At 39.2% G+C, this 72,089-nt stretch overlaps 1 protein-coding gene across 1 annotated transcript; it reads left to right on the top strand.

The window, feature by feature from the left end:
* Nucleotides 1-17,212: 17,212 nt before the first annotated feature.
* wnt10a (wingless-type MMTV integration site family, member 10a) lies at nt 17,213-55,712 on the top strand. The gene is made up of 4 exons (XM_024285905.2): nt 17,213-17,766; nt 18,755-19,020; nt 30,134-30,510; nt 53,386-55,712. Exons 1-4 carry the CDS (start codon nt 17,684-17,686, stop codon nt 53,905-53,907), a joined length of 1,248 nt encoding a protein of 415 aa, XP_024141673.1. The 5' UTR covers nt 17,213-17,683; the 3' UTR covers nt 53,908-55,712.
* Nucleotides 55,713-72,089: the final 16,377 nt, after the last annotated feature.

The following is a 72,089-nucleotide window of genomic DNA, read 5'->3' as shown; positions in this document are numbered from 1 at the left end:
ACAGGAAGAGGCTTCAAAAGCCAAAATCCCATAGACTTCTTTAGAGAAACTCTGTCACCAATATTTGCTATTCTTTAACATCTTGATAGGTGTAATTTATTTCATGAAACCTTTTCTGTGGCTCAAGTAATTTCGTTTATTGAGGTTCTCCTCTGATAAAGTCTGTTTTACACTTAATTAAAGAACCATTCCAATGAAAATGCCGTTTTTGATGTTCTTGTGGTATTTAACTTAAGATTGCATTTATGACTATTTCTTTATTGAAATTGTTTTGAATCAGATGAAATAGATCCATGAGCGTCTTTGTGTTCCTCATCTGAGCTGGAATCTGGATCAAAACTATACGGCTGGATGGCTACAACACTACTTTTGTTGTTAGGCTGGGGTTGTGAGGGGTTGTAAGCTAGCAGAAGAGCATTTAAACAAAGGGTTGGTCCACGCCAACACGCCCACAACTCTCCAGTTTTTAGATTTTAGATAAAAGCAGCATAATCATGATTAAACGATCACTGGGAACGCTTTAAAAAAGATCAAAAGACGATTGGAGTGAGAAGATTTGGTCTCCATCTTTGGGTTTTGGCTTCATTCTCGCTCCGGTCCGAACCTTCATGTGGTCCGCTGCGGTTCCTGTCAGTGACACATCACTCCCTTTTATCCTCATGACTGTTTTGTTTGGGTGAAAAACTGTGCAAACACAAAGCTGAAGCTTTCCTGTTTGTTTGGCGCGCGGCGTGTCTATACTCCATCATGCTTTGTATGCTTCGCTGACTTGACATTTTCTCCTTTTCCCGTACAGACCGGGAAGACGTTAAAGTGTTTACTAGACGTGGACTTGAGGAGAAATGTCCCTACAAAACATGTCCGGCGACGTCTGTGAGGAATTCAGAGGGAAATCTATCGTTTTCTGGTGTTTATGCCGCAGAGATGAAGGGACGCGGCGGCGGTGGTGGTGGTGGGGGGGTGCATTAGTTAAAGCTTCACAAGTCGACACAAGTTCATATTTTCCAAGAATTCGTTGGTGCACGGCGGCCGCTGGAGGAAAACGCCACAGGCCTCTTGACTCCCCCTGCCCCCTGAACCTCCTCACTTTAACCTCACTTACGGGCAGAGAAAATAGACAAGGGAGCAGATAGATTTATTGGAGTATAAATATAGTCGGCTGTGTGGGTCAGAGTGTGATGCCGGGCTTCCACGAGTCCCTGAAGAATGCATCCAACCTGCAGAAGTTCTTGCCTCCACCGAAGTGTGTTCTCTCATCCAGAACAGCCCTAATGACGGGTTGCTGGTACTGTAATGCTTTCCTGTCATGTACAGTGCTGGTGGTCTAATGTTTTAAGAGCAGAAGTGTGTGTTTACTTACAATGATGCGAGGGAGATATTTCCTGAAAAATGGCCGGGCCTCTGAGGGGAGAGCGGCGACACGGGAGGGAAGATTGATGAAGACTCGGAGATGAAGATAGTGAAAGCGAGAAGAGATACAAGGTAACTCGACACCGTGGAGGTCCGAACTCTCCTGCAGACCTTTATCAGCTCCGCGGCGAGATGTTGCAAACGCGGAATCAGCTGAGAGCGGAGCTGCTTCTGACACAGATGACCGCAAGCTGAAAAATGAAGCAATCTCGCTTCTTTTAGCGAGGAAATGTGCACTAAAAGTACAATTAATCTGAGAATGCAGACGTGCACATTTGCATGGGTGCTTGGAGGAGACGGAGTTAAAACCTGCCCTGGAGGTGATGGCTCAGCTGCTGCCTCTGTAGCTCAGCCCACCCAGCGAGGCTGCTGCTGCAAAGAGATTTAATAGTCCGTTTTTGAGCACATCTTTGCCTTTTTTGAAGCAAACTTTGCCTCGGGTCCCTGCAGTGACATTTACTGTACAACAAAACACGTCTGCGGCTTGAACTGTCTTGCAGAGAGTCGTTTCTGAGTGGCATGATGATCCAGATAAAGCCGCTCCAGTCTTTGGCAAAGTGACCAGACTCCTTAAGAGATCCACTCGGTGAGGATGGATTTACTTCCAGCATCCTGCAGAGGCTCTTATTGTTGTGGATGAATGGGGTCTACGGTGGCCCTGAAGTGCCATTCACACTGACAAAATCAGTTGATGCAAAAACATTTTTAGAAATGACAACAATTAAAAAGCAAAAAAAAAAGAAATCAAAACAAATTTGCAAATATATCAAATAAAAATGAGACATTTTGGAAAATGTTAAAAGAAGACACTGAAAAAGGTGTTTGAAATTTGTTGTTTATGTTTTTTTTATAATAGTTTTATGATCAGTACGGAGCATCTTCATTATCGCTTCATCAGTTGAAATGATGGACAAACACCATCATCCAATCAGTGATTTCCTACAACCTTTTCTGGTTTCTTTTGTGCTTCATTTTTTATTGTTTCATTTAATTTCTGAAAATTGTTTTCCAAAATGTCTCATTTTTATTTTGCTTTTTTTTCTTGAAATTGTGCTTTTGGTTTCTAGAAATTTGTTTTAATTTCTAAAATGTAATTTTTTTTATCTTTAGTTTTTCAAATCAGACGCATTTTTGATGAGTGTCTTTAATTGTTTTCATGTAAAGTGCTTTTGGTTTTAAAATAATAAAAAATGCTTAAAAAACAAAGATCGTTTTGATTTGTTCTGCTTTTTATTCTTCCAATAATAGTTCTGCGATGATGGTTTGGTTTGTCATTTTCATGATCCTCTGATTTCAGTGCAGCTTCAGTCAAACGCTGCCTCAAAGTTTGCCAGAGAACAGGTTTCTGTCGTGTTAAAGCTCCATTTTTTTAAGGTTTCTGTTATTTAGGTTTCTTTGCATCCAGTTTTTAGCATTCAGTTTCACTTTTTTCTGCATTTGGGTCCGTCTCCATCCCACAACAGCTCAAAGAAGGCCAAAAAACAACAAAAAAGATGACAGAAACTTATATTTTTAGAGACAAAGATACAAACATTTTGTTGTAAATAGTTTTATACTTTTCAAATTTAAACTTTTTAATATGCAAAACCTGTTATTCATGTTCACTGGCACAGTTCTTCTTACTAAAAACTCTAAAAATCACATTTTGTCTTTCTTTTTCATTTCACTCTTAAGACACGAAGTGAATTATGAAACAATAATAAATATTGAAAATTCCATGTTTTCTTGAACACGGGACAAAAACAAACATTAACTGGACATCCTACAACCATTTCTTTGTCAAAATTAGCAGAAAAGACCAGGTGGACATTTTGATTCTTGGTTGTTAAGTGGTTAAAGTAAAACAATTTATTTTTGCATGTATGCAGTGACAACATAAAACAACATTTGTTATTCAACCCTGAAGCTCATCACAGCTTCAGAGAGTTAGAAGCTGAAAATCTGATATTTCTGAAACCTTTTGATCGATCCATTGATATATACAGTATTACATATATACATATATATGTAATATACATTTATTATATTAATATATCATTGGACCCATCTGGATGATCGACTTAAATTCTTCATAAGAAAATGATGGGATATCTTCTAAACTTACTCACTTCAATATGTCCACAGGGAAAAAAAGACAAAAAACACGCATTTTTTCTTTTTTTATGTCTTTATTCTGGAAAAATACATTTGTTTGGAGCCAAAATTATTGTTTTGTAGTTAATAATTATTTAGTTGAAAGTAAATATATTAGAAGTAAAGTTTTATATCCTTTAAATGGTTACTAAAGATGCATAATTTAAGGACTTTAAGTTGAAATAATCCATATTATGCTTCCAAATAAATAAAATTACAGCGGATTACGTATTTTAGATTCAAGTCCAGAAGTTGGAAGTCATACAGTTTTTCTACCGTGTGAGTTTGTGTAATCTTGATTAAAAGTTTAAAGAAGATCTCGTCTCACTCGCGTTTCAAACAACAGTTGCTGGACAGACTTGAAATGGTGGCAAAGAAGACAATAGAGCAAAGTGTCTCTACAAATGATTTCATGTGATGCAGAAGTTACAAAATACATAAATTAAAGGGTGTTTAGCTCTGGAAAAGGATAAAAGTAAAAGTAAAATTGTCCTAATGTAATTCACATGTATTCTATTTGTTATGTAAGACCATTTTATTTTTCATTTTTCTTGTTTAAAAACTTCCTTATAACCTTTTTTTGTTCTTCTTCAAAAATGCAAGTTAGGAAGGATTCAGGCAATCATCAGAAACTGTTATCCATGTTGTGATGCCTTTATTTTTAAAATATGGCTTCTCTATGGAGTTTGGAATTGTTCAAAAGTGTTTTATGATGCAAAGATGATGTCAGTTTTTGAGGTTAGTGACACAAACCTGACAGTGGAATCCAGGAAAGCTGCTGTTGGCATCAACTAATGTAAATACTTTAAATTTAGAGTTCATTGTAGGTCATGAGATTTGCATTAAAGTTTGAAGTAAATAAAGTTTTGTTTGTTGTTGCAGTGACAAATAAAGTGACAAATAAAAGTTTAATCTTGAAGATTGTCAACAATTTAAAGACACTGATGGGATTACAGCATCAAGAGCTTTTTTTCCCCTAAATATTGTTTTAAAAAAATAGCAGGTGATTATTATAAAAGAGAAAAATGGCAAAAAGTTTTATATAAGAAACATTTTAAAAGAAGAAGGAAAGATATGCAATAAAATGCCCTCAAAAAAGTTTTTAATTCTACTAATAATTATATTTAGCAGTGAAAAAGAGCCACACAACAGCCAAATCTATCACTGCAAAGACAGTAGATGAAATATTATTTTCTATTTTTTTGTCTAGAAGCTCACCGTCTTTCTCCTCCTGGTTATCTTTGGTTGTAAAAACTCCAGAAGTCTGCAGGAGTCTGCAGCCACCGCAGTCCGCCTCTTCCACCCGGACGACGGAGAAGACTCCTCCACTCAGATAACAAACTCTGCTGTTTGTGCCAGAAATGTGGAATTCACACTCTCTCCATGCACTGTCCTCATGAAGCCCCCCCAGGCAAAAAAAGGGAAATAAAGCCCCCAAGAACCCTGATGTGAGTGTGCTACAGGGCAAAACTCACTTCAGCTTTGACTTAAAGATGTATTTATATTAAAGCAAAGCTTCAAAAGTTCAAACATCTATTCTTCATGTACAGTTTTGGTGCTGAAACACAAGATGGCGCCGTTGGAGCATAAAAATGATGCTTTAAAAGCCACTAATGGTAAAGAATAAAACTCGAGCTCCTTCTGAACTTTGTTAGAAATTAAAAAAAAACACACAAATGACAAAAAGAAGCAGCAAAAAAGAAAAAAAAAGTGAAAGTTTGACTCTGACATGTGCAGGTTAGTGACCCGTCCACCGTAATTATGATAAGACTTTTAAACGCATTCTTGGATCTGCAGAAACTTCTGCCTCGCATACCTGCAGAGTCACACACAAACGGAAACATTTCAGATAACAAAATGTCGTGCAAAAATGTTGCAATCATCTTTAATTAGGGATGCCCTGCAGTAAGTCAGGCAGCTCGGAAAACAAGCGCCTCTGGGGCGGAGACGGCGTGAGCTGCTGCTGTTTAGATGATGCTTTAAAGACATTTATTTTTCAGCTTCTGCACACACTTTTGCACAAATCTCTGCAGATTTCCAGATAGTTTTGAGGCGCGTTAAAGAGCGTATCGAGACACCTGCTGAGAGCAATTTCGCTCTCATGAAAGACTGGATTTGACCTCAACACAATGTGTCTTCGTAGGCGGTTGATTCTGGAGAATGAGGGAGATAAGGAGGACAAAGCTTCTGCGGAGAACACATGTCACAGTTCCACTGAAGAGCTTTTAAATCTAATCTTTCAGGAACTTATAGACAGTACAAATGAGTGCAGTAATCACTAAAGGCACGGAGAACAACATTTATTCACCATTTTTATTTATTTACCCTAGATAACCATTCCTATCATGATTAATGTGCTTTCCTTTGATCAATTTTTAAATCGTTCCCAGTCTTTTTATTATTATTATTATTATTATTATCATGCAGTTTTTAGCCAAAATGAAAAGAAAAATTAAAATTTTCTAGGACATAGTTTCTGCAGAGCAGCAGGAGTTTATTTGTAGTTGGGCCTGTTGGTGCCGAGCAACTCCGCCCCCCTTCCCAACACCCATAACAGAACTCTCTGTTTACACTCTCTCCCACTAGTTTACAGCCCCTAACACCTCCAATCTGACATTACCAATGCAACAAAAATGATGAGAAATATTTGAGCTGGGTCTTAAATATGCTGGGCGGAGCTTGTGGCCCCGTCCAACATATTTTCCACATCACAAAAAACATATTTTTGCTCTTGATTCACAACAATTTTAATAAAGAAATACTCAAAAAGGCAATTCTAAATTTAGTTTTCATTAAATTTGACCTCAAGTATCAAAAAATAGCCACAGGAACATTTTGAAAATCAATTTTCATTAGAGTGGGTCTTTAAAAATCAATTTTATAAATATCTTCCATGTTTTATACCCTGTAGTTCATCATCATTCCTCTAGAGGGAGTAGAAGGCTAATTTCAAAATGGCTCCTTCTATGAAATCTCACTTTTGGCGGGAAAAGATGGGCTCATTTTTATGGATAGAATAACCAATCTGTTGCTATTTATTTCTTTAATGGTTACTTTCTTAATTTGTTGAAAATGTGTTCTTTATAATGCAGTTACACCATGTTAAAATGTGAATGAGGGTCTTCTCTTCTGAACACTCATGTCAATATTAAATCACCCAATGGATCATCATTGATGCGACCAACATCTCATAAAAGCATTTATTTTGGATTTTTTTTCATGTATGGATTGAATCAAAAACATACTAATCAATAAGTTGTTTATTCTTTAATCGACTCTACAAGGTAAAAGATGTTTTATTCAAGGATTTTCCCTTTTTTAAAAATGTTGGTCCTGGTTATTGGATCTCCTTACTCTCAGATCTAGATCGTTAACAGAAGCAGTTAAAGAAACTTGTTTTTTCATCTGAAGAACTTTAAAACAAAGTCACTGACATGTGTCAGTTTTAAGGCCAAAAAGACCCTTTTGTGGTCGGAAGACTGCAGAGAAACAAATCCATCATCCACACATGGAACAGAGGAAACCAGAGACCATCCGACTGAAGAGACAAGAACTCATCCAGGAGGTCATGGAAGAAGTGCTATCCTCACTCGACTCTTGGTTGGAGTTGTTTTCTTTTCAACTGCTTTATGTAAAAAAAAAAAAAAAAAAAGGAAAATAAAAACATAGGAAGATCCTAGAAACATGCTAAAACATTATTTTAAAAAATTAGGAATTTGAGAACATTAAGTTCCCAGAAAAAAAAAGATTCTGGAGATTTGGGCATTGGTCCACACATTCTTTGGATATGTGAGACTTTACCCAGGAACCCAGGACATTCAGAAAACAGCAACATATTGAAAATCATGTAAGTCTTTTAACTCAAATAAAAATTACCCAGCTATAGTGCTCTAGGGCTAAACATTATCGAACCGTACCTCTTGGGGGCTCCCACTGGATGTAGGTCCATTGAAAAGAGGAACAGGACGGTTGAGGCCGGAGCCGCTGTAACCACCGATTGATTAGCAGTAAGTGATGACGACATGAGAAAGTGCCAATATAGCGCTCATTTAAGCTAATGTTTATGAGCATTCAGGTCTTTAAGGTTTCCTGTGTACTCTTTTGGTCATGAGTCTATATTAAAGATATAAAGCAATGAAAAGACGAGCAGCTGGATGTTGTTGTTTTTCTAGTTGTCGCACCACAATGACGCAATGACACGCTAGCGGTCTACTCTATGCATGCCCTGTGAAAACAAACTTCCCAGTGGAAGCGACGCTTCACTCGCCAGAATTATCTGGACCCTGTCGTTCCTGTCATAAACGGGCAGACAGCTGGTTCCACGTCCAGCACAGTGAAAAGTCCACAAAGCTAAATCAGGGTCAGACAGGTAGGGGTCAATAACAACCATGGGAGCATCAAAGAAGAACAGTCAGAGTCCAGGTGAGGGTCGGGGCAGGCGATCAGAGAACAAGCAGGGTCAGAAACAGAAGTTCTGGTCCAGATAGAAACGCTCAGTAATGCAGGCAGGGTGGCACAAACAATACTTCGCACTGAGTGACACTCCGTACAGTGCTTACACTATCATGTGTGTGATTGTAAATGAGTGTCAACCGATTGGCATCCAGGGAGTGTGCGCTAGGATTTCTGGGAGTTGTGGTCTGTTTAGTTCTGACCAGAGGGAGAGACAGAGTTCTGGCTCCTGACAGTCCAACTCCTTACCGGACTGTACCGGACCGCTAGTAGAAACGAGGCTTTAGGGTCTTGTTCATAAACAAAGGACTTGAACTACGGAGCAATTACGTCAAAATCCACAAAGAATCTTCCTGCTGCGTGTGGAACAGTTAAAGATTTGTGCTTCGTCTCTGGAATCCACTGAATTCACTCCCTGACATGATTGAGCAAAGGAGGAACTTTCTGAAAGGTTTGCGCCCTGTCATGTCTGAAATCAAACTAATGGACTTCTGGAACAAAAACACCAGAGAAATAGTCAAACACGGCGGTGGTAGAGTCATGATAAGGAGCTGAATCATGAATTCTGTCCTGAAGAAAAGCCAAAACCATCAGTTAGATGTTTTCATCTTCACAATGTCAGAGATTTTATTTTTTGGATGTGAATTCAATCATTTCTGCAATGAAAAGTAAAGCGAAATTTCAAAGGCTTTTCTTTTCCCCATTGGCTCAAAGAAAAACAAAAAACATTTTCTATGTCACTGACTGTTCCTCATCACTCTTCTTTCCCAAACAGTCTACAAAACTAACATTTCTCTTTCTTTTACTCGAGGGAAAACAAATCAGCAAAGTTCAGCTTCGCACTTTGGACCCCGTTAGAGGGGAACATGTGATCTTCTCTGTGCTCAGATCATCCAAACAAAGGCCGTTCTCAACACCCGAGGATATGTTCATTCTTCTCAAAGCCCGGTTAATTGATTGGAACCACGCAGTGGTGCTGGCGTGCAAAAACAGATCCAATATGCCGGAGAACAGTGAGAAACCGCTTTGTCTGCTTTCTGATTAAATGTGTGTGTTTGGTCCTGCAGAGAAGCGGCGTCCCACTGCACCACAGCAGTCAGACGCAGAGCAGAGGAGACGATAATCATCTCTGCTTTATGGTTCTGATCCACCTGCTGATTTAGAACCATCCATCTTCAGGGGGAGATGAACCATGGAGAGTGAAGTATGTGGGGAAAACCTTTTCAAATCACATTTTTAACAAATGGTCCTGGTGGGAGAGCGTCCCTCCACACAGCTGTTTGCTCTGATTCCCATAAACTCACAAATCGTTTGTCAGAACCGTACAGACTGCAGTCTCACGCACTCGCTGTGTTTTTCCTCCTCTTCCCCGCTCCCGGCGGGTCCGAGCCAAGACTCAGCATGATAGAAGTTTGTTACCAGAGTGGAGGCTTGTAATTGACTAACCTCTGCTCCGCCGCGCTCCTCTGCTTTGCTCATTTTTGTTGGTTCTGTCCAAACTCTTTAAGAACCCTGACCCGAGCTTGAACTCCCTCCCTAAAGGGGACCCGGGCGCGAGGGTGCGACAAACACGAGTTCAGCTGCAGCTCCGTCGGCGTGTTGCTGCTGAGGTGACGGCACAGGCCAAAGGAGGGGTTTTCCAGAGAAACCACCATCTATCTTTACACGCACGCATTTTGTAATTACTCCTGACCTTATCATAAATCCAATCATGGTAAGCTACTAAACTGCGGGTTGTGTTTGGTTTTGGGATGTGCATTAAGTGGTGACAGTAACCTGGAAACCGAATCTCCAACCTGCAACCATGAGCGGGGGAACTCTGGAAGCTGCTCTCTCTGCTTTATCAAGCAAAGGTCAGGACACAGCAGGGGGACTCTGCAGCAGCAATCAAGCCAGCACCTGGATCTCTAAAGCCGGAGGTTGCCATGGTCTCCATCGTGGAACCAAAAGCAGCAGTTCTGGTTAAATGTTTTTCCTTTGTCTGATTTGTGGATCTGTAGTTTCATTTCAGGGTCACTTCTACTTTTTCTGGAGATGCGTTCATTCCAAACGTAGTTGGTGCCTCAGAGGCGTCCAGTTTCAATGTTAAAGGGTAACCAAACAGGGGATTTGAAAGCTGACTCCACCCACAGCCGAAATTTGAAAATCCAGTCAGAGGGGCGGGGCTTGGGGGCTGGACTGTTATCATTACTGGAGCTGCAGATCATGACTTGAGGCTTCTAAAACTCACATGGTTTGACCAATCATGAAATTAAACTGTAATACATCCATTCAACCTGTAGGAGGCAGCACACTATATTTTCAAGAATTAAACAATTGTGCTTTAATATGTCAAAAAATGTGGATATAACCAATGGACAGCACATTTAAATTCCCATTTATAGAGTTCAAAAGCCACAAAGAGTTGATGTAGGGTTTGGTTACCCTTGAAGTCAATGTACAGATGCCACCAGAAGTCCTGCTGCCTTTCGAACGGTGGGCACGTTTTTTTGACAGCAGCACGTTTTGAGTGTCAAGAATCTGAACTTCGCCGAAGAAGACATGTTGCATCAGCCAATCAGGAACTCTGCTTTGGGCTTTGACGTGTTGATGATAAGCGGATGGAGTCCAAAACCAACATGGAGGAGAATTTGATTGTTCTCCTCTTGAACTGTATGTTCATTTTCTTTTTCTTTAATTTTTAAAAATATTTTGCCTCCTCTGACTAATGCGTAACAGCAAGTCATCAAACTGGGCTACAAAGAGACAGAAGTACCGCTGAAAGCGTCATCATTCAGATGCAGCTCCTGCAGTAGATGGTGAATCTCACCGTCTCTGAATGATCTCATGAGCCCAGACATGGAGACATGGTTACTGATGCTTTTCTAGAGCTCTGCAAAATAAATAAACCTGATCTCTCAACATCATCTTCCATTTATTGTAAATGAGATGCATACAGTACTAATGCTGTCGTGCAGTTAATTTATGTGTGTGATTAATTAATATAAGTTCATTATTGAGAAAAGCCACATTTTGAAGAATTTTCATTTAAATTTGTGACATTGTGGTGCAATAAACGATCAAAATAAAACTAAAACTGTGAGTTTAAGAAGTTTTCAGGTTATGAAAGACTTTAACCGTTACTTTTACACTCCGATCAGGTATTTTTTCAATCTCTAACATCTAAAGAAAAATTAAAAAAAAACGTAAAGTCCAGAATGTTCTGATTTAACACGTTAAAATCCCACAGTTTATCACAACAACCAGAAAAGTCATGAGTGATTTTAGAGTTTCCTTTTACCTGTTTGGTGAATTTGAAAGACTAAAGAGAGCGAAGAGAATCAAGGGAGGAGATGAGACACAAGGAGGAATTCAACAGTTTACACTGTTGTGATTGGACAAAAAGGATGATTTTTTTCCCTCTGAAATTCTGCTTTGCATCACCTAACATGACGTTTGGAATATTCTGCTTTCCTCTGCAGTAAAGTGAAGTCGGCGTTTGCTCTGTAGCTGTTTCCATGACGATAAGTCACGTCATGTATCAAAAAGTCTACTTTTTTAATATTAATGATTTAAACTGAAGCAATGTACTGAGATTAAAGGACTAATAACTGATTACTTATGATATATTTTGTAAGTGACCATGTAGGATTATGTCCCTTCAAGGGGTCTAGTATCAGAAATGGATTTAGCAGAAGCAACCGTCCGATGCAAAGAGGAGGTGATTGTATCGTATTGGTGATATGTCAGTTCTGGATGTGTTGGTGGAGGTATGATGATGTGGGCTCAATATGTAGAACACTTGGCTGTTTTCTTACAGATTGTACGATTGCTGAGTTTCCCTGGAGTCTTAAAGCTCCAGAAAGTCTTCATCAGATGTTTGTTTTTCTCAGATTTTTGCAGATGGAGTGTTGAAGACATCTGACAGTCATCAGGTCAGAGTATGGTTCGTTAGAGGTCCACCAAAACCACGTGGTTCAGGGTTCTTTCAGGATTCACCAAATGGAGGAATCAGTCCAGGTTAATCACCTGTAAACCTTCAAAATCTTATTTATTTTGCGAAATAGTGGGTGCTGTTTTGTGTGGCGACCCCCAAAAAATTGGGATAAGCCGAAAGGTAAAGAAGAAGAAAAGTAATTTTGTAAAATATATGTTTTTATTGATGTGTGTGATAGTTTTAGTGTAATTTTTTCTCTTAAAACTTCTTTAAAATGTTTTGTGCTTTAGCTCCAATACAAAAGTAGTTTAGCCGACCTGGGAGACCCAAATTGTTTTTTACAGACTTAACTCAGACATCTTTTCTTTCCCTCTCTGCACTACTCTTCGTGAGTCAAAATCATAAACTTTATGTTCACGAACAGTGCATGACCTCACGTGTTTACATGTCTGCTTCCAGCAGACTGTAAAAAACAGTCCGGTCTCTCCGTGCACGAAGACCAAGACACAATTGAAGGAGACACTTCAGCTTCGGAAAAACATGCAGACACCTCCGGGAAAACGTGCTGCTTTGGTTCTTTATCAAATTAAATGTTCAGTGGTGTTTCGTTTCATGGTAAACCATTTGATCATTCGGAGATAAAATAGAAAATAAAAGGATTTCAAAGAAAAGAACTGTCTTGGGTGTACCCTGCTTTTGCCCTGAAGTAGCTGGGATTGGCTCCAGCAACCCCGTGACCTCGCACAGGAAGAAGCAGGAATGGAAGATGGATGGATTTCAAAGAAAATTCATAACAGAACAAATGAAACTTTGGTGAAGAAGTGAGAAGAAAAACGTGAAGCTGCTGCAGAAAGAGACAATATGGTTCTTATGGATGTGTGTGTTCAGGTGTGTGCAGCTAACGCAGACATAGCTGGTGTTTGAGAGGAGGATGCAGAAGACCGGTTTAGAAAGAGAAAGCTGATTGGCTGTAGCGACCCCAGAAGGGAAAAGAAGAAGAATTCCCATCAAAGGTTGGGTTGTCTTAAGGCTCAAGACACAAACACACAGAGACATCCATTAAGAGACAAATACAGACAAGAACATTCAAAACTGACACATATTTTCTTGGTTGAGAAAGAACTTCATGCCACAAATCACCAAAAACAATGTAAATAGAAGAGGAAAGACATTTCTTTTAGTCTTGGGAACTCGTTGGGTTTGACCTCAATCTGATGAGCAGAGGGTTCAAACTTCTACTAAACATTCAAAACCTGTCGTGTGACCACTATAAAGAGAATCAGACGAGGTAAATAAGGTAGTTACACACAGTCCAGTGGAACCTAAAAACGTTCTAACTTCGATTTAAATCTATCTGATGAAAAGTGAACAGATTCCAGCTGGATTTTCTGTCCTTGTGTTCCGGATTCTATCTGAGCTGCTCCACCGTTCCTCTTCCAGTGGTGGACTCAGAGTTCTGCAGAACCACAACCAGCGACCGGCATCTCTCAGGGATGACAGCACTCAGCCGTCCCGCTGCTCCGCTGAAGCTCTCCAAACTACCATCCGTCCCGCTTTGCAGGCGCGTCTTGAAATAATCAAGCTTTAATTTGCCGCCGCTGCCAAGTTCTGCAGGTCATGGTGCAGCGATAAATCCCTCCGAGAGAAATCTGATGTGGGATTGCTTCCCCGATGGTCTAAATGTGTGCACGGCAGCTCAATTACGTCTGAACGCCGAAGCCGTGTTGCGTTTTACCACTCTGGTGACTCCACGCTGCTTCCAGATCTGGTGGAAGCTTTTTTTATTTGAGGTTTTGGAGTCTTTATTCTGAGCTGCTCATAAAGTCTCAGGATGAGTGATATCATGTGGTCTTCATCAGCGAGGGAGCTTTCTGTTGTATTTTACTGTTATAATAAGCAGTGACACAAAGACCAGTTTAGACAGCAAACCAAGAGCTCAGTCTCCTCACAGACATCAAGAGGCTTTTCGTTTAGCTAATCGAAGCTTTGACCAGCTGGGTAACTAGCTGGTTTGACACTTTTGGATATGTCGTCAAGAAAAAACCTAATCATGAGCTGCAAAGAAAAAAAATACTTTTTTGTGTATAATGATGTTCAATCTCAAAAAACTTTGAATATTCTTTGAGGTCGAGGAATGGTGTAGTGCAGGGGTCGGCAACCTTTAAGACTAAAAGAGCCATTTGGACTTGTTTTCTACTGATCAAAACCCAGAATGAGCCGCATAGTCTTACTTTAGCCTTTAGAAATTTGGATTTGCATTCATTACTTTTTTTAAAATAATCAATATGTATTATGTCTATTTTTTGGCATGAGCAAAAGCAAATATATAAAAAGAAAATGGCATCTCTCAAAATACGATTTCTTTTTTTTTTTTTTTTTTACTTATTTTCAAAATAAAAGACTCACTGTGCCAAACAGGATCATCTCAGTGAAGCTCTGGACAGCTATTAACCAATGATGTGCAGCATAAGATAATATGTGCTTTTAACTGATAAAAGATCAAACTTTTTACAAATGTTTAACTTTGCATATAAAATCTGTTCATTCTCGAGGTAGAGTTGAACAACAAGACGTCTTCAGGTTAACAGGATGTAAAAACCTACAAAGTTTATCATCTAAGTGAACCTCAGACATCAGTTTAATCTAAATTAAATAAATGCCAATAAAGTAATCCTTATTTTAAAGCAGCGTTGTTTTATTTTTATTTTTCTTGTATTTATTTATTTGTTGTTCTTTTTTCCCTCTTTGTCCTCATCAGTCTTACGCTGCTGGGTTTTGTTATTTTAGTTTGGGGTTGGTAGTCTTAGTTTGTGGGTTTTGTTTATTTGTTTTCTTTACGTAGTTTTGGTTAGGAGGAGCTGCTGACTCTGATGGTCGACATGCCTAGGTCAGCAGATAAAAGAGCCACGTGTGGATCTGGAGCCGCAGGTTAGAGACCTCTGGTGCTCTGGTGTAGTGGTAAGCACCCTCGCCTCACAGTGAAAACACTCAGTTCAGTACTTATGTAAAGTAGAGCTGGGCAATAAAACGATAACAATATTTATCGCAAAATAACTTTTTCTCAATTGAAAATACGTCTATTGCGACTTTTATTTTGAAGGGCCCAAATATAACACTCACCAGTTGTGAGCATTTTCTCCTCTTTGGCGAGTAAAAGATAGAGGGTTAGTCAGCTCATGGCGAGTAAATGCTTGTCATGTTTATATGCTTTACTTATCAATTAAGTTTTCTATATTTGTGCTTTTCCTTTGTTTTCTGGGGTAAAAGACAATTACATCATGTTCCTTCAGTGTATCTATTGTGTTTAAAGTGTAACAAATATTTAAATCTAAACTACCTGCTGATGATTACACATTTCTCTTATGAGCCACAGAGCGTTCACATTTGAGAAATATAGTTATTTGATTTATATCGTTATCGGGTGAAGTGGAAAAAACTGTCATGATATAAAGGAGGGGAGTGAGAAAGAACAACACGTGAATCACACTGCACCAAACAGAAGCACAGAGACCTTAATATGATAAATAATAAAGAATGGAGGAGAGGGGAAGTAAATGAGATTAGAGAGCAGATGTGGATAATAACGATGATAGAAAATCTAACATTTTTAGCATATTAATGTAATCTAGACCCACGAGAGCTGCAGCAGAGGGAATCGACTGCTGAACCCGCTTTATCAAACCAACTTCCCTCTGCTGAGTTCCGTGGAGAAATATGTGTAATGGAAGTAAGGAAAATGATAATTATTCCTTAAACTTTATTACAGTAAGGGAGCAATACATTTAAATATTCACTCATAGCCTGGCTATAGGCCTATCCATCCGAATGCAGTCAGTGGTTCGTCCCCAACAATCTCATGACCTGCAGGTATAAAATGATTAGATGAAACATTTGAGACTAAACCCAAGCCACACCTTTAAAGTCCCTCTATGATGTTTTATTGAATCTATTTTCAATTTTTTCAAAGAGTTCTCTGTGGATTTTAATTCTGATTATGTTGTTTTTAGCCAAAATAAAAAACTTGAGTTGTTTTCTAAGACATAGTTTCTGCAGGAGTTAATCAGAAATTCCCTTCTCAGTTGTAGACGGGACAGTTAGTCTGCCCTGATTTACCATGATGCCTCTGTTTGTGCTCTCCAGCTTAGCCCCACACACCCCCAACCTAAAATTATGGTGGTGCAACAAAAATGGCAGGAATATCCGAGCTATCCAGTCATACAGCTTTGATCCAGGTTCCAGCTCAGATGAGGAAAACAAAGACGTTCATGTCTGCAAGTGGATGCATCAGAATTGTAGTGGAGCAGGGAGCTTGTGGGTTGCCATAGTAGCTTTTATATCACACTTACAGGCTTTTTTCAAATAATCTGCTCCTGATTCACAACAATTTGAGTAAAGAAATACTCAGGAATAAAATTTGAATCTTAATTTTCTTTATGTATGGCCTCAATTATCATAAAAATGTGACAAGAACATGTTAAAAACATATCAAGGAAAATTTCATGTAAAAAATGTCTATATGGGTCATTTAAGTGTCTGTTTAGTTTAACTCCACAACTTCTTTCTCTTGCAAATCTAGAAATCCTTTATATAAGTTCAACAAAGTTTACAATAATTGTCATGGTGATTTTTCACTGCATAGGAGTCATGAAACTTGTGCTTCTGGGACCATGTTGCCCCAAAAGACAAACTGATTTTGGACCAAACGTCCATCTTAAAATGGGAAATGTGTACTTGAAAAATTGTGCGTTATGACAAATTTGCTTAATACCTTTTGTCATCTCTTAAATTCAGGCTCCCAAGCTCCATCTGCACTGGCTGTTCTGAGAGAAACTTAATTACCGACACCTCCCTCACTGATCTGGGTGATAAAACGTGGGTTAAATGAGGTGTGACTTTTTGCTGCTGCAGTCAGGTTGCAGGTAAAATGCAGAACAATAGTTTTAGAAGTTGTTTTTTTTTTTAAAGCCTCTGCTTAAAAAGGTTTTTTCCTCAATAAAACATAAAATTTTAGACAAAAATACAATATTTTTTAAGTAAAATATTCATTTTTGTCTGTGGAGCGCACTTCTTCTGCAGCAACTTTTTTTCTCTCTTTTTGAAAATGGTTCAAAGAAAAAAACTTTATAGAAAATGTATAAAAATCTGCTTTTTTAAACAGATTACAGCTCGGACCGGCTCTCCCTGACGGGATCATCCCAAACTCCGCAGAGGAAAGTTGGTCTCCTCGCCGTCCTGCAGTGCGCGCAGCTGTCCTGGAGCGCAGAGGGCGCGCGCGTTTCTGCGCCCTTATCTGCTGCAGGATCTCTATCCCGCTTTAACGAGGCACTTGACCTCCGTCGGCGCTCTTCTTCTCCCTGAGTGACGCAAAGAAAAGTGGGCCGGCGGAGCGCAAAGCGCAGCGCAGAACAGGACAGTCGGTGCGCACCCAAACATCCCAAGTCAGCGGCGGACTCCTCCAGCGCCTGTCGGGACTCTCTGATGTTCCCTCGGTGCAGGAACCCCGCCGGCGGAGGTATCGGCATGTGTGAGGCGGGAAACGCGGACTCTTCCTGAAACTTGTGTGGCAGTGAGGTGGGGGGGTTGATGAAACTTTTCCTTTAATGAGAGTCTCTGCGCGCTTGGCACATCTGGATTCGTGGCTGTGGAGTCCAGCAGGATCTCACCCGGCTCCTCTGCTGCTTATTTTTTTTACTTTTCCATTTTTAGGACGGACTTTTGGAATTAGTTTGATTTAACTCTTCACTCCAAAACTTTTTTTCCCCTGAAGCTTTCATGCGTAAAAGCCGAAGCAGAATGGAGCGAACAGTGCTCAGAGCCGCGTGCGTCCTGCTGCTGTTCTGCGTCTTGGGACAAAGGTGAGCTGCACAAACTGTTGTTTGTCTCCACTTTTATATGTATTTGTTTAAAACTATACATTAAAATGATATTACATGCACGAGCTGCTTTTTTTCCTAAAAAACTTCCTGAATTTTCCATCTTTTAAAGTGCAGCAAAAGTTTTCCTAATATTTTATGGTCATATACTTTTTTTGAATATTATTTTCTACTATTTGCTACTTTGATAATTCAAGTATAGAAATGAAGCAAACAAGAAGGTTAATAAGGACAAAATAGACAGTGACCACATAACAATGATTAAACATTTCCTGAAAATATTGACGGTTATTTAAAAATGAGTTAAGAAAACGATTCTATGAAAACATTTTTACTAATTGATCATATAAATACTGTTAACATTGGTTTAAAACACAATAAAACAACTTTCCATTACTTCATGATTGTTTGAAAAGTTCTGCTGAAGCACAACAGGTAAAAACTGTAACAGTAAACTCTCTTCTGGATCCTTCTTGTTCATTCAAAGCTGGGATTGAAGCTCATTGAGAGCATTTTGAACCAAAGCTCTCAGGAAGTGCATGCAGGTATACGTGTGCATGTCAAAGTGTGCTGGAGCTCCTCAAACTGCCTGTAATGACACAGCAGCTCTGCTCTGCAGTGCCGGGAGTTTCTGGCTCCTTTGTGACTCAGAGATCAGCTGAAGTGCTGTTGTCCACATGATTGATCTGCGGGAGAACATCAAAGAAGACACTTTAAGGTGCCTTTTAGATCATAAAGCAATCTGTCACTCAGTATTTCTTATTAAAGGCTTAAAATAACATGTATGTCTCCAAGCTTTTGCCATTTAAATTAATTAAATTGTCAGGTTATCTTGTCTTCACAGCAGCATCTGGAGACGGTTTTATTATTATTTTTTTGGTTTGGGGGGAGGACTTCTTGTAGGGTCAAGCAGAAGCCGTAGCGGAGAAAACGAGACGTCAGTGACTAACAAAAGTTGACCTTCACGCAGGGTGGACTCCAATGAAATCCTGGGTCTGAAGCTGCCCAACATCGAGCCCATCCTCAACGCCAACACGGTGTGCCTGACGCTGCCCGGCCTGACGCGGCGCCAGCTGGAGGTGTGCATGCGGAACCCGGACGTGACGGCCTCGGCCATCCAGGGCATCCAGATCGCCATCTACGAGTGCCAGCACCAGTTCAAAGGCCACCGCTGGAACTGCTCCAGCCTGGAGACGAGGAACAAAATCCCCTACGACAGCATCGTCTTCAAGAGAGGTCAGTTCTGTGCGCCCCGCCTGCACAGATACGCAGGTGCATAATCTGAAATGAGCCTGTAATCGAACTGAAATCCCATCTGCGGTGCTGTGGTAACCGTTTCAAACAGACTGCGGTTTTTTCCCTCAAACACACTTCAATGAAGCACCTTAAAAGGGTAGGCTTACAGAGATTAGCTGGCACACAGCTACAAAAGGTCCTCCACACAAGTTCATGAAACTGTACTCATCATTCAAAGAGATCTTTTTTCCATCCAAGGAATCCCACATCAGATCCTCCCAACGCTTGGTTATCTCCAGTCACCAGCAGCCTGGTGCTTCTATTCGAACCCATCGTGCTTCTCGATGACACAAACAAAAGAGCGAGGATCTTCAAACGCGGTTAGTCACCTGCTGATCACCAGAGCTCGGGCAGATTGGTTTTCTCCGACGCTTTGTTGTTGCTTGGAGCTCTGCAAGCTGGCCACAAAGGATGAAAGCGGATCCAGCGAGTGGAGAAGTCTTCAGACGGTCCCATCTCTGCTTTCTGAATGGAGACGCATAAATCTATTAGTAGCCTGACCACAGACAGACCGCGTGGTTGGTAGTTTGAGTCCTGCAGGGTTTTTTTTTAAAAGATTTTATGCAATCAGACTCGAGAAACGGTGATGACATCAGACAAACCTGTCCTCTCAGAGCTTCATGAAATAAAGTTTCACTCCTCGCCGGCTGCTTGAAAGGCTGTTTGTCATTATTAGCAGAGGTGGTTGCTGGATGTCTGACATCCCTGCCTTGCCCTGGGTGCAGAAACTCCAAAACCACCGACATAAACAACCTCCTCAGATCAGGTGATTCATCTGTTGCGTGTTGATACGCCGCTCTCCACAGAAGCTTAAAAAAAGATGCAAGTTAACAGCCGTTAGCCCGCGCCGCTACTGCAGAATGTTTACAGACGTGGGATTAGGCGACGACGGGGGAAGGCCTCAGCCTAATTGTGCTTGGAAAAATAACTGACAGCCTCCCTGAAGGCTCATGCACGCCCGGCTGGTGTTTTTAACAAGTTCATGTGTGGGTTTTTAAAAGTTGCTGCAGCGCAAAGCCTCTCTAATAAAACGGCTGAAATATTTTGCCGTTCAAACGTTCCCACAAAGATTTGTTTTCGGAGTCAGGTTCTCCTCCTTCACTGCATCGGATGAGTTTGCATTAAAACTGGGCTAAAGACAACTTGTCTCCCTCTGTCGCTGGACTGCTCCTGAAGCTTTTACTTCCCTTGCCAGTGCAAGCACTTGTGAATTTGCTCTCAGCACTTTCCCAACTCTCGGCGGCAAAAGCATAAACCTGTTTAGTCGGTTTCTGTAACAGAAAGTGACAGTTTCTTTTGAATCTTTAATTCATTTTGCCACTTCCTCTGCCATCAGTTCAGCCGGGCGTGCCGCAGCCAGTGAATTATTTGTTAGATTGATTTGTTCCGGGCCTTTCGGGGGCCTGTGTCGCGGACCCTAGAGCACAGCAGGCCAAGAGCTAAAACAGGCTTTCTATGTAGGAGGATGTGCCTAAGTGCCATCGCTCCTCTCCAACCCCTGTGCGGGTCAAGGTGAGAGGGGGGGTGGACTGGAGACAGTCAGATCAACTTTTAAACACACACATACATATATGCCTCCATGGAGGTTAATGGCATGAGTCATTTCAGATAAGCATGTAAGTGACTTTTCCTTTTGAGAAATGATGGAGTTTAGGATCAGTTGGCCCGCCTCCTCTTTTAAAGTTCCAGAAAGTTTTATGGTTTTTCTTAGGGGCGGGGCCACCACTTCCCACCCCCACAACTTTCTTGACAATATTAGTATCATTGACAAAGATTAAGAAATCTTCAAGCTTCGTAAAGTCAAAGTCCCATCAGTTGTGTGAAACTTGCTCTGTCCGACTTTTTGAAGTCTTTGACTCGGTCGGGATTTGGACTCACGACATTCCAGTCTCAGGGCGGACACTTTACCAAAAGGCCATTGAGCTTCTTTAATCATTAGTAATGGTACCTCCACTAAAATAACTGCTTTTTCAATATTAATTACAATAATAAACTGTTTGAAAGACAAATTCTTCTAACGACCTTCCAGTCATTTGTCTCTCTTCCAAAGTCTTCTGCCCTCCTCTTACCCCCCATAGCTCCGCCCCTGATTCTATTTCTGGAGTTGTGTCTCTACAAGTTAAACTAACTGCTAAAACTGAGAATAATTGTAATCTTAGTTTTTCATAAATAGAAATATTGGGTTGTGTGTTTTAATGCTGCATCCGGCATAGTTGAAGAAAGTACTTGTCCCGCCTCTTATATCATCAAGCGGATGCTGGAGCCTATCCCACCCACTGTTGGGTGAAGGGCCAAACTCATATTCTCACATGCAGACTTAGACCACAACTAAGAGTCACCCATTTACCCGTGAAGCCTGTTTTTGGACCTTCTACAACAGAACAGTTCTAGACGGGATTCAAACCAGATTATTTATCAAGTAACAAATCAGATTATCCACAGAAAACATTCCTATACAAGTTCAGTAAACGTTAATATAATCACACTTTATATAACAGATATGTAATACTCATTGCATACCAGCAGAAAACATTATGACAATATTCCAAAAATATTTGGAAAATCAAACAATTGATTGAGTCATCCTCAAAAATCAACTGTTTTTTATTGATAATTGTCAGTTTTTCATGTCTGTTGTGCGACAGCCGCGATTAGTCGTCTAATCAACTTTTAAAATAGTCGACAACTAAAATTTAATAATCGATTAATTGTTACTTTATATTATATGGAGTTAGAGTGTAGTCAAGTGGAAAGTTGTAATGGCATTATGCTGGTTTTTTAGGCTATTTTGGAATTTAGCGAATATTTCAGCTGCATGCTAGCTGTTTTGGCTAATTTAGGCTTTTTTTTTCAAGGTTTTTTTGTAGTTAGGCTAATATTTACATGATAACTGTTTTGGCCAATTTAGGCTTTTTTCCATTTTTTTAGGGTATTTTAAAGTTAGGTATGTTTTTTTTAGTTTTCAAGGCTAATTTGACATTTAACTAATATTTTAGCTAGTTATCAGATTCAGCATTTTCAGCTATCAACTTAATCATTTTTAGCTATCAATTCCATCATCTTCAGCGGCCAAATTCAGCTATCAGCATTCACACTAGCAATATTGCAGGTAATGCTGTATATCTATGTAGTTAGTTTAAAGCTAATGATGGTTAAGATGCTTTACATCCCGTTTGCGTTTGACCTGATTAGTCGACTCATCAGAAAAAAATAATCGGTGATTAGTCAATAATAAAATTATTTGTGGCAGCATTAGTCTGTAGACAAACTGTTTAACTTTTCTTTGCAGAATTGTTTAATTTCAGACAAATTTGAGGGTTTTAGCGCAGTTTAAGTTCATAAAACAGAATCAAAGTCAGCTGATTATTGTTCTGCTGCAGAACTTTTATCGTCTCTTCAGGTTATGAACTGGCAGAGAACATCTCTCTTTAGACAATGATGGTAGAACAAAAATCCAAGTTCCATCGACTAGAAAAATTGATGAAGCCCCATCCCATGTCCCTACCACCACCGTGTTTGACTGTTGTTCCTTTATTTCTGAAACAATGTCAGTTTGAGTCCAAATGTAACAAGATGGAGACTTTCTAAAAAATGTCTGTCTAATCAGTTTTTTGGGGGGATATTTCAGCTCCTCCATGGACCCATTTGTGTCCAAAAGTCTGTTGGATTATGAGGTCTGAGTTGATCCGAGCGGATGATGGATGTCACTGTGGTTCTCTGGAGTTGTTACTTCTTTGAAGGGATTTTCTCATCTGTTTTTGAAGTTCTGGAGACGCAGAATGATCCGTTTCTGTTTGAGGTCTTCCAGCTGCTTCCCTCTGTCAGGCAGCTTCTGTTGAGGTGATTTAATGTTCGGTACCACCTCCTCACAGCTGCACCGTCCTCTTTCAATCTTTCTGCATGTTGCCCATGTGTGTTTCCTGCATTATTTCCTGCTGCAGACATAAACATCCATGTCAGATCAAAAAAATGAGCATCTCGGAGAAGGGAAACTAAAGCGCTCACAGGATGTTGTAGAGATGAAGGACTTCCCAACATTTACAACTAAAACTAAAATATTCAAACGTATATTTACTTTAATTTCGATTTTTCATGATCAGACTCATAGAAAAGATAGTCAGCTGTGAAAAACCGCATTCTATTTTTTCTAGGATGTGTAAAGAAGAAAGTAACCTCAAACAGAGCTGATAAAACAACAGCTCCAGTTATTAGTGTTTTCTTTGACTCCAACAAGCAGCCTGAATCATTTCCCCTTGAAGCTATGTTCTATAAACCCCTGAGTGGTTTCTTTTCATGTTTTCTTTACAAGTTTCCATTCTAATCCTTTCTGTTTTCCAAAGCAGTCAGCGGCCGCCTGTGGTTCTGCTTTTACAGAATCTGAGGGCACCTTCACAGGCAGTAAGCTGAGATCCAACAACAAACGGTACCCGGCGTTTGGGTGATGCTCAGCTGCCCCTCATCCTTCACGGATTCCTCAATTGGACGTGGTCTGGTCCATCGCAGAAATGTATGGCTGCGTGCGGCTTCGGTCACATTCGTTTTACTGCAAAGTAAGCAAAAAAGGCGTCTTTATGAAGCGCCTCTCTGAGATAACATCACAAAGACTATATTAACTCTGGAAAGAGACAGAAAAAACCCGTCATAGAATAAAAAAGAGACTTTTTTAAAGGAATGAACACAATCAGGGCGACAGGAAAACAAGCGAGACTCATTTCACAGTCGAGGTGCAACTGCGTAAATGAACAATCACTGACAGAGCTACAATGAAAAACCACAAACAGTCTTTGGCTGGAAGATCAGAGTGTTCAAGATGAAGAATGTGGCTTTAAAAATTGACTTAGGAGCAACAGCCTGCAGAGACTTAAAGGTTAGCACCAAGAACCAATGAAGAACCAATGAAGCGGTTCCAATAAAGTCCTCATAAAAGTGTCTGACAGAGTCGGTGGAGGTTCATGACTGTGAATGTTATGATCTCCACCAGAAAGACCTGGAACATTCCTGAAATAAATGATGTGGTTTCAGGATTGGAACAACAGGATTCGTCTATTCCTGAATTGTTTAGTCAGATCACCTAGTTTAAAGTTTGGTTTTAGACCAGGATTTTTTAGGTTCTACCACTAAACTGAACGGATCTTATCCAGATTAATTAAAGCAGAAATAACAGGAACTTAACCAGGATGGAGCTCGAGAACCAAAATTGTTATTTCTGGTTTAAACTCTCAGTAATGGACACCAGATGGGAAAAAAATCCATTTAAATATTTATTGTTTGAGGGCCCAATACAGAACCCTGAGGAACTCCACATAGCAGTTTCTGACTTACACTAATTAAATGAATGCAAATCTTTTAAGGGTCAAATCTTATATTGTTAACATACCTGTCTATCACTCATCCATTAATAGCTTTTTACCTCTATATGACTTTTTTAAATCCTTTATGCTATAAAATTGCTAATACACTGTGAATCCTTGTTGAGGGGGTTGTAGTGTACACACCACAAAGCTGAGGCTGCAGCCATCCTTTTAGTCTAGATACCGTTAAAACACTTTCAGTAGAACACATTTTACTAACAAATACTACAGTACAGGGTCTGCAGAACTACAGAACACCGCTGGTGTTTCTTGTAATGATGAAGCTCATTGTTTTGCCTCAATCTTGTCGCCATTTTTACCAAATGGATGTCTATCAAACATGAATGTTGGTAGATAAATGGAGCAAAGAGGCCAAATAGATGTTGGAACAAGTCAAGGATTTAACGTCAACCATTAGTCCAGGTTGAGCATGATTTTAAAGTCCCACTCAGATCATCTTTTGATCTATCATCAAAGCATCCTCAGTGGTCTTTTATTGATGATTGTACTGTTTATAGTCAAAATCCAAAAATCTGTGTCGTTTTCTAGGACATAGTTTCAGCAGAGCAGCAGGAGTTCATCGGAAATTTGCTTCTAAGTTGTGGGCAGAGTAAGCGCACCTCTTCTTCCCATCATCCAAATGTTAACATGGTGTCCCTCTAGCTTACAGCCTCTCAAAACCCCAACCTAACATTGGCTGTGCAGCAAAAATGCTGAGCAGTATTGGAGCTGTCCAGTCATGCAGTTTAGATCCAGATACCAGCTCAAGCTGCATTTTTCACCTGCTTCGGATTCACAACCGATTTGTATGAAGAAATACTCACAAATGCTCTATTTTCTTTATATATATATATCCCCTCCGTCATGGGAAAAATCCTACAAAAACGTTTTAAAAATTTTCATTGGAGCTGGTCTTTAAATGTCTGTTAAAACTTAAGATTCCTTTACAGTGGTAATTGATATTGAAAGTATGAACAACATACTTACAGTTGTTTTTACCAAATATTAATGTGAAATATTTGATTGCAGAGCTAAACTGTTTTACCGTTGGGAGCTGACAGAGACAGGGCCGAACGATGACTCAGCCGTGTAGAGCTCTATACCGCGGAGTCACCCGCCCTGATTTAATATATTATATTGACGTCTGGTTAAAGACCTCTCCATGTCACTTTTTGACGTTTGGGTGTCCCTACCTTGTCCTTTTTTTGATGTAATTTTACAAGAAAAAAGTTGTAATTCTTAAAATACAAGAAAAAAATTGTATATTTATGACCTAAAATGTCATAAGCTAAATCTATTACTTTTTTCTCATAAATTTACATGTTTTGAAGTCGTAACTGTATTACTTTAAATCCTGTAAATTTACGCGACAAAAGTTGTAACTTTACCATAAAAAAAAAGGTAATAAATTAACGAGAAAAGAAGCAAAGTTGTCTGTTTATCAGAGCCGTGCTTGAAGATGAAAGACGTGGAGCATCTTGTGAAGCTTTATGTCTAGATCGGTGTCAAAAACAAAGAAATTCTGAACCTTTAGGCGACTCAGAATCTAATTATTATCAGTGAGGCCGTCTTACTGGGGTTTGGGGTCGGTAATGTGGCGTTTCATATGTAAAATAAAGAGCTCAGAGACACACGTTTGCAGGACCGCCACTTTATTCTAACCTTTCAATTCACCTGTCCAGAACCCATTCGCCATCTTACGTCATATGTCTGTCATTCGCAGAAACCAAAGGAGAATGTTGCATACACACCCTTCTCCAAATGAAATGTCCTGTTTCAACACAAAACAACAAAGACTAATAAAAAATAACCTGTTACATTAGCACAAGAACTTTGAAAATTCCAAAGGCTAGACCTCTTCAGGCGGAAGAAATTGGAAGAAATGACTGGAAGTCTACAACTCCAGGGATATGGATGACTTCATGAAAGGCCTTTGCTGAGACCCTTCAAGCCGCTAATAAATGATTAAAACATTAATAACCCGTAAAATCCAAAAAATGTGCTTCCAAACATTTGTAACATCTTAAACATTCAGTTTACAATTTAGTGGGTCTGCTGCTGCACATTCGCTTGTATGCTCACATCGACTTTAATGCCACAAATTTACAAGATTTAAAGTTGTATATTTATGAGAAAAAACTAATAAATTTACTAAGTTAAAAGTCATAAATGTATGAGATTTAAAGTAATACATTTACGAGAATAAAACTCGCAATATGACTTTTTTTTCTTTGTGTTGACTCTAATACTCCGTCGTACTAAGTCACTACGGCTCCCCCTTAAAAACATCAAGTTCAGACCGACCTACAGCTCCACAAGCCTCTACAATTGAAGCAATTGTTTTTGTTGATTAAAATTAAAAAACAGTTTAGGTAACAGACTTGGACAGAATCGCATCGGCTCATAGTTAGTTGAGTCTTTTCTGGGTTTGTTTTTGGACCATATACGGAGATACGTATAGAATCATGCCAGAGGGAAAGATACACACCCGAGTTAATTAGTATTTCTAAATTGCCCCGAGGTGTGAATGTGAGTGTGATTGCCCTGTGACCTGTTCAGGGTGTATCCCGGCATCGCCCCAACAGTAGTTGGGTTGGCTCCAGCAACCTTGTGATCCCGAGAGGGATTCAGCGGGTTCAGATGGATGGATGGAAATGGGGACTGATTTGATTGTAAAATACAAATGGTTAATAACAATTGACCTGACTCAATACTTTAACTCTTTTTATTATTTTTTTTTTTTTACTTCAGTTGAGAAAAGTTCAACTTTTAAAAGGTGTAGAATTTCCCCAATCAAACTTCAAAGGTTTCGTTTAAAGATGACATCAGAGAAATCTTCAAACTGTACAAACAACGCGACGGTTTTCCAGTGAGATTAATATTTATAGCTCTTTAAAAGCTACAATAAAAGCATCACCCCAAATAACACAAGGCACTGGACACACCCTCTGCCGAGCGTTGCCAAGTATCAGGGAAGCATAATGATACATTCCCTCCTATATGTTGTCGCTGCCAGAAGTTGTTTTTCCTTTTGATTTATGAGTTACTGACACAAGTTGCAGAACTGGGTCCATTATTTCATTTTGAAGATGTGTCTCTGCAGAACCTTTAGGGTGTCAGCAGAAGCATCATCCAAGCAGACTGCTGGAAGCTTTTCTTGTGGTCGTAAATTGGAATAGTCTAAATGGTTGATCTTTGAGGAAGACGGTAAAGGATCCGGATCAGTGTCTTTGATATGAGGATAGACAGAGCAGGTCCTCTGATGTGTGTGGTTTGGTTCTTCTGCAGAAGTCTTGATCTATGTGTAAAGAACCTTGACTAACATGAGATTTGAACTGAGTGACCCCACCCGCCCCCTGGCATTCCAAACAGGAAGTACCTGCTGGCTCAAAGAAGCCAAAATCCCATAAACTTCAATGGAGATGAGAAACATTTTCTTGATATTCCTAATGTTTTTATTTTACTTTTCTGTGAGTTATTCAAGTTATAAAGTGACCAATCAGATGTCTAAATAAAAGTAGGTGGAGCCTTCTGCCCTCCACGTCTAAAGCATTTCATGGACAGATTTCGTGTAGCTCACTGTCAAGTGGTCGGGGTTTGGACTTTTAACATGCTCCTGATTGGTGAGAGTGGTTGCCATAGAAACTCTCTTGAACTAATCATCCCTTAGTAATGATATTTAGCTCCAAAATGGCAACTATAATGACTTCATTTCATTGGAGCTATTTTCTGTGGGTGATGTCAAACTCACTCGGTCCAGTTCTCTTATGCCTCGTTTCCAATGAGCGGTCCAGGCCGGACTGAAACGGACCGGTATTTTGACCGACTCGTACCACTTTCAGACCCTCTTGGTTGTAGGTCCATAGAAAAATTAAACTGACCAGTTAGCTTGGTTCCTGCGGGGTCTTAAGTCTTCAAAACCTTGAATTTAAAAATTTTTAAATAAAGCCTTAAAAGGATTAAAATATATTTATATATATATTGGTCTTAAAAATGGTGCAGTTTAAAAATTTTTCCATATGACTTTCCATATGACGTGTTCTTTGATACACTAATGAAAAATCAATTAAATATTTGCCTTTGTTTTTAACAAATTGGAATATCTCCAGTTGCCAAATATGCATTTGTAGTGAGTTTGAAACAATTGTGTGTTTTGTCCTGTATTTTTACTCTATGCTTGAAATAAACCAATCAATCAATCAATCAATCAAATACCCCTACAAATTCATCCATGTTTATAGTCTCTTAATCTTACTTTGACCAATCTCCAACTCTGGATTAGCACATGCGTCAGAACTTTTACTTTTTAATTTTTGTTTTTTATTAGTTTTACTTTTGCTTCGATTAACCAAAAGACAACGTCAGAGCCAACTGTTTACACAATGTTGGTGTATTAGTTACCAATAGTTTTTAAAATTTTAAATGTAATTCATGACGTTTCTTGTTACTGACAAGGATTTTTTTTGTCTATAGCTCTGAAAATTAGACAGAGAAATTGGTTTTATTTATTTATTTTTATTCATATAATCTTAAAAAGTCTTATACTTAGCTTAAAGAACTGTTTTGGAACCCTGAGTTAGGGCGGAGCTACTGTTCAAATCCATCAATTGGCGAAATGGTATTACAATAAAAGCAAGCGTCCCGCCAGCGCTTTTTCCGATTCAAGATCCAAACCGAAGGTTCTGTAAATTCTTAAATTCTTTACATTAATTATTCCCTCCTTATTCGCGGGGCTTTGGGACCGAAGACACACCGAATCCACAGATACAGAGTCATCGATCTACACCATGCATGTGCCTCGATGGTCCAACACTCAATGGAAACGCTCACTTGAATCGTCCGGACCATTCTAAACTGGACCGGTCCGGACTGCTCATGAAAACATTACAGGTGTTAGCAGTCGCTCCATCATAACAATGTGTTGATTTGCCAAAACAAACCTTTAGACAGATTTTTGGAAGCAACAATTAGTGCCAGATCCAGTCTAACTTGTAGTTTGTAACTATGTCCAATTTCACGATATTTTATCATGAAATAGATCATTTGTGTTTGCATATTTTTATCAATGAGAGTGGAATAGGACTTGGTGTTTCGTAGCTCCTCCCTCGTCATCTGTGCTCACCTGAAGCCTCAGGTGGGGCTACATTGGATTAAATGACACTAAGAGGGAAGAGGACATGTTTTTTAAACCTCAAATTCTAACTTCTATTGTTGGAATAAAATACTCTTTTTAATTGTGAGTTTCAACACAAAGAATTTATGAAAAACCTTCCAAAAGTTGCTCCAGCCTATTTGTGCTCAGAATTTTTTCACTTTTGAAATGAAAATGACTGCCATACCTTAACAAAGAGTGATAAGTTCAATCATGATGGTGAGGAACTTGAGTTCATGATGTTTCCACCTGGAAGGTTCACATGGTCCACATATACAGGTAGAATAATGTGTTCTACAGTTGGCTTTATAAAGTTCTGCAATTTATAAAATTGAGTCTCTTATTGATTCTAAATCTCATCTTTGTTATTTTTTATGTGTTTTTTAGTCTTTGTGGCGATGTAGTCGATACTTGCAGCCATTTTCATTTTAAGTTTGTCTTGTTTCACCTGTTTAGACAAAAGAATATTCCAGTAACTCTGCTCTCTGACCTTGAGGATCATGATTAATGTCATAAACAAGATGCTAACGATATCTCTCTGCGCCCACAGGTTTTAGAGAAAGTGCCTTTGCGTACGCCATAGCGGCCGCCGGCGTGGTCCACGCCGTGGCCAACGCTTGCTCCATGGGCAAACTGAAGGCGTGCGGCTGCGACGAGAAGCGGCGCGGGGACGAGGAGGCTTTTCGCCTCAAGGTGGAACGGCTGCAACTGGAGGCCATTCAGAGAAGGAGGGGAATGTCCCACGGCGTGATGGAGCATTTCCCCGCAGAACTGTCGGGCCACCACCAGGACACCTGGGAGTGGGGCGGCTGCAGCCCGGATGTGGAATTTGGAGAGAAGTTCTCGCGGGATTTCCTCGACGCCCGTGAAACCTACAGGGACATCCACGCTCGCATGAGGCTGCACAACAACAGAGTCGGGAGGCAGGTCAGTGCTTTTGTTGAAGTTGGGTGACCTGATGAAGACGCTGGTGGGTTAGAGGAGTAAAAAAATCCAAACGTTTCTAATAAATCAAAGAACGATGGAGAAATAAGGGAAAGTTGCCCAAACAAACACTCCTGTGTGATGGATGACATGAAATGTGTCTCCTGTAGAGTTGTTTATCTTCTCTGTGCTGCCAAACGGATGTGGGTGTGTCTATGATTAGGTTCGGTTAATATGGGAGGAATAATAGAGAAGGACGAGCATTTGGGTGCTTGTTTGGCTTCTTGGTTATCAAGGTAAATGTTGTGACTTTAAGGAATTTGATCTCCTCTACTTTTAGTAAAAAACAGAAATGTTTAACCTCCCTATTCAGTATTTTTCAGCTTATGAAAAAGCATGAGAGCTACCAGAAATAAAAAAGGTCTTACCAACAGGACTAAATCACGTGTCAAAGTCAAGGCCCTCTGGGTAATTCTATCCGGCCCTCCAGATCATTTTATTTTATTGTTATTATTGTTATTATGTCTAACTTGTATAATTTTGGCAAAATATTTTCTTATGTAGAGTAAAATATTTAAGGTTATATAAGGTTTAAGTTGATTTATTCTGGAATAATATTCCTGCCTTCCTTCAATTTACCGGTCGATCTTCGTCCCAGTACTCACCTATGGTCATGAGCTCTGGGTCGTGACCGAAAGAACGAGATCCCGACTACAAGCGGTTGAAATGAGTTTCCTCTGGAGGGTGTCTGGCCACTCCCTTAGAGATAGGGTGAGAAGCTCGGTCACCCGGAGAGAGCTCGGAGTAGAGCCGCTTCTCCTCCGCATCGAGAGGAGCCAGTTGAGGTGGCTCGGGCATCTGGTCCGGATGCCTCCTGGACGCCTCCCTGGTGAGGCGTTCCGGGCATGTCCCACTGGGCGGAGGCCCCGGGGAAGACCCAGGACACGGTGGAGAGACTATGTTTCTCGGCTGGCCTGGGAACGCCTCGGGGTCCCCCCAGAGGAGCTGGGGGAAGTGGCCGGGGAGAGGGAAGTCTGGGCATCTTTGCTTAGACTGCTGCCCCCACGACCCGGTCCGGATGAAGCGGAGGAAGATGGATGGATGGATGGAATATTCCTGCCTTTTTATTATTCATAATTATAATTATGAATAATAAAAAGGCAGGAATATCAAAAAGTTATAGTTTTAAAAATTGGTATTCTGCTAGCTTTTGAACTATTTTGGGATTTACTAAGATTTTTTAGGCTATTTTGGAGCTTAGCTAATATTTCAGCTACATGCTAGCTGTTTTGGGCAACCTTGGTTGTTTTCTTTCTTTTTTTTTTCTTTTGTTTTATTTGGCTAATTTGACAATTAGCTAATATTTTAGCTGGCTATCAATTTCAGTATCTTCAGCCATCAGCACTAGCATCTTCAGCGGCCAAATTCAGCTTACAGCATTCACACTAGCATGACTGAGGTTATGCTATATATCTAGTTCAAATGTATGTTAAAAAGTTAAAGTTTTGAAATTTTGTTTGTGTGTTCAATAAATGTTTATCCTGTTCGGCCCGTGACCTAAGGTGTGTTTTGGATTTTGCCCCCCTGTGCGATTGAGTTTGACACCCCTGGTCTAAATAATTGGGTGTACTGGTATGACATATTTTAAATTTAGCTGAACCTTGTGCAGAAACAGTTTAGTCTATGCAATAACAGTGAAGGATTGCACTGAAAGAATAGGTAGGTTCATCTAGGTTCTACCTGTCAGTCATCTGTCATGATTAGGGTCTCTGTTTCAGCACGAGTTTGCTATGGTCATGGTTTTGTACTTTATGCTTGAACATTTGCAGAACTACTGGATTAATACATCCTAAGACTTCTGCATGTTTGTATATGGATCTTTTCCTGATATTTACCACTGTAGAGATTTGTTCAGTTTCTTTTTACTGATTTAGGGGGAAAAGTTCAGTTTTGTCATTTTTATGATCACATATCAGAAGCGTTGTATCTTAGCAATCACAGGAGACGTTTGCTACAACTTTCAATCATAGTGTGGAAATAAAAGTATGGAGCTATTTGTGTGGAAATTCAACCTCATAGATCGGTGTGAAGGACTAACAGAACAGTGGGGACACAGAAAGAGTCGTAACGCTGATCTCCGTCTGAAAAACTACGGATTGTATAGTAGTCCCTGGATATAGCAAGATTTATTGTTTATGGTCTTGCTGTTTCAGAGATTTTTTAGAAAGTAATTTTGGATGTTTTTATTTTTATTTTTTTACAGTGCATTGTGTTCTGTGTCCTGATTGGCTGTAGTCAGTCAATCTCCTTCGTGCTGCATCTGCTGTTAACTATACGTTCAGATTGGCACTAGTACGTAAATCCTCGATTGAGATCAGACATTTGTGACCATTCTATGAAACTGGACTGATTTTTTCTATGAAGATTTGAACTTTGAGAGTTTAAACAAGAATGAAAAGCGTGAAAATGTTTGTCTGAGAAAAGTGTGTCGGGAAGAGTTTTATAGCCATAAACATCTACATTCAATTGTGAAAATAAAGTTTACTATCATTGATTATTTCTTGAACATAACTTACGAAGGAACACGGGTCATTTTTCAAATCTTAATATTCCTATTTTTTCATGTCTAATTAGGGGTGTAGGATTAGGATTCATTTTTACCACAATTTGATTCATATCATCATTTGTGGTTGGTGGATTGTCCTCTCTGGGTGGGTGGAGTTCTCCTGCCTCAAATGGAGGAGTTTAAAATTTTTAGTGTTTATTTGTACAATATTTCAATTCATAGAACAAAAAAATAATTTCTAGGTGCAGCCAGGAGCCAGAGGGGGTCTGGTTTCTGCTCTTTGCAGATGATGTTGTCCTGTTGGGTTCTTGGATCCAGGACTTCCAGCATGCATTGTGATGGTTCTCGACCAGAGAAAGTTTGGCCCCTCTCGGTGGCTGGAGTGCTCCTGCCTCAGATGGAGGAGTTTAAATATCCTGGGGTCTTGATCACTAGTGAGGGAAGATCGTAGTGTGAGACCGACAGGCGGATTGGAGCAGCACCCGCTGTCATGCGGTCTCTCCACCAGTCCGTTGTGGTGAAAAGCTCTCAATTTACCGGTCAGTCTTAAGATCTGAAAATCTGGGTGGTGGTTTAATCAAAGACAACTCAACTTAAACAAATAATGAAATATTAAATTCACTCTTCATGAGTCTGAATCAGTCCGCCCTTCTTGCTTTTTAAGGTTAAGATAGTTGTGTTTTATAGTGTTTCCCTTTTTCAGATGACTTTGGCTTCTCTAAGACATGTTGGTCAAAAGGTTTATATCTCTAAAACCTTTTAGAACCAGCAGAATGCATGACCTTCTGTTTATCCTGTCAAAAGTGTCTCACAAGCTGATCCAACAACAGATGTAAACAACAGAGATGCAGCTCCTCCACTCAGGCAGCATGGAGGCAAGAACTGAGCGTAAATGCCTCATTGTTCCCCGTTTCCTCTTGAGCAATTTAGGCCCGTATCTTTTCATCGGTTTATTTTTGGCTTCCTTGATTATGCAGACAAAACACTAGAGTGGAGCTCGTCGGCTGAGCGCAGCGACAGCTGGGCTCCCCGCTGGAGCTGTCGCGGTTACCTTATTCACAGAGAAGTTTGGTCCAATCAGAGGCGAGGAAACAGGAGTAAACACTGGTTTGGGAGGACAGGATGGTGCTTGAAGCAAATGATGGAACATAAGTCATCTATTGATGAGATGTCATTTATTTATTTATCAAGATAACTAAATGTTCAGGCTTTTTCTGTCCTTGATTCCACAAAAATATAAACATTTAGTTGCAGGATGCTACCATTCCATCTATGAGCGAACAAACTCCTGTGATATGTCTTTAAAAAAAACAAAAAAAAACAATAAATTAAGATTTTATAAAATAACAGAGAAGCTTCTCCGCCTCTTTGTTCTGTTAGATGTATAGGAAGAACCTTCTACTTGACTTTACTTGTTATTCATATTCGCTTTATTGTAAATTCGATTGGACAGCTGCTTTTTAAAGGGACATTTTCCACCAAAAATTGCTATAAAGGTTCTTTTGTCCAAAAATAATTAAAAAAAAAAACTTTTTTTTTAGTTTTGGAACTCTAGAGAACCCCATTGAAAACCATGAAATACTCATGGTGAAAGCCTGTGGAGAACTTTGAGGAGTTACCTATCGTCTCTTTGGTTGGTTTATGGATTATTCCCAGAATTCTGTGACTTGATGAGTAAAAAAAAAAAGAGAGTCTCTGGAAGATGTGCTTCCCACAACATCTGAATAATGGAATTTAAATAATGGAATTAAAAAAAAAAACAGCCTCAGAGTGATGATCATGCATGGAGGTAGGAGTGTAATTATGCAGACTAACAAGCTTAGTTTTTTTTTTTAATTTTCTATTTTTTTACACAACATTTTAACATTGATATAACATTTTATCATATTAAGAATTAGAGGAAAATTAATATAGTGATGCTGAATTAGTAGAAATGTATTGACAATTATGTAGAATGTACAGTCAGAATTACAAGACTTCCTGTTTATCCAATATAACCATTCCTATTTGATCTGAAACATTAATTCCATCAGCAAACCTTTCTTTAAAGCCCATTGTGTACAGAACCTGGTCCATGTTTTCTGTCCTGTAGTTCATCCTCACTCCACTAGAGGCAGTAGAGGGGCTTTTCCTGATCATTTCAAAATGGCTGCTTTCATGACATCCGTAAGACACTTTTGGCGGGGAAAAGTTTTGCTAGATTTTAAAACTTTAAGGTGAGAATGACTCATCTTTTGCTTTTGGATCAAATTAGAGACAGTGGGTAACTAAGGTGCTGTTTTTCTAAACACTCATGACAATATTTGATCTTATATTAATATTGTTATGAGAAAAACGTAACAAATCATCCAACAGATCATAATTGATATTGTTTTGCATTAAAAAATTATATTGTTGATTTTTTTTTTTCAAGAAGGAGGGGAATAATCAAAGGGTTTAAAAGGCATATTAAGTTTTTTAATTTTTTGTTAATTGGAGATACGGACCATGTTACACTTTAAAAAGTGAAACATTGGATCAATTAAAAAACATTCTGTAATTTGTTACGTTAAAAAGTGTTGGTATATCAAATTAAATGCTCAGGTTGAGTAAACTATCAACTCAAAGTTTTAATTTGATGAAAACGAATCATTTTAATTGTCACAAATTACAGAACTTTAGTTAATTGATTCAATGTTTTCACTTTTTTTTAGTGTATATTAAACAAACTGAGCCTAAATGACCCAGAACCTGCATCTATGTTTTTCCTGAGCCACATCTGATGGTTTCTACTGACCTCGTTCCTAGTTAATGTCTTTCTCAGTAGATCTGATAACGGAAATCGTCTCCAAACCGCAGGTTTTTACGCTTACGGCCACACAGGCTCACGGGAGCGCAGACGGAGCGACAGGCCGTCACAGGCTGCAGATCAGAAAGAGTAATGTGCTCAGGAAATGGAAAGGGTTAGAGGGGGAGAACTGAGGCAGAAATCAAAGAGTGAAGGAGGAACAAAGACAAGGCGGACGATTAGGGAAACGAGGGGGAGATGAGGGACAAAAGTGTGAGTCAGTGCAGAAGTCGCTCTCTAACACCTGAAGTCAGACTTCAGGTGTTAGAGAGCGACTACGACAAAAGGTGCACGCCGAGCGCCAACAGGTGAGGCCTCAAAATAACGCTGTTCCCGTGTCACAAACCGACCACGACTAACCCCCCCACCCTCCACTCAGAGGAGCAGTCTCTGAGCGGAGGAATGCGGTGGTTTTTTTCCTGGGGTGTGCATGTTGCCTCATGCCCACCCCAGGGTTCTCACGACGTCCCGTCTTGTTTTTAGCCCTAATTAGTGACTGCTGGCAGTTTGGAAACAGATGTTAGAAACCCTGCAAAGGATTTTCAACTTCAAACAACGAGGCGGAAAGTAGAAAGAGATTCGCCCTTCCTCCTCCCCCCTCTGTACGGCCCCCATTCTCCACCGGCAGGACACACAATGAGCACTTTGGCTGCAGATTATGTCACTACATCATGTCAGGTTTAGGTGAAAAAAGAAAGTTTATCCAGATCTTCATCATTTATCGTGAAAAACATCCTTATTGCTTCCAGGTGCAGCGAGCACCTCTTTAAACATGCAACCTATCGATGCTTCAATGCACGGAGCACTTCCTTCATATCAGTCCTGAAGAGTAATTAAAGTAATTAAAATAATTTTATCCTTCTGGTTGGAAATATTGTGGAAAAGCTTTGAAGTCGTCGTCGGTCTTCCCAGGACTGCGTGTTCCAGAGAAGGCTCAGAGCAATTCGGATAAACAGGCATAATAATAAAGAAAAGAGTGACATCTGAGAGCCTTCAGGCCTCCATGAGGACGCTGAAGTCAATTACGAGAGAATCTGAAGAAGACTTAAACAAGTACAGTTTGTTCAGAAGTTTGGCAGCAAAGAACGGCGACTCACAGAAAACGTGTCCTGTGGACAAACGAGGTCAAAGCGGAGACAATCCCAAACACATTAGTGGATGAGCAGAAGAAAACGGAGGTGATGCAATAAATTTGATCCATTATAAGTGGTCTTTTAATTATGATTATTTTGGCCAAATCAAAAAACCTGCAGCTTTTTCACAAGACTTATTTTCTGCAGAGCGGCAGGAGTTCATTATAAATTCTCCTCTGAGTTGTGGGCGGGACTTTTGGCAGGGAAGTAACCCTCCACTGATTCCCTATCATCCCTTTGTTTATAGTCTACTAGCTTACAGTCCCCAATCCTCAGAGCTACCCAGCCGTACAGTTCTGATCCAGATTCCAGCTCAGACGAGGAAAACAAAGACGTTCATGGATCTATTTGTCTGCAAGTGGAGGATTTAGAATTGGACCTGGAAGATCCTATCTTTTTCAGGATTGAATAAAGAAATATTCAAAAACTTAGTTTAGTCATAAATTATCTTATATATGTTCTCCATAATAAGAAAAGCGTTAAAATAACATGTTAAAAAGTCCCAGGATTTCTTGGAGTAGGTCTTTAGAGGGAAATATATCCATTTATATGATAGATTACTTTTGGAAGACTGAATAACAAATTATTTATTAAATATCAGTTATTTTTGTGAACTCTTTTCCAACCCGGAAGTAAAGCGCCTTAATCTCTGAGGCTCCGCCTTTCACTCCTTGTGGGTACCGCCCATTTCATGACATCATCCTATGCTGGCCCCTGCAGCATGTCTGCGTTTCACCCACAAAAACAAACAACATGCGAACTTCTGCAAAGATGGATGTGCATATAAAATGAGAAAATATGTGGAGAAAGTGTACATGTGTGTTACAGCCAGACCTCTCCTGGAAGGGGCTGTTCCTCACTTATCTACGTCACGTTTTCATGGATTGGGAGGGGCTGGTTTTTAGAGGAATGCTTAGAAAATGTGTGAATGGATCGAAATATCGCTTTGGGGTTGTTTATAGTGAGGAATTAACATTATAATACACTTAAAAGCTCAAAAAGTTGATTTTGCATTGTTAGGGTCCATTAAAGTCCAGACTATAAAAAATATTTACAAAAATTAAAGTCTAATCTCACTTCATGATTAACTTTATTCCGCTCCGCTCTTGTCATGTCCTTCTATATGTTTTTGAGTAACTCTGCTGTGTGTTATTTCTTTGTGCATCTAAAATGTGCAGTTTTAATAACATTTAATAAAGTTTCTGCTCGTTTTTTTTCTCTTATCATCTATAACCATTTAAACAGACTTTGGAACAACCTTAGCAGACCGTCAGTGCTCGTGCTGCAGAATGGGAGTCCAGGTTCTGTTCAGTTCTGTTTGTTCATCAGTCTGATATTGAAACTTCTGGCAGTTCAACAGTCTTCTACCTGCAAACAACTGTAATTCACCACAAAGTCTGCTTTTATGGCCTGCCCTAGAAATGGAAAAACAACTCTTTTTAGCACAGAAAAGATCAATTTTTTTCTCAACTCTAGTCCTTTGTTTGACTGTGTCCAAAACAAAAATCTGATCACGAAGCATCCAAGTATTTTACGATAAACACAGCATCATTATTTATGGAACAAACAAACAAACAGAGATAAATAAGGTAAATTCCAGCAGCATCTGTGTTTGAAAAACAAAGGTGCATGTGCAAGGCCTGGTTGTGCCATATTGTCCACATTTCTTCTTGTTTTTATTTCATTTGACTTAAATTAATCTTTAATGAAAACGCTTGAAGTATTTTGGGTGCAAATTTGTCATCTGCCTTTATTCCATTTATTTCTTTACCTATTTGTGGTTTTTCTCAATGATCCAGAAAGTGATGATGCTGTAAGCAGCAAAAACATTTTTAAAAATGCTAATTTAACAATATGTAGAACCAGCGCTGCTTTCCACAAAGAAGATCTAAAAAAAAAACAGATTTTCATTCCACTGTTTTTTTTCTTTACGTTTAATGACATAGATCATTTATTTCTGTGAATAATTTAAAATAAATATGGAGTAAAATAAGATGTATAGTGTATATTTATCAATCACAAAAAAACATGTATAACACAAAAAAAACCTGATTAAAATTTTGAACAAAAAATGAAGAGAGTTTGCACCGTTGGTAAAACTATTAGCATATTGTCTGGTAATTAGTGAGTGTTGTTCATTTTTAGGCTTTGCAGTTTACCTGTCTGCTCAGGTATGATCACGTCATTGTCTCACTCATCGCAACTTTTGTGGTCTGCATTTGAATCAAAAACAATGAAGGAATCCAATCTTTGAGTGTCAGGAACTCTGATCATGAAGCTGTAGGAAAAACGTCATAACTAAACACATCAAAGAAAGTGAAATCCACAAAGGCAATAACCTCTGTTCTGTGATTTTGCATGAAGACAATTGATGAAGTAAACCAAAAAAAGACTTTTTAATGCACATGTCAAAGTCAAGGTTTAGGTGAAAAAAAAAAGGTCAAGTCGAGGAGAAAATCTTCAAAATCTACTGGAATTACGTTAATCATGTTAACGGTTTAAAAGTTAAAGGAAATCAAAGAACATAAACACTGGAGCTCCAGTGTTAAAGGGTTGGTTGACGGCAAGCTCTAAAGCAACGATCAAAACTTTAAGCGACTATTTCCAATGAAAAGTCTATGGAAATGCCTTTAAAACTCATGTTCGTCCATCACTACGCACATTTTTAAGACATTATTTGGGTTCTCCTTACAAAACGCGTCCATTAAACGTGTTGAAATTTGAATTATTTGCTCTGAAATTCCCTTTTCTCAGCTTCAGGATCCACAGGAATTGTGTAGTTCGAAGAACGTGTCATTTTGCTGTTGCTGGAAGTTTCCCCGGTGTTAAAGGGTTAAGTATGGCGTGTTTCTTTTTCTTTTAGCTGCTTCAGCTTCTGTTGTAATTATTTTTGTATTAAATCAGCAGATTTGGCCTGAAAATTGGCTTAATCTCAGTTTATCTGCAACGCGTTTGATTATCTGAATCCTTGTGTGAAAAACAAGAAGAATCCAAATACTTTTTTTTTGTCTTTACAGCTTTGTGTGTTGCCCAATTTAAAGAACTTTTTGTGAACCAAATGAACTTCAATGAATCACCAGGATTAAAATCTGCAACTGTGAGTGCCAGATGATTGTACGGCTAATTGAGTTCACAGTAATCCAGTGAGGGAGAACCACACGACTGATGAAAAAACATCCAAACTGAGTGAGTCTGGGCTCCCCAGAGGCCATTTCATGTCATTAGCGGCGTGCAGGGCATTCCTGCCAGCACAGATGATTCAATCTGCGCTCGGCAGCTCGTGCACATGTGTACATATATACAGTCAAGCCCCCCCTCCCTCCTCAGCTTTGTTGTACTTTTAAACACAGCAGTAAAAGCTCAACAGGTGGAAGTGCTTATGTGGGTAATAACATTTTATTAGAGTCTCTAAATCAGAGCTGTGCGTGAAAAGCGGCGCGCAAACGCTGCGCACACAGACACGCGCGTCCCGGTGCGGCGTAATAGACGCGGTAATTGCATGTCATCGCAGTGGTGTGTGTTTGTCTGCTTCGCTGCTCTTTTGAAGCAGTTGGTTTGTTTAGTCATGTCTGGCTTTAATGTGTTGCAGTGGGATTTGTTTGTGTGCTTTGATATCGCCTCGGCTTTCTGCGCAGCTTCAGTAGATTTCCTTTGAACTGACAGGCGCGAGGCCGCACGCGGACGATTCATCAGCGAGAAGGGGTCGACCGCGGAGCAGGACTTCCCCAAATGCGGTTTGTGCTGATGACACAAGGATTGGCAAGTGAATTAATTCAAAGTGGCAAAGAAAACAGAGAGTAAAGCAAATGGTTTTAGCGGTGGAGTTGAGCCGATCGGGACCCAAAAGGTCGCAAACACCATCCTAAAAAGAATTGTTGAGTCTGAGCTGGCACATTTTTCAGATGGTAATAAATATGTCGTCAGCTCATGCTCCCAGAATTCCCCTGGGCCTCTTGTCATCAGTCCTGCTTCATTAGCACCAAGTCATGCCGACTCTTTGGTGACAAACCCGAGCAGCATTAGTCTAAAAGGTGTGTGGTAACACTTCACCTTTGGCACACTGCAGTCCTGGATCCCAAAATGTGTTAGGACAAGGCTGCAGGAGACAAGTGCATGCAGGAACAGAGCTGCTTCATTACCTTTCTATGTCCTGGAAAAACATCACTGTAATCATTTTTTACAAAAACGCTCGTGTGAACCTCTTTTACGTCTGAATTCAGTCAGGCGATGTCATCCCGTTTCCGTGCTCTCCCACACAATGCACAGTAGTGTAGCCTGCAGTATTAGTCTGCTACCAACATGTTGTGTTTGATCTCCGTCTGGGGTTGCTTTATAGTTGCCTCTGTCTACCACCAAGCCTATTAAAACTTGCCAGATGTCTGTTTCCAGCTTTCTCCACATCGGACTGCAGCTCTGTGTTGTTGGAGCTCGCTTCCTCCTGTTGGCGTTCAGACCTCTCAGCTTAGACCTGGCACTTCACCAGACTTTTTTTTTTACTATGCAGCTTTCCTTACCTCAGGGGAATATTTATTACAGATAACATCACACTTCTTTCATGCTAAGTTAGTCTGCCAGAGGAGACTGAGACAAACCAAACTTTACACCTTTTTTTGATTAGGTTTGTTTTCACACTGAGCTGACCAACACCAAACGGTTTACACGCGATATTGAAAATGAACACTAATTAGGTTAAAAAAAGGGGACTAGAAAAAGAAACTTCACACCAATTCTTTAACCCTTTAGGGACATGTGTCAAAGTCAAGGCCCAGGGGCCGGATCTGGCCCTCTTGGTAATTCTATCCGGCCCTCCAGATCATTTTATTTTACTGTTATCATTGGCCAGATTTTATCTTGTGTTTACTTCTAACTTGCAGAATTTTGACTAAATATATTTTTGATGAGAGTAAAATATAGAAAGTTATTTAAGATTTAAATTGATTTAATCTGGAATAATAATCCTGAATCTTTATTATTCATAATTATGCTAAAAAGTTGCAGTTTTAAAGTTTTAAAAATTGTAATTCTGTTATATTTTTGGACTATTTTTTTTACTATATTAAAAAATGTGTCTAGGACCAACATTTTTAAAGCATCAATAGCCAAAAAAAAGTAGATTTACTGTTTGATTACCCTTTAAAATCCATGTTAAACCTGTCTGTTAAACCCCCCTTCCCTGCTTGTTTCTAAAATGTCAACACTAACTACATCAAATTAAACAAAAGTTGACAGCAGTGGCCGTCGCTTTTAGGACAACTGGAAATTGAAGTAGTTTTTCAGTGAAATACAACAAATCTGTGCCTGCCTAATCCTCGCAGAGACTGACTGTTTTCAAGAATTTCAATAGCAAGAGGCAGACGGGACATGCTAAGGCCGAATCCGAATTCTTCCCTTACCCCTTCGGCTTCTCCCAATCCCTACATTTTGATCTACTTTTGTGTTTCAGAGCCATCCCACGTGAAGAAACTGTTTCTCAGACGCAAAACAGAGTCCTTGAAAAACTATTTCGGATAAGGCTAATCCTACAAATGTCCCTACGATTGGAGGGGTAGGAAGAAAGCATAGGGGTGGGGTACGAATTCGGATTCAGCCTCAGTAAGCCAAGCAAACTGGGAAAGAATGATGCATTGCCGTAAATACGAAATTCATAGTAATTTTTGTTAAAAATGTCTTTAGCTGTTTTTCTGTTTTACATAAAGAAATAAAAAAGTATGATATTGTTATGAAATTTCCACTTAATAGTACACTGGCATTTAAAGTCACAAGGGTTGAAAGAATGGAAGCTGATTGGTCAGTCCTCACAAATATTCACCTCACCAAATCTGGCCCTTTTTGAAAAAACTTTGGACACCCCTGGCTTACATAACTAACATAAACCGACTGATTCTGACCCGGTATTAACTTTTCTACTGTAAAGTGTTGCCTCTCAGCTTCAGAATCCGATGGAATTCCATTAATTCCGTCAATAGTCCAAGAGATACGGTAGTTCGAAGAGTGTATGTTATTATTTTGTGTGCAACAGCTGATCAATAAACGGTTTCTCCTTTTAGGGATGCAAAATAATAACAGAAACTGATAAACAATTATGACGCCGTCCCTTGTTGAATTTGGGTGATTGTGAAGTCTTTGGCATAACCTTCAGTTTCTGCCTCTTAATGTAAAGCCAGCGTGGATTTTGAGGTGAGTTTAGGATCATTATCAACTTCAGCTTTTTTCACAGATGGCATCAAGTAATATCCAAAATTTACTGAAATTTTACAAGCATGATTGATCCACTCCCATGCTTAACAGTTGGACAGAGGTTCTTTGTAATAAACCCTGAACGGACCTTTGCTCATTTTGACCAAAAAGTTCTATTTAAACCGGGTCGGTCCACAAAACTTGTTTCCAAAATGGATCAGGCTTGTCCATTTGTGAACTCCAAACTTTGAATTTCGTGGTGAGGACGTAGATGAGGTTTTCTTCTGATGACTCTTCCATATTTGTACACGTATCTCTTGACAATAGAACATTGCAGCACATCTCCAGAGTCTGCAGCTCTTTCTGAAGGGATGCTGCAGTCAAACATAGGGTTGGATTTGCTTCTCTCACAATCTGAGCTGCTCTGAGATTTTTCTTGGTCTTCCAGAGTTTGCTTTAACTTCCACTGTTCCTGTTGACAAACATTTCTTAATTAGATTCCGAACAGAGTATATTGACATCTGAAAACACTTAGCTATCTTCTAATAGTCTTCTCCTGCTTTGTGAGCATCAACTAGTTTCACTTTCAGTGTTCTAGGAAACTGCTGGAAGAACCCTTGATGATTGTTGGAACAAAGTGACTGATTATTTAAATTTTTGAGATTAGTCTTTGAAAACGATGATTGTAAACACTGTCAGGTCTCACCTTTTCCAAAGGGGGCGGAGCATACCGTAAATTCTGCAGGGTGCCTAAACTTTTGCACTCGCCATTATTTTGTTTTCTGTTATTTTGAAAGGGTAAATGATGGAAATAAAGCTTCATTTTTATGACACATTACAAGAATGTCTCATTTGTAAATTGATGCCTTCTTTGGCTTCTTTATGCACAATAATATCATATTTTACCTGGCGTGCTCAAACTTTCTATCCTCACTGTATGCACCTACTTTGCACTTACAAGTGATTTTTTTCTGAGGTTATAAAAACAAAATATTTGATCATCATGATTGGATATAAGAAGCAGTAAATTATCGCTGTAAAACATATTATCGTGCATCACTACCTCCTTATCATTTTTGCAGATCAAACATTTTCCAACTTTTTTGTGATCGATTCCTCTTTTTTTCCCTTCTAATTTACTTTTTATTTTTGGTCCATTTTTTTGTCAGTCTGTATGCGTTCACACTACAGTTTAACCTTTTTAACTTTCACTTGCTAAGGCTCCATTTTTAATAGAAATAAAAAAAAATCAAAATGATGATGGTTTCTAAAAGAAGAAAATCAGAGCTTGATAGTTTTGTCCAGAAACAAATTGATGTTTTACCTTTCTGGCATTGAAGTTTTAACACTGAGAAGTTTTTCTCACGTTTGTTGAAGTAGGAAATTCTTAGCTTTTAGCCAAAACTAAAATTTAGCTGGTGTCTCACAGCATATAAACCCCTTCATGCCATCTGTCACATTCCATAAATACCAGATAACACCATTTAATATCGATATATGTTTGTAAATGTGGTGGTTGTGACATGAACCTCAAAATCTCAATTGTTTTTTTTTTTGTAAGTTTACCTTTTTAAACTACTTGAAACTATTTAAATAAAAAGTGAAGAAGTGAATGCAAAATAGTCAACAAACCAGAAGAAACACGTAACGATGATACAAAAATAAATCAAAATCTTAAACTATAAAAAAAACAACTGGTATAAGTATAATAACCTTGTTAGCCTTTAAATAGAACAAAAAAGAGGTAAAATAACTTAGCATTTAAATAGAATGGAAATATAGTGAACAATGTTGCTCTATATTTTGCAGAAACGTGTCTTATTATGGTGTAAAGGACTTAAAACGCTCTTGTTCTTTGTTTTGGACTCTTTTGTCGTAAGGTTAAAGGAAATGTCATCATAAGGTGGTATAATAATGAGATTTTTTTCACATCTTCTACTCAAAAATACCCTCTTGCACATAACCTTTATTATTCTTTGGGTTGTTTCCCAAATGGACTCGAGTTTGACAATCCACACTGCAGAGATCAGTCATTCTGCAATAAATCAAGAATAACTGTTTAATTATCTCCACTCCTCAGCCTTTAAACTGACACAATCACATTTAACCACTGAATCGTAAAAAACATCTTCTGTAGGAAACCAGAAGCTGTTTGTCTCTTTTCTTTCAACAGTTTAGATGGGACTTTTAGCTGTAGATGAATCTTTATGAAAAATGACAGCAGACCACAGTGTCTGAGGCTAAAAGAGAAAAAATGGACTGGTGCTGGGTTGGTTATTCAAGATATATTAGTCCTGTCAATCCTAATTTATCCACTTTTTTATCTTTGATAAATCACCTTGAATGATTACCACACACATAAACTGAATTCTGCTTCTTTTTGGTTGGTTCAGAAAGCCAGAAAGCTTCTATTGTCTCTTCAGAACAGATTTTTTGTTGAGCCCTGAAGTGCAAAGTGACGTGGCCAATGTTTTGCTTTATTTCCATAATCTATTTCATCAGTTTGACAAAAACCTTTCCTCTCTGGAATGCTAACTTTCCACTCTAGTTCATGTAACTGTACAGTAGTTTCCACACAAACGTCAGGAAACTCATTTCTGTAAATCATTTTTTTCAACAGCTTTAAACTTTTCAGCAGAAGTGAATTTCTCTAAGTGTCTAATGTCAGTTACAAATAACATCATGCCTGTTTGCTGAAAGTCCTGTCCTGCGGTGACTGCTGCATCAAACGGTAACAATGTGGATGCAATTACCAGTCAAAGGCCAGTTTGTGTCTTTAAGGTTGAAGTGGGCTGGAACGTTTCGTGATTACAGACTCGGCTGTGTGTTTAAGGCCGGTACGTTTGTGATTCTGGGGTTGCCTCTGCCTTTGCAGAAAAACCTTTAACCAAAAGCTGCAATCTGAACTGCAGTGCAAGTGCTGTTTAAGCCGCTGCTGTGCACTTCTGTTTATCATACCGTTTTACAGCCTCTAGCTGCGTGTCCACGCCACCAATCACAGCTCTTTAAACTCTCTTTTCAACACTCTCAGTAATAGTCAGTCTGTTTAGGTAAGACGGCATGAAGACGTCTGCGCTGCTCTAAAATGAGCAATGAGGCAAAAATATTTGGCACTTCTGAGCTTGATTATTATAATACTGATCAGTGTGTCTGACACTTCATTTTCTCTGATGTTGGCAACTTTGATGACTGTTTACAGGATAGAAAGTATAAACATGTGTTTATCAAAACATAAAAGGACTAAAACAAAAAATACATTTTGTTTTTGTACTAAAATAAATGACGAAAAAATACAAATTTAAGTCTTCAGTTGGCGATTCCTGGAGTTGGGCTGAAAACATCAAGAATTTAAAGGTTGATTCAATGTTATATCGCGATACTTCATTTAGCGATACTTGTATTGCTTTAAAATGCTACCAAGACGATATTTCATTATTTTCTTGTGATAAATCTGATCTCGTCAGCCTCGAGGTTGTTGTTACCGGTTCTTACATAACAAAATGAGACTTGTACAATTCAGTTTTAACTAAGGGTGAGAACTTTACCTGAAAATCTCTTCCAAGTTGGCTCTGGTACCATATAAAATACAGATTTTGGTAGTTCGTGGATGATGTAAGAATGAGTGGGGCCAGTATGCACTGTATGGAAAGCTTCAATCAAAATTTAAAGAAGTATTGGGCCAAAGTTAATCTAATTTAGCGATCTGATTGATCAGAGAGACACAATTGCCAAAAGAAATCCACCATGAATTAGTTTTGTTAACTTGTATATGAGATACAATGTTCACATTTTACCATTTATTAACACAAAAGGTGCATTAATATCATCTTTTAAAAAAATGAAGTATTGATATATCGGGATATGTATCATATAGTGACACATGTATCGTGATACGTATCATATTGTCAGACTCATACATGCCCCAGCTAAACAGTGCGCCCCAACAACCCACACCTACCACTTCTTTGTGTGCTTCTACACCCAGACCCTTGATGGAAAGATTGCAGGTTGAATTCCCGCCTTGCTAGCCCACACGTCCAGGTGTCCTTGGGTAAGACACCCAACCCCGAATTGCTTCTGTTGGAATGTTGGACCAGTTTTTGGCAGCAGAGCCACCATCATTGTGTGAATGTGTGAATGAGACCGTGACCATAAAGTGCTTTGGGCCGTCAAGGAAGGTAGAAAAACGCTATACAAGTATACGGCATTTACCATTTGATCATATTAATATTGAAAGTAATTTAAGTTGATTTATTTGGGAATAATATTCCTGCCTTTGTATTATTCATAATTCTGTTAAGGTTTTAAAGTTTTAAAATTGGCATTCTGCTAGCTTTTTGGACTATTTTGGAGCTTAGCTAATATTTCAGCTACATGCTAGCTGCTTTGGCTAATTTAGACTACTTTTTAAGGTTTTTTAGACTGTTTTGGAGTTAGGCTAATATTTACACGCTAGCTGTTAATTTAGCGGCTAATTTAGGCTATTTTCAGGATATTTTGAAGTCTAGTTACATTTTCAGCTACATGCTAGCTGTTTTGGCTAACCTATTTTTTTTAAGTCTTTTTAAGCTAATTTGGCATTTAGCTAATATTTTTGCTGGCCATCAGCTTCAACATTTTCAGCGTTTTTAGTTATCAATTTCAGCATCTTGGAAAGGCTAAATTCATCTTACAGCATTCACACTAGCATTTTCACAGGTAATGCTATATATCTAGGTCATAATTATTCGATTTTAAAGTTTAAAAAAATTTGTTTTAATGTGTTCAATAAATATTGATCTTGTTCGGCCCACGACCTAAGATTTGTTTTGGATTTTGGCCCCCTGTCTGATTGAGTTTGACACCGCTGATGTAAAGTGTAGCATGTCGGTGTAAAGATGTTTTTTCTTCGTGTCAAATGCTTTGGGAATTATGTTCATTGCGAAAACAATCGAAGAGTTACTGTAGTTCAAGGGAGTGTGTTATCAGCTTTCACCAGTGACACCTATGGTTTTAAAGAGTTAAACTACAAAGACTAGTAAAGGCACCAATCTGAGCAAAATACAGTTTAATAAACTAACAAGTTACCCATAGTAAAGCTACACCACCAGCAGGTTCCAGTCCTTTAACTCAACTTAATTAACATCTCAATATGTAATATCCAGATATCCTTCCTTTCCCCAACAACCTGTAAATGTGCCTCCATAGCTCGGTACTCACCTGACCCTGCTGCACACAGCATCCTTTCTCTTTTTCCATTAGAACTCTCTACAGCCAGCAGCAGAGCTGGCCGTTGGGTTTGATCACCTGCTTTAGGCTCCTCCCTTCAAATCACCAGCGGACAGCCAGCTGTCTTTGTCATGAACCCGCCGCTCCCAATTTCCACTTGGCGGCTCTTCTTCCGTCTCCTTACGTTCCTCTGCTTCTCCAGCCAGCTCTCAGCCTGGATGTTTTTCCCTTCAGAGGCCGTTGCTCTAGAGTTTTCCCTGGGAACTGTGAGCTCAATGAAATATACATGTTCTGACTCAGACCACAACACGAAATGTGGCCAGAGAGTTTGTGCAGGCGATCTTCTGAGGAACTCTGAGCTGGCCTCCCAAGTCCACTCTCCATTGCCAGTCTAATTTCATCCGACTGACCAGTAGCTTTCCCACAGGCTGCCTGTGTGCTGCACTTCTTCATGAACAAACTCCATTCCCTGTTTATAGACTTTGGTGCATTAAATACATTTTTCTATCCAGTATTGCTGTAGACTATTTAAAATCCTCTGTTTGACCGGATACCATCAGCTGCAGCATATCTCTTTGACACAAACCAACTTTAGGGTTATCTCTATTGAACTCACTTTGCTGCCTATTGAATTGACCAGTTTCTTACCAATTATAGCCTTTTTTTCTTTTTTTTATAACATTTTAACATAGTTTTTAAAAAGCAATTTTTACTGTTTCTGGCTTTTGATTTAATGCATGGCACTTTTCTCATCCTGCTGCATTCATTTCCATAACAAAAAATTGTTATTGTACGAATTTAAAACAGTAAAGATTTCCAAACCTTACAGAATAATTTGTCCCAAATGCAAAGCAGATGATAGAAGGGAAAACTAGTGTTTTTTGAAAATGGGAAGACTTGAACACGGTGGTGGTAGTATGATGGAGTGGGACAGCTTTGCATCTTCATTGATGAAACCATGAATTATATTTTTTGCAAAAAGAAATATAGAAAAAAATGTCTTCCATCAGGCTTGGGTTCCGTAGCAGAAAAACTGACAAACTCAGCAGGAAGTTGGCCTTTGATGGAAAGGAAAAAAGGTTCTGGATTGACTGAAACTTAAACAGCCGTTCATGCTGGTGAACAATCCAAAGAAAAAAGTAGCTGGTTCAGAATACATCACATAAAAACACATCATTTACTTGACAGCAGATGTTGTTGTCCCAACTTTTTGCAAAGCGGGCCAGATTTGGTGAAGCCATTCCACCTGACATTCTATGAACTATTTAATGGCATTAGATGCAAATGAACCATAGAATGAACCTTTTATTGCAATGGGATCCCAGTTAGCTTGTCGCAGTTAGCATGTCGTGTCTGCTAGTCACTCTTGATGTTGAACTCCACAAAAACGACAACAGTTGTTTAAACCTTGTGCTATATTTTGGGGTCCAGATGACCCAACCATTATATTGATGTGTGATTTCTCCCATGACAAAGGTGGACATGATCTTATGTCTGACACCAGTGAAGATAAAAAATCCTTGAGAAAAAAGGTTCAGTGACCCTACTTTTAATGTTAAACATGCCTAGGATGGTACAAGGGTTAACAAAAATATGCCAGTTTCCACTTTTCTTGGAAGTGGTGACCTTCACTGTCAACTTTTCTTTTTAATTTACATTTTAGAAATGAGATATAAAGCCTTGCAGAAGAGTTGCACAACAGTGTTGCCACATGTTTACAACAGCCTAAATTGTCATTTAGCCAACCACAACTAAGAAATCATACAGACAGTTTTTAGAAACTGTTCAGAGCTGCATGTTATTGATTTTATGAAAGGAACCAAAGGAGAGAATTTGAACGTTGGCCACATTTGGCCCAAGGGCCGGGCTTTGGACAGGTCTGCTGTGGACCATCAATACTTTTGGGAGCTTAAAACTTTATTTACTTATTTGATTTGTTGAAGTTTTGGAAATACTTTAAGAGGGGAAAACTTTCTTTTTTTTCATCACTGTCTGTGAATATTAAAGTCATCGTTTGGGTCAGAACATGACTACTCAATGAGATTGGAAGAGTAATTTTACCAAAGTTACTGTGAATTTTGTTCTTTAACAGATAATGTGAGTTGGACTAAAGGTTAGGGCTAAGATTGGATCCTGGATTTAAGTCAGTGTCATCATTATTAGTTTAGTTATCATTTTATTGACAAAGTACAAAAAATGGCTCATCACATGAGGTTTCATATTAGGGATGCTGTTTTAATGCTTTTTTATTCACACTAATTCAAATTGTAAATACCTTTTTAATCCACAAATTCCTATGTATCTAGATTATTATTGCTTCCTTTATGTCTTTCCCTTTCTGTAAAGAGATGTCCTAGCCTATGCTCCACCCCCATTAATAAGGATGCTTTTTTCTGATTAACTTCTTAGGGAATCGTGCGTCGGTTTACTGTCTAGAGCAGGGGTCCCCAAACTTTTTCCTGTGTGGGCCACATAACTGTTTTCGTCTTTGATGGGGAGCCGTGGTCGGCTTGTAGGCTAACAGAAAAAGGATAACAATCACCGCCTAAACGTAAACATTTATGATTTTCCAGAAAGTCACACATAGCCAAATTTTAAATATTTAATTTCTGTAATCTTCACAGAAAAAGTAATACTAAAACATTTTAAAGACGAGATGTACAGCATTACCTGCAAAAGATTAATAACTGAAGATGTTTAAATTGATATCTAAAAACACTGAAGCTTATAGCTAGAAATGCTGAACCTGATAGCTAACTAATATATATATATATATTGATTTATATTGAAGTGCCAAATTAGCTGAAAAAACTCAAAAAATTCTAAATTAGTCAAAACAACTGGCATGTAGCTGAAATGTTAGGTAAACTTCAACATAGCCCAAATAACTGAAAACAGCCTAAATTAGCCAAAACAGCTAGTATATAGCCAAAATATTGGCTGAATGCTAAATTACCCTAAACATTAAAAAAAATGTCTAATTTAGCCATAACAGCTAGCATAAAACTGAAATATTAGCTCAACTCCAAATTAGCCTAAAAAAATAAAAAAAAAAGCCTAAATTACCCAAAACAGCTAGCATGTAGCTGAAATATTGGCCAAATGCTAAATTAGCCTAAAAACTGAAAAAAAAAATGTCTAATTTAGCCAAAACAGCTAGCATGTAGCTGAAATTTTTGCTAAATGCCAATTTAGCCCCCCCCATAAAACTGTTTAATTTAGCCAAAACAGTTTGGGGGGCCAAGCCAAATGTGGAGGAGGGTCGGATACGGCCTGCGGACCGCAGTCTGGGGATCCCTGGTCTAGAGCAGAGATGGGCAAATCGAGGGCCACATTGCTGCATGTTTTCCCATACCCTGCACTTGTATGATCTAATTGGCTGGACACACCTGAACCAGGTAATCAGTCATGGACATGCGGAAATCCTACAGACACCACGGAATAACCTATCCCTGGTCTAGAGGTGTCTCTTTCATCAGCCCACTGCATAGAAACACAGGTGGACAAAGGGGCATTAGTAAATGTTTGATAAAAAAGCTTTTGAGAAGGTTTGAATAAAACTATTTCACCAGTTTCAGCCTCTAATCACTACAGAATCATTGGTGTTTGTGAATGGTCTAAAGCAGGGCTGGTCCACAAGAGCCAGAACCCTGCCCGTGTTTCAGTTCTCCCAGACCAGCTTGCTGCTGATTAACTGATTCAAGCGGTTCCGCATCCCGATTGACTGAACACACCTGATAAAGGCAGTTATGGAGCAGAGAGAGTCGGAGAACAGGCAGGGTTGTGGCTCTTGAGGACCAGGGTTACCTGGTAAATATGAGTAATACGAGCAATAATAATAGTTTTGATCATAAAGGACACTAAACACAGCCCTTCAAAGTTCTAGTTATACCTGGTAAAAAAGAAAAATAAACTGCATCCACTGCTGCCTTGTATAAATATACAATAAACAAGTAATGACTGTTCTCCCCTTTGAGAGTTCATGAAACCAAGGCTTATCAATATCCTCCTCTAGATTAAAACCTCAAAAACCTTGCTAATTGTTATCTTAAATCATTGTAGCCAGATATTTATCTCCCATTTAATAGATCTCCTTTACACCAAAAGGCTTTGAGAGTAAAGTGCTGAGTTGACACATTGGACTGAGGCAGAAAAGGTGATGTACCTGTCGACAGTCTGTAATAACTTCTTGGTTTGAACCCAGTGAGTCAAAAACAGGGTTGATCTTGCGGCTCCCGATACTCAGACGAACCTGTGTGGGTGTGAGTGTGAGTGTGTTGATAGGGGCGGCAGCAGTAGCATCTGTCAGTACTCTGGGTGGCCTGCTGTTCCTGTTGGTAATTGGATCTTAAAGTTTAGGACTGGTGCTGACTGATAAACACACACCAACGCACACATGCGCACACATGTATTACGGACAGAGGCAGGGCTACAACTAAAGTAGGATTTGTCTGTCTGTGTTTACGTCTGCGCACCGTGGACAGGCACAGAAACATGCTGCAGCGCTTCCACTAAATCTCCAGCTGCTGATATCAAATGGAGTTCCGTTGGCCAGCATTGAACTATAAGAGGAAATATGTAAATACCTTAACGCCCTGATGTGTAATGTGCTACTACACGTTGGTTATGCTCTGAGTCATTACCTAATGTCAAAGGATGAATAATGACAGTACTGTTTGTTTGGGTAATACCTGCATCCATCGTGTTATTTGATATAGCATGTTTAACGAGATACTCAGACTCCAGGCCACCTGGATTTCATGTAGAAACAGTGGCTTAGTTGTCAAACAGAGAAACCATGATTTGCTTAAAAGTGTAATGACAACTTGTATATGAAACTTTATTTTCCAACCACTACTCAAGAAGGTCATTCATCCTCCTCTTTTTTTTCCACACCCTTCCACCTTTTCACCCCTTCCCTCCTACTCTTTCCTCCTGTCTTTCTACCCCCTCTGTGTGCCTCGCAGGTGGTGCTTGACCACATGAGGAGGAAATGCAAGTGCCACGGAACGTCGGGAAGCTGCCAGCTGAAGACCTGCTGGCAGGTCACCCCGGAGTTCCGGAAGGTGGGCTCCATCCTCAAAGAGCGCTTTCACGTCGCCACCCTTATCAAGGCTCACAACCGGAACACTGGACAGCTGGACCATTCCCACAACAACAACCACAACAACCACCACCACCATCATCAGCACAACCACCACCACCACCACTCGCACCGGCGACGGCCCGGCATCAACGAACTGGTCTTCTTTGAAAAGTCTCCCGATTTCTGCGAACGGGATCTAAGTTCGGACTCGGCTGGCACGCAGGGCCGCATCTGCAACAAGACCAGCCACGGCATGGACAACTGTGAGAGCCTGTGCTGTGGGAGGGGCCACAACATTCTGCAGCAGACACGGAGTGAACGCTGCAACTGCAAGTTCCACTGGTGCTGCTATGTGGTCTGTGAGGAGTGCAGGATAACAGAGTGGGTCAGCGTCTGCAAATGAAGAAACTGCAAGACTAAATTCTGGAGGAATCAAATTCTCCGTTCAGACTTTGAAGATGGAATGGCTGTAAAATACTATAAACGTTTGTGCAGTGGACTGCAGGGTTTGTCTGCAGAAGAAACGCGCAAACCCGACAAGCCAGCGGATGAACACGCTTGTCTGTCAACACATCTCAGAAACGCGCAATGCCTTTCTCCTGAGACCAAACACACAGGAAATAGTTGTGTTTTATCCTCACAAACAAAAAAGGAACCGGACAGTCAGAAGAACTTGGCCAAATTTACAGGAATGTAAAAATAAACTTAAGATTCAAACATGCGACTTATTGCTTCACGTTAACACTGCAACATCCATCCAGTTTCCAATCCCTTTGCTGGACCTATCCCAGCTACTGTTGGGCGAAGTTGGGGCACATCCTGGAAAGGTTGCCACAGAACTACCCACTCACACCTGAGGACAATTTAGAATCCTCAGTTATTCTATGAACCAGAAAACCAGAGACCCTCCTCACATCCACAGGGATGTATCCAGCCATAACTCTCCATAAATTATCCACACAAAGCAAAAGTATGGATGAAGTTTTTAACAAAGGATTTGACACAACTCAGTGTATAGAATCAGAGCACTTGCAGATTTTGGGCTTCGTTCAAGAGTTATTCTTGAATATTAATTTATAGCAACTATCCTGTTGCATGTTAAATACATTAAATTTGTAGATGTGCCACTCAATGTTGCATAGATGCATGTTTTAAAGTATACACGCAAACATAGACACTCTAAAACCTCAGAAATATCCATCCATTTTCTAAACTCATTTTGTTCATTTCGGGGTCATGGGGGTTTGGGAGCCTTACCCGGCCACTTCTGAACAATGCAGGGTATGTCTTGGGCAGGTCGCCAATCTGTTCTAGGGCCACAATCATACATAGGGACGATTTGGAGAAACCAATTAACCTATGAAGCATATTTTTGGGCGGTGGGAGAGTCTGGAGTCCCTGGAGAAAATCATGCATACACGAAGAGAACATGCAAACAGAAAGGTCCCCCAGTCGGGACTTGAACCAGGGGCCTTCTTGTCGTGAGGCAAGAGTGCTAACCACTGCACCACTGTGCAACAACTAGACCACTGAGTCCAGATCTTCAGCGTTATTTGCTGGGATTTGTCACATATCTGACCCTAAACCCAAAACAATAAAAAACCTACACATAGATATTCTGTGATCACCGTTAGAAAAGCACCAGTTTGTCCCTTAGTGTTGAACACAGCAGACTTTCACTCTTCCACAAAATCTGTAAATAAAAGAGCAGTTCTTCACCCAAAACCAATTCTAGTGCTGCAGGAAACCAAGCTATCAACATCTTCACATGACAGTTTCCTTTCTTGCCATTTGCAGCACTGTGTGCTTCTTGTTGTGTATCTGCACCCACCTTCTCCACAGTTTGTCCAGCGTGTACTGCAGGGATATTTTTAACCTCCAGAAAGTAGCTAAGGGTTTTATGTACATTCATAAGGTCTCACAAAACATTTATAAACAGTGTTTCTTATCAGACATTGTAATTTATTTCAAGCAAATGTATCGTGTTAAAAAAAGGAATACCTGGGATTATTTTTCCAGTGTTCAGACCATTTCTACCCTGATATGTAGTTTGCACGTACTAAACTATGTCTAGGACAACTCTGGGAAAATAATAACACTATGCATTTTTTTGTGCTAAATGTAATGTATGTTTGTATTTTGTATGTTTTAATATGGTTATTATCTAAGTTATTTTATTTTTGTGGATAACTTAATATTTGTAAAACAATAAAGAGAGATAATGTTAATGAGGCAACTTTATTGTGAAGAATGACGAACGAGGGATCTTTTAAAACGTTTTTCATACATTGTGATGGGGGGGGTCCTACCATCGTGGCACTCCTCCAGCACATTCTTCTGTCCTCTCTGCTTGCCGCTTGGATTGCCCATACATGTGACCTCCTCTGAGAGTCTCAATAGAATTCCTTCTTCAGCTCAGCGGCATCCCTTACTGTTGGTGGATTTTTGTCCCAACTGGAACCAAAGACCACAACATTTTACAGCAATAATGGTTATATTATTATTTGTTTTCACAGCGCATGTGTGGTATAGCATGCCACTAGTTCAGCCTGTGTCACACCGTTGCCAAGGACAACAACGTTTGCACTTCCACTGCCGACCAAGCCTTGCTGTTACATTTTCTATATAGACTAGACTATTGGCGCTTTCCATTGTCGTCATCATTTTCTGCTAATCAACAGGTGGCTACAGCGGCTCCGCCCCAACCGTTCCGTTCCACTTTTCAGTGGACCTACCAGGTACGGTTCGGTACTGTTTAATGGGTCCATTTTACACTGGGAACGCTCAAAATACCAGACTGGACCGCTCAGTAGAAACGAGGCTTTAATGTCTCCAGCCTTCCTCAGTACCTATTTAAAGCTTTCCCAGATGCTAAACATCGGACTCAACCAGATGTTACTGAATAGTGGGTCACACAGCCACTATGTACATTTTAAGCATTTCACACATATGAAATGTCGGTCTTCCATGCGTGATATACGTAATTCATAAGTGTTTCTTGCTATTGTCATTCGTCGATGTTCACAGATAGTTGAGGGTACAAACTATGTGTATTTTACGTAGTTTGTGTGGAATTACTATTTAAATGTTATGTAATTTTCTTGTGATAGCTGTGAGATGCATTCGCAAATTTGTGGCTTCCCACTACCGTTCCACATATGTCTAACAGACTTTTCACGCACAAACGTTCGATGTATAACTTTTATATTGCGTATACGGTGCAAATATCATGTTAAAATTGCAGAATTGATGCACAAATCACTAATGAATTACATATAAACTGTGCAATATTTGTTCATGTTCTATGCTAATTTAGGTATTCTTTGTGTGGTTTAGTTGTTCTTCTTCTGTGGTTTTACTATGGTTCATTCATGATACATCTGTGAAAATTTCATGTAAAAAATACAACTTTTCCCACTTTTTTCACATATATTCAGGAATGACCAATTGTCAGTGGTTGTGTGACATGTCCTCAAGGTTGTATTCAGACTGGACACTTTCGTTTCTCCCCAATGATACGAAACAAATTTTCAGTTTGAATGCACCCAAGTCGACCCCGGTCAGGGACCAGGAACCACTCTCAGACCCATCTTTCACGGCAGTCTTGGTCTGTTTCCAATCGGACCGACCTCCGGTTCACTGTGTTTTCTCAATCCGAATAGGCTCCATTCTCTGAGCGGAACAACTGGACTGAAACGGCCACCATAGACAGTCGTCATGTGACGTAAACAGAGTAGAGGAGCAGGGATGGGACACAGTAACTCATTGAAATGTGGTCGGATGAATGTAGGCTCATTAAAACAACTTTTAACGTGATCCACATTGCTTCTCACACTGTTTCCCCAACAATCTATACGTCATAAATATTATTAGAGGACCCTCTTAGCCGTCGTCTCCTCAGTAGCCACTTTGCTGCATGTCTCCACCATACCAAAGTAATAAGTGTACCTGACGTTGACACAAATTGTTCATTGATACACTTGAAGTGTGAATAAGTGAACTATCCCATTATTGTTTCTCTTGTTGCTTTGCCCCACCCTTGTAATTCCTGGTGAATGACTGAAGAGATCTTTAGTTGCATGGTTTTGCTCACAAGCTTTGGTTCAAAACACAAATGTCTGGTAGATGGCAGTCTGATTAGAGACCCAACACAATGTTCAAGACTCGATCTGGACCAAATTATATTTCCAGTCTAAATACAACATAACAGACTCCAAAAAAATTAGAGTGGAAACGAAAGTCTAAAGACAGAAGTTTTAGTCCACGCAAAAACATTAGAAAATATGGATTCTTTTAAACTTTTTTTTGTACGTTTTATCTAAATGCTGAGAAAAAAACCTGCAGAGTTATTTTCAAGTCTTTAAATGCATGACAACTAAATGACTAAATTGCAGTTTAAATACCAAAAAGATTGGGGCTGACCTTTCTTTGCAGTGGACCAGCAAGGGAAATTTTACTTTGGTTTATGTATTTCATGTAGTTGTTCTTTTAAAAATGGGTTTCATGGTAATTTCTATGAACCATACTATAGGTGTGTTGCTTGTTCTTCAGTAACTTGAACAGAAAAATACTTTCAGTTGGACTAAATTTGACATTTTGAAAAAATCTTAAGGTGATCACTGATGCAAATTGAAAAATATAACTTAGTGTGTTTTAAACAATATCAAAAAAATTGTACAGTTGAATCAATTTCAATTTGTTTTTCAATTATGTTTAAGAACATTTAAATCAAATAAATGCACATCAATTAATTTTTTTTTTCTTCAAAATGTCCCAAAAAAGGGAACTTTTGTTAGATGTAATCATGGTCATTATGTTGGTTTTGTTTGACTTTGTGAGAGAAGAATTTAGTGTTTGGAATTTCCAAACCACAGTAGTTGAATAAGGAGCCTTCCTTCCCCAGTTGCTGCTTGCGTGCAGAGAGAAATCCCGGTGAGTGTCCTGACTCACTTATATATTCTGTGCCCTTAGGGGAGCCATGAAGTCACCAACTCATGTGTAAGAATGCAAGAGATACACATTCAGAGTCAACAGATGAGAAGGAAAAAGAGAGCTTTTTCCAGAGCCCTTTTATTAAGGCCGTGTCACACAGCCACTGTGTAGTTTTTGATGTTCTTTAATATAAAAGTAAAGAAAAGCAGCTTTTAATAACAGCTGTGCACTGAAATACAACTGTGAGAAATTAAAAAACCGGAAAACATTTTCAGGATTTGTTGTCCAAAATGGAGATGTTTATGTTTAACGCAGAAGTTAACCTGAAAGTTGACCGAAAAAAAAAAAAAAAAAAAACGTGTTAAAAATGACAGACACCATTTTCTTTTTGTCTAAATCTTTGTGTTTTTTCAGTTTTGTTGATCTCCTGTTCTAAATAAAAGTATAAATGATGGTGATTTAGTACACATCATTTAATTTAATACATCCAGTCGACATAGCCAATTAAAGCCTTTTTATGCTAGTATGTAGATTACTTGGGACCTCAAACTTTTTCTACTTTATAAGATGAAATTGACATTCATGAACTATACATGGACCATATGATGGCCATTATGTGTCATACATGGTGAGAACTTGTACCACCACTGTCACTTTTTGGAAAAAAATGTACATCACCGTACATGAACAATAATCATAGACAAATTGTATAAGTAACCGGCGACTAATTGACTACTAAAATATTTATTAGTGTCAGCCCTAATCGTGATATGTGTGTGATTTACATAATTCGTGTTTCTTGCGTTCGTCATTGTCCGTTGAGGGTTTTGGCCAATGGCTCTTTTGGTGAATTTGGTTTTGAGCTGTTCCTTTGAGAATTATGCCCTTTACACGTATTTTACGTAGTTTATATGCTGGTTTTTACATATCTCTCCCCCCAGGTTCACCCTGCAATGTTTCAGCTCAGGCGCGGCATGGAAGCGGTCTAGCTACAGCAGATGACTCCCTTTGGCTACAAGATAGCTGCAGGCACAAGCTCTGCTGTCGACCTTGCAAAACTCCAAACTCACGTAGGTTAGGTTCACGCGATAATCCGCCATTTATTACGATTTAGGTCGTCAATAGCCCAAATTTCACAAAAAGTGCAGCAACTCAGCTTTGGCATCCAGCGAAAATTTGAACCCAAAGATTTGGAGCACCGGAGAGGCCAGATCGCAGAGATCGGACGTGATCGTGTGCAATAGAGGTTCTCCTTGTACTTTTAAAGTTACGTAAAGACTCCGGCGGTCACATCGGAGCAGTAACGTTTTCTGTAGGAGCCCGGGGTTGTGCAATTGGCGAGATTTTTTAGACATGTATGCAAATCTGTGGCTTTCCATGACGGTTCTACGCATGTCTAACAAACTTTTCACGCATGTACCACCAATATATACCTTTTATAACGCATATATCTGACATATTACGTTAAGATTACATAAATTACATACAAATCAATATTAAATTGCAAATAAGGAGCGCAATAGTCACACACGGTTCATGTTCTACTTTGAATTACATGGTCTCTGCGTGGTTTATTCGCACTTCTTCCGTGGTTTTAACATGGTTCGTTAGTGATACATCTATGAGTTTTTCATGTAAAGAACCACAACTTTTCTCAATTTTCATCTGTGCAACATGCTCAAAATAGTGGCTGTGTGACACAACCTTTAACAACTCAGGTGCAGCTTCTGCAAGTTGTTCTCAGCGATCACCTCAGATTGAGTGAAAATTCTCTTTAGAAAAAGTTGATGTGTGAATGGGTGAGTGCTGTAACAGCATACGTGAATTTGTTTATAAAGACATCTACAGAGTTTCCACTGACATGCACGCAAGTGGTTTTCAGAAGAACTAAACCCAAGGCTGGGTAACCTGCTGCAACCACTGCCATGTTTTTAACAAGCACGCTTCAGTGACTACAAAATGAAAGTGGAACTGATCCTGTCATTGTTCTGCACACATGAAGTGGACCGAAATTTTTACAAATCCATCCTGACTCTTTTTCTTCTCACACGCCATTGTGACCAAATCCTTTAGGAGCCGACACAACTGCTAATCTGTGATAATCCTCGATTCTTCAATATTAGATTGATTAAAGGCGGGAAGAAGAAAACAAGTATCTCAATGAGAATAGCTGTGAATGTAAGGAACTCCAGGCCTGAACTTGTGTGCTGACTTTATTTGAACAGTGGCTGTTATTTTGATAGAGAGCAGGTCTCGGAGTGACGGAAGGTTTGAGCTGAAACAACAGCATGTCGGTGCTTTAGATTCATTACGCTGCGACATGAATGAGCCTGTCTATGTCACCTTTCAAGCATTTTTGTTTTCAGCAGGAGGTCAACCTGACCTGACGTTATGCAATGATGGACTGCGGACATCCAGATTGTAAGTAAATAAAAAATGATTTGTAGAGAGTCAAATATATATACTTTCATATTTATGGAGAGTACAATATTGAACGTTTTTTAAGGTTTAAGTTGATTTATTCTGGAATAATATTACTGTCTTTGTATCATTCATAATTATATTAAAAAGTTACAGTTTTAAAATTAGCATTCTGCTAACTTTTTGGACTATTATGGCATTTACTGAGATTTTTTAGGTTATTTTGGAGTTTAGCTAATATTACAGCTAAATGTTAGCTATTTATTGCTAATTTAGGCTTTTTTTGTTTTTTTAGACTAATTTGGAGTTTGGCTAAATTTTACACGCTAGCTGTTTTGGCTCATTTAGACCTTTTTAAAGTTTTTTTAGGCTGTTTTGTAGTTAAGCTACTATTTACATGCTAGCTGTTTTGGCTAATTTAAGCTTTTTTTCATTTTTTTTTAGGATATTTTGATTTTTAGCTATTTCTCAGCTACATGTTAACTGCTTTGGGTAACCTACGTTTTTTTTTTCACGCTAATTTGTCATTTAGCTAATATTTCAGCTGCCTATCAACTTCAGCAGTTTCACCTATCAGCATTAGCATCGTCAGCGGCCAAATTCAGCTTACAGCATTCACACTATTATTATCACAGGTAATGCTATATATCTAGTTCATAATTATGTTAAAAAGTCATGGTTTTAAAGTATTAGAAATGTAGTTTTAGAGAGTTCAATAAATGTTTTTCCTGTTTGGTCCGCGACATAAGGTGTGTTTTGGATTTTGGCCCCCTGTGCAGTTAAGTTCGACACTATTCTCTACGTTCAATTCTCAGCTCTCACAACACCAATCCATCCATTCAACCAGGGAAGCAGTTAGAGGCTGACTGCAGAAAACCAAAAGTTTAGAAATAAATCTATAGGAATTGCTCCATGCGGTGCAGACACTTAAACTGAGTTTGGTCGTTAATGTGCTATCAGGGAGGAAGAATATAGTTGACATGAAATTAGCTGGCAAATATTTGAAATGTATGACATTTTCGAACTATAAGTCGCTTTGGGGTACGAGTCTCAGCAGCCAAAAAATGCATATAATTCACCCTTATCCAGGCCAAACAGGATAAACATTTATTGAACACACAAAAACTAACTTTTTAAACTTTAAAACCATAATGTGGAAAAAAATGTTAAATCCCACAGACTTTGGTTTAAATGGGAAAGTGGAAAAATCTACAAATGGAAAATTCTTATATTTATTTTACTTGTTTAATAAACTGAACATGTGGGAACAAATCTCACATCATTTGCATGCAACAAGTGACGAGTGAATTGATTTATAAACAAAATACAGTTAAAAGCAAGATTCTACCTGTACAGGTTCTCATACTAACTCGAGGAAATGTCTCATTGATTTCTCTTCAGCTGTGGAATAAAAGAATTACCTGAAACACAAGTTTGGTCCATTGGCCTCCCATACCAGCGCACTGTCATGCATTTTTCAGAACTTAAATGTCTTAAATATTTTTTAAAACTGTAGAAGTTTTCTCCAACATAACCTGTAAGGTATGAAACATCTCAATCAATTGGAAGGATTTGTCATAGTAACTAAATATGACCATACGTAACCTGCATTCATAATATTTGTTATTTAACCAGTTTATGGATGCCAAAGCGAGAGAGGACACGTTATGAAATAATCCAAAAATTACCCATTCCATTTCTGAAAGTAATTAGATAGATGGATAAGAAATAGTTGAGAGGACATCAAACCACACAATCAAATGGTATCATGAAAGCTCCTACAGACAACCAGACAGACGGGAACCCAACGGCTGCAAACTTCCCGAAACATACATTTTGTCATTACTGTTCCCCCCCAGGCTGAACTCCGGCGAACAAATGTCAGGAGCCAGTCCTTACAAGTAAACTCTAGGAAAAGAAAACCAAATTATGCTTTATATCAATAATCCTTGTGTGGTGTAGGTGCACGCCACATGCAGCAAGTCAAGCAAAATAACAGTACACATAAATGCAAAGATTAAAAATGTTCATCTTTGAAGACGTGACCAAAATTAGATGAATTCCCTTATCTGTCCAAAAGGTTTCAAGAATTTAGTCCTGGTAGAAAAATAAACATGTAAGATACATGTTTTATTATACATATACTATTTTAAAAATGTGTTGTTTTTAAATTATTAATTTCAAATGAAGCCTGTTCGTGTATAGTGTATGTATAATCTGACTTATTGGTATTTTTCATGGAATAAGACCAATATGTAGGGGTAGGCATATCGATGTGAATATCGATACTATCAATATAAAGGTTGAGTATCAATACTAGTGCGATAAAATCGATACTTTTGATACTTTCATCACAGTTTTCCTTCAATATGTACAGTAAAGTACTCATACTTGCTCACAGAGTTCATGCGAGCACAGTGTCTCTATCTCAGTCCTCGGTCTCTTCAGAATCAGCTTTCCCTTAGCAATGGCTCCTGCAACGACCTCACATTACCCTGCAGGAGCTTCTCCTTCAGCTGCAACAAAAGGCAAGAAGACAAAGATAACAACATGGCATCCAGACATCATCAGCCGAAACCAGAAGTCCAGAAGTTCATGTCCCGTCCCCATTTCCTCAGAAAGTACTCTTTTTTTCTGGTCCAAAAACATTCATTTAACAGGCATTTTAAGTTTTAAACTTTAACACTGGATATGTTTCTATCAAAGCCTGCTTTGCTCTGACCGTAAATCCTTACGCGATCAGCTGATCGACAGAGAAAAGCGGCTTTGCACCAATATGCATATAAAGTATTGCATACGGGTGCAAAGCCGCTTTTCTCCACGACAGAATACCCTGATTCACGCGTAAAGGGTTGAAAAGGTACAGTTGTCGAAGGAATGTACGCACTGGAGCTAAGAGTTTTACAAATGCACACAATTTTTAATTTCTTTTTAGAAACGATTACAATTTTCTCTTCATTTTAAGCTTATGTTGCACTCTGAACAGCCTACTCACATTAAAAAGCTTAAATAAAAGGTGTTACAATCCTGAAGTCTTGTAGAATTTCTGTTTTCGGCTAATGATGTCTGGGCACCATCTTGTCTGTAGCCAGGTCCTCTTCACTAAAAGTGGGATATGGACAGAGTTAGACACTCAAATACTCTAATTACACCAACATCACACCACAGGCACTGATGCAACTACTGAAGCAGGACGTGACACAGAAGAAAAGCCCATTCCACGGAATGGAAACCCACTTATTTGGTGGAAAACGACTGAAACCTTCTGAGACAGATTGTAAAAAACATCTTGGAGTAATTACAACACCTAGACCAGCAGAGGTGGGACAGTTAATAACTGAAAGAAATTAAAGGGACGAATGTGAACGTGTTACTTTTTTTAAAACAAAAATCTTCAAAATTGTCATCTACATGAAACAAAGGCAAAAGGTCGTCTTAAACAACACTTCTTGGACGGTTTGTGATCAAAGAGCCAAAGGTTACACACCAGTAGCAGTATTTACCCGATTTGCACTGTTGACTCTATTTTTCTCACATCTTTGCACTAACGTTTGGATTTTGTTGTTGTCTTGTTTATATTTTTTGCTTTTGTCTACCTGTTTTGCACTAGTGGCTTTGTTGATTAATTACTGCCTTTACTTTTGCAAATTAAAAGTTGTGATGCTGTTTTGTTTACATTTTTTTTGTTATTATGCACAAGTTATAGTTTTCTGTTTTTATTATCGTACTTTATTGTACTTTTAAAGTACAGTTACATTAGTTTATGCTTGAGGCATTTTTAGCTCAGATTGTTATAGCTAATTAATAAACATTTTTATTTGCAGAAAATGCTACAAGAAGATGTTTAAAACATCCAAAACACCATTTTCATTGGAATGGGTCTTTCAGGGGAAGCTGTGCCAATGAACATCTGCCTTTCAGATCTACAAAATATAAATGCAAAATGCTGTCTGCATTCCTGTTTCAGATTTAATAAATCTCTATTAGACTATATTTTGGTGGTTTAATGTCAGCAGTTAGCACCAGTACATGGTTTGATGGCCCTCTCTACATTGATGATGGAGATTGGGATCTATGGCAGTTCTGTGAGACAGGAATCCCAATACTTCTCAGTTTGGGGGTGTTCATGATCCTGTAGGGATGGTTCTGGGTTCTCATCTCCATGTGCCACTTCATGACCCAGTGTTGCTATTGTGATTGGAGTGGAGTCAATTGTCTCTCTGTCCCTACAATCTAATGCCCTCTGGCAATAAAGGTTCCCAATGAGTTTCTTCGGCCCCATATTCTTATTAATAAGAGGTTTATATTATAATTAGGGTTTGTCCAGGGTTTTTTCTTGCCTGACATGTCTCATCTGGATGGCATCCGGTAAGTTTCTTAAACTGCTTCCCAAACAGGTTGAACCGGCTCAATTCAATGCAGAGAAGTGGCTAGTTTGAAATCGCCCTACATACCATCGCCTCACCTTTCATGGTGTAACTGATGTGGCATTTAGAGGAATTTCATGTTATCATTGCTGGTTAAACTTGTATTCTTTTAGAAGCTGACCAAAGCTCATTAGTCTTAAGAATAAGAAATCGTAAAAAGAATCTTAAATTGGCAAATTTGGTTTTAGGTGACTTTAATCTCAATGTATTTGTTGGCCACCCTCACTTATAGCAGTCGAAGGTTTGAGGCTTTTATAACCTTTTACTCAATCTTTTTCATTTAAGAGGTGCAGTATTCCCTTGTTTATCCCGAGTTACATTCCAAAAATACCTTCCAGTTGGTAAAATCTTTATAGTCATCTCTGTTTTTTACAATAATTATGTATGTTTAAAGGCTGTAAAACCTCTCACTACACATTTTATAGACTTCCCTCAGACAGACATGAACATTTTTCTCTCTTGTTTAAACTTTCATAGAAAAGTTCTTCCAGTATTGTAGAATGAAAACAATGATCTGATTGCAATCAAAGATTGATGTAACCTGAACGGATTCTGTAGAGGAGGCATGACAGGAGATGGAGATTGACGCAGAACACGATGTGTTAAAAGAAAGCATGCAAAATCTACAAAACCACGAAAGGTGAACCGCAATATATCAAGAGTAAATATTTAAATGGTTTATACTTGTATTTTCTACCTTCCTTAAATGGCCAAAGTCCATTACAGTCACAGTCCCATTCGTCCATTTATACACAGATCTGTACACTCCGTGTCAGGAACACCGAAAACGCAGGAGATCAGGCAAAAATAAGTCCAGATAAGAAATCTCCTGCAGCCAGACGGATGTGAGGTGTATCAGAACCCCTCATTGGGAAGAGGCAGGAGAGCAGCACTCCCGGCAACTCTCCCCAAGGACAGGAAACATGTAGGGGCGCAGTCCCGGTGACCTGCCTCCAAAATAGGAAACACAGCCAAGGTGGATAACCGGTGACCATCCTCAGGGACAGTGAACATGAAGGACCGGACCTAGTGACCGTTCTCGAGAACCGACACATGACGAAGAGCGGCCCCGGTGACCCTCCACAGGAACATGAAGCTCGTAGGATGGCCCCGACAGTCCCCCTCAGGAACGGATTTGGTGGACTTGATTTGGCTGCAGGAAAACCCATGGCATGGCATGAAATGGCACTCTCATCCCCAATGTTTGGTAAGTGTCGCTTTTGATGTTTTGGGTGTTCCCAACTTTTTAGACATGCTGCCTGTTTGTAAAATCAAGGGTCCACAACACTTGGGACATGGTACCAGACGCGGACTGGCCCTCGGGATGTGTCTAGTGCCGGCACCGGACGCAGTACCAGATGCAGTATCAGACGCGGTACCCAAGCTGGTATCAAGCGTGGTACAGGGCGCAAACCGTGCCCGGAGCCAAACTGGTTAGGGTTGGAAGGACAAACGTTCGGACCCTACCGGGTACCGATGTGCTCCACATCTGGAGGTTGGGGACCTGTGATTTAATGGGAACAGCCAGCACGTCAAAAAACAACAAGTTGGGGACACTAAACGTCAAGAAGTGATGCAGAGGGTTCCTCAAAAAAACATCAATATGTGACGACTTGGAAGTGAGAATGTGTTGCCAGGAACAATCCAGGGTTCTATCGGCTCAAGGACACTTCAACACATGGGTGGGCAAGGCGGGAACCGAATTTGCAATCTTTTGATTAGAGGTTAACTGCCCTACCGCTGCACCACTCCAGGGACTGCTGTTGGTTGGAAGAGAAACCAATAAACACCGGCTAAAGACCATATTTTTTGCAAGGCCATTGGATCGGAATTGTCCCAATCGCTGGGAAAAGTGACAGCTGCTGAAGACATTATCCGCAAATAGAAGTTTACACCTGTAGTGCAATCACATGCAAATGTCTGTCATTTAACAATGCAATAGATGCAATGGCCAATCGAAGTGAAGTATAAACCAGCCTTATAAACCGGTCTGTTCTACCAAGCTAGCCACTCAGGGTCAGGCCAGTGCAGTTTTCAGTTACTAAAGTACTTCTGTCTTAACAAGTTTGCAGTGATCAGCTCCCTAAGGATTTCTCTGTAACTTCTCTTCTTTGCTTTTTATTTTCTGGTTAGATCATGTTGCAAGTTGTTGTTTTTTTCCTGAAGATATTTGCCTCCCTACATTGAGATACCTAATTTCTCATTTCTATACCTTATGGGATTCAGCTGTGATTTATATTTGATGTGACAGGACGAGAGAACATGCCAGGCACATTCACATGATCTCAAAGGGCCCCTGTTGTATACAGTCCTTTCAGATTCTTTACAAATACTTGATCTGCGCTAACACTCCAGTTTGATCTATGTTATTTATTCATGATCTTTCCACCAGGGAAAGATCGAAGAGGAAACGGGGATCATTTTTAGTGTGCTTTCGCCTCATTCATTTTTGAGTGCGAAGGCCAACGAGTACATGCTTTTAACACCATTTGCAACATGTTCCGCTCGACCTAAACTGACTCCTGCTCCACTGGATCCGAGCTCCACTTTCTCCAGGCTTGACAGGGAATGAGATGGTGTAGAGAAATGCTATGGGCCCCGCTGACAAATTCATTTTATCTCAAGCTTTAATGCACGCACACACATGCACATACTACATACTTGTCCTTGTCAGCTTGGGAGATAGGGAGTGACACAAGGAGCAATTTTCTAAAATATTGATCAGCAAGGGTCAACCAATTCCCCACAAGAAGCTCTATTTGTGGAAAAGGACGTACCCTTGTGGTCCACTGCTATTTTCCCAGAAAGTACGTTAGCTGGCAGCTCAGTGGAGTTGAAGAAAACAAAACTTGTTCTGTTTCACAGATGATAAAAATACACTGGTTGAGAAACTATGAATGTAGAAAACTCTGTTTTACATTAAAAAACAAAAAACTATATAGAAAAAGAACATTAGAAGAACGTTGAAACTGGGCATGATTTTGTGAGTTCATGTTTTTTAATCTGACTCACTTTCATGTCTATTACAGTAAAAATGTATAAAAGTAGATACACATTATCGTTTGCAAAAGTCTGTGGAACACTATCACTTTCACTATTACTTTCATTGTTGAGCAAACAGATATAAGCTGAAGTGTTGCACTGATTTTACCGCCACAATGGAGGTGAGTATATTTGTATAAACCCCCTTTGTGCAGGGGGCTGAACTTTATTTCCAAGGGCTCCACCAGGGAAACACTCATCCACCCCGCCTGGTCTGGCCCTGGTCCTCAAGAACCTGTGTTCTCCTTGTTCTTTCATTCTGTGTTGTTGTCATTATCATACTTCTACAGTCAGATCATGGTCTGAATGAAGTGTGTTTTATAAAAGTAACCAAAAAAACAACATACACTTCAAAGAACTGGGCCATGACTGTAGTGTTCCTCACCTGACATTTGGAGGATTACAGTATTTGGACTTCCTGTACCTCCCGCCACTTATCATCACCAGGACTATTGAACTCACCTGGGATGTCTGGTATCTAATGCCCTTTCTGTCACCAAATCCATGCCAAAACTTTTTGATCGAAAAAGTACGGAGTCGTTCTCTGAATTCTGTGCTTTTTGAGTGATCTGGTTCCTAAAAATAATATACCACCAAAAATTGTGTTTCTGAACACTAAATCAGATGAGATTTATTTTTATTTTTTTTTTTGTACCTTGGGCATGAAATCCCAGAAATTAATTTACGGCTTCATTTGTTTTAAATTCGACTCAGCAATCTGACTTTTGTATGATTATATTTCCTGGTTCTTGGTAATCAACTGTTTTTGTGTAATACAACCTGTTGTAAGTCAATATTTTTTTATTCTGAAATATTTTAATCCAAGTCCAACCTTTAACCCTGTACCAGTGGTTTCTATGGCTTTGAATGTTGCAGATTTTAAGATTGTAGCTAAAAGCAGCCACGTCTACATTAACATTATATTAACATTAATATATATGTCATCATTTCAATAAATCCTTACATGTTCATCTGGTGTTGTCTGCATTTTTTGACCAAATTTTACAGCAGAATGAACCAATTAGTTGCACAAAGGCCAAATTTTGGGGATAAACGCCAAGACAGCCCCGTATGTAGGCCTAAACCAATATATAAAAACGTTTTTTTTCTGTTTTTTCATGGGTGACACGTTGATGACGTCATAAAGTGGGTGGCACCCTCAGGAAGTGAAAGGCGGTGCTACAGAGATCGAGTTGTTTTACTTCCGGGTAGGAAAAGAGCTCACAAAATAACTAATTTTTCATAAATAATTTGTTTTTCAGTGTTCCAAATGTAGTTTATGATCATTTATATGGATATAGTTTACTCTGAAAGACTTAAGAAAATTATGGTATGGCCTCTTTAAGACGTTGGACTAAACCATTATTAGTAAAAAGGGGAGGATTGGTAAACTGTTGTGGGGTTAAGGAATATGTGGAGAAACAACAGTGAGCTGAACTTTATAAAAACTAAACTGTGAATGAATTTGACATTCATTCTTGTTTACTTGTTTGTACACAATCACAAATTATGATGTAAATCCAATTGTTGGTAAAAATGAATCACAATGGCGACTCAAAATTGTCCCTTGGTGTGAATGTGAAAGTGTGTGTAGTTGTGTAATCCTGCGATAGACTGGTGACCTGTCCAAGGAGTAAGGGTGTTCATTGGTTGGGATAGGCTCCAGCAACCCCATGACCGCCAAAGGGGTTAAGTGGGAAAATGGATGAATAGATGGAACTATTTACAAGCTTTTAGGCCAATAAGCAGAAATTCCCATGTAAGTCAGTTTAAGAATCTCTGACTAGTTGTTTTTTCTGGATTTTTCTTGCTCATGTCAGTTTGATGGGTTTTTGTTTGTTTGGTTTCTCGTTTTGTTTTGCCCTCTGGTCGAGATCACATCTGGTTTTCTGTCAGTTGTAAACCTTTCTTGGTTGCATGCTTTGCTTCAGCAGAACGAGGCTGTTTGCATGCAACTTCAGGGAAACATCACGATCGTGTCTCAGTCCATGATACAACCTCCTCAACATATTAGGAGGATTAAGACTCTGCTTTGCAGAAGCTCCAATAAACTCCATAGAAGTGATCTTAAGCAGAGATTAGGTTGATCGTCTTCTTAAAGGTCATCTTTGATCATCTTTTAATCTATTTTCCACGTGTTCCCAATGGTCTTTTATATATAATTTTCGCCTAAATCCAAAAACCTGTTGTTTTCTAGGACATAGTTTCTGCAGAGCAGCAGACGTTCTTTAGAAATTAGTAAGCCCGGCCATACTTCCCGACATCCATCTGTTTACACTCTTTCCTGCTAGCTTACAGCCCCTCACAGTTCATCATTATCAGTGAATACCATTTTTTTACAAAACATTTTTTTGTCTCCTTCCAATTCAGTACTATTTAAATAAATAAATTCTTAGAAATGTCATTTCAAGCTTAATTTTGTTTATACATCATTAGAAAAATGCCAAAATAACATGTTAAAAATACCAAAAACACAATTTTCATTGTAGATGGTTTTTAATTCGATATTTTTATCTTCTTTTGCATTCTTGTCTGAAATCTTATGAATTATTTTTGGCCGAAAACTTCTTTGAACCCAACAGACCACATAAGAAAAGGATCGAATCAAACTATTAAGTCGTGCATACCTACATTTTTAATAAAGACCAACAAGCCTCTTCATCATGGAGTTGGAGAGCAGATCGAACACACAACACTAATATCTTAAGGCCTCTGCTGAGATTCAAACCAGAGGTAACATGCTGACGGTCAACACCAGTAATCCACCTCAACCTCTATCACCTCCACATCTGTGGTGGTCAGAACATGGGAGCTAAAAAACGATCCTGGAAAACAGACTGAGAAGTGTAGCCGCTTGAGGTTGCTTAGTCATGCTGCATTTTCCGTTTTTCAGTCACTCCAACGGCAGGTTTCAGTTTGACACATCCACAACCGTTTTTTAAATTTCCACTTAATTTAAAGCTTTTACTTCTGTTTTTTGTATCTGGTCCTTTGCTTCCCTTTGATTTGCTTTTTTTCTCTTTACTACTTTTCTAAGTTTGTGTGGCATTTTCCTATGAAAGAGAACAAATGTAATAAAAAATCGTTTTGTTTTTGCATTTCCGATTATTTCTCCTTTTAAATCTGTCAACCAAACTGTCTTGGACAGACTCTGTTTGAATGAATGATCTTCTTTCCATCAACAGCTCTGCTGCACATGCACTAAACCCTCATCTGTTCCTAGTGTCTAGTTCAGGTTCTGGAGAAGAGAAGATGGTATCTTCACATTGACTGCAGTCAAATGAGCCGCCGTTCACATTTCTGTGGTCAAATCAGCATCACTGGATTTTTGGTGTGAGTTTCATCCAATACTTACGGTAGCAGGACTGAGAACGCTGGAAAATCTCCATTAGACTCCACGGAGCTTCTTGATGTGACCACGGAAATGTGAACGGCGGCTCATTTGACCGCAGTTGGAAAGGATTGTAAATCAATGAAAGAGCATTTTGATGTTAGCTTTGATTATTTTATCAAGAGCTCTGAGAAACCAATGATTGAATGTATAATCCATGTATGGATGAATGTACAAATAATAGCAGTTTCTGTGTTTCACATTTTCTTGTTTTGTTGGAATGTGATAAGTTTTATTAGAAAACTTGACAATCACTGTTCCTGCGCTCCATCCTTCACCTTCAAACATCACCCTTTGCAGAACTACCTTTAAGGTGGAAACAGGTGGATGTGTGAGCAGGGGAATCCCTCTATAGGAGCAGCGGTGTGTGCT

This window comes from Oryzias melastigma, linkage group LG21 (genome assembly GCF_002922805.2).
Source record: "Oryzias melastigma strain HK-1 linkage group LG21, ASM292280v2, whole genome shotgun sequence".
NCBI lineage: Eukaryota > Metazoa > Chordata > Actinopteri > Beloniformes > Adrianichthyidae > Oryzias > Oryzias melastigma.
Note: the sequence above shows the minus strand (reverse complement) of the source record. Positions and strands in the feature narration are given on the sequence as shown.

Coding starts and splice junctions, on each gene's coding strand:
- wnt10a (XM_024285905.2), top strand. CDS start 17,684: ATGCGTAAAAGCCGAAGCAGAATGGAGCGAACAGTGCTCAGAGCCGCG. Junction 17,767..18,754: donor TTCTGCGTCTTGGGACAAAG/GTGAGCTGCACA, acceptor ACCTTCACGCAG/GGTGGACTCCAATGAAATCC. Junction 19,021..30,133: donor CAGCATCGTCTTCAAGAGAG/GTCAGTTCTGTG, acceptor CTGCGCCCACAG/GTTTTAGAGAAAGTGCCTTT.